Consider the following 72089-nt stretch of genomic DNA (forward strand, 5'->3'; position numbering starts at 1 on the left):
TGTGAACTCAAATGGGTGACTGTGGAGAAAATCATTTTCCAAGGACAGACAGTTGAACTGCAAATTGAGTAAGGGAGTAGAAAACGTGTAGGACAGACAGTTTGCAAACACAGAATTGCAAATTGAATAAGAGAGTAGAAAATGTGTAGTAAAAAATTGATGAATCGTAAAGAAAAACAAAATTTTACAATTTTCACATCTCAATTATTTATCTTTACAATTATTTAATCTCACAACGCTCACGACTTAAGTCTCTCAAAAAGTCTTCCACTGCGGAGAAAAGTGGTTTCCGATGTTGTCGTTAAAACATGTATAATTATGAAGTTTGGTGTGGACGAAGAAAGGTGGACTGCCGAGAAAAGTGGTTTTTGATGTTGTTGTTAAAACATGTATAATTTTTTTGTGAGAGATTTTTTGACGAAAATTATATGGAAAATCAACTGTCTTGACAATGAACCACACGTCTTCCACGTAAAAAAGTGGAAAACGTGAAAAAGAAGGCATCAAAAAAAAGTAGAAAACGTGAAAGAGAAGGCATCAAAGAAGTCTTTCAAAAATCTTCCACTGCTAAGAAAAGTGGCGTCGTGAAGAAGAAGGCATCAAAGAAGTCTTTCAAAAGTCTTCCACAGCTGAGAAAAGTGGCGTCGTGAAGTATCGTGTATAGTGTGAACGTAGAGGAGGAAAACGTAGTACCGTGTATAGTGTGAAAGGAAAGGCATCAATCATGAGGCCGTTCACGAAGGCATAATAAAAAACAAAAAATAATATATATATATATATATATATAAATATAAATAAATATATTATTTAATCTCACAATAAACAAACGTGAAGGCATAGTAAACCAAAAAAAATATTATTTAATCTCACAACGCTCACGAGTCAAAGGAGTCTTTCAAAAGTCCTCCACCGCTGAGAAAAGCGGTTCCCGATGTTGTCGTTAAAACATATATAACTATAAAGTTTGGTGTGAATGGTTTCCAATAGAAGCACCAAAAACTATCATGCTATCATATAATCTCCCATCAATAAAATATAAGTTGCTTTAATTTACTAATGATTTGATAAAACATCTTTAAATTTATTATTTAAGAAAGATGAGGCTAACGCAGTTTTTAAACTTTATTACGTTAATTTCGGTATTTTAGAGTAAGTTGCTTTAATTTACTAATGATTTGATAAAACATCTTTAAATTTATTATTTAAGAAAGATGAGGCTAACACAGATTTCGAAGTTTTTAAACTAGAGTTGTTTTTAGAGATATGATTTAAAAGTTACATTGTTAAAAGTTTTGTTTTTGAAATTGTATTATTTTGTTTTGTTTTTGAAAGTGTATTATTTTGTTTTTATTCAAAAAAAAATGGTTTATTCATAATTGTGAATTTAATTTTGTTATTTTTTATTATGTTTTCAATGTACATTTCAATGTATAAATGGCATCATGAAAAAGTTTCTAATTGAAGAATCTTTTCATTGTAGCGTTTTTGCATCCAAATACATAAATGCCACCATGAAAAAGTTTCTAATTGAAGAATTTTTTCATTGTAGCGTTTTTGCATCCAAATATGATGCATCATAAAAATAGTAATGGTAGAATTTTATCTAGAAGTGAGATTTAATTTCAGTCAGTAACATCAAATGAGCTAGCAACCACTTCTTGTTGAAGAACCTTTCTGATTCTTTCTAACTTATGCATGTTTACATTTTTTGCAGAGAATATCCTTTGGATAATACATTAGCTTTCAAGCACCAAGATAGCAGTTACTATGCACCCAACAAGTGATTGTATAAGTAACATGAGTAATTAATCGTTCTCGGATGTAGTATTAGGTTATTTTTTTATGCAAACAAGCATGATTATCTTATTGAGTATTGAAGAATTTTATGTTTTTCACTTAAACATATGGAACAATTTGATATTTCTTTCTTGAGAGTGTTGATATTAATAAAATAACTTCCATATGCATTGAGGATTCAAGCATCAAGATAACAGTTACAGTTTGCTTTAAACCCAATAAACAATTTTTTTTTTTCCCTAGGAAAAAGTCGTAATTTTATTCATGTTGATAAAATTACATTTTGTAGATGCCTGAGGCATATGCATATGGTTGTTCCTGTAAAGACATGCAGCATAACAGAAATAAGAAACACATAAATAGTATAAGACTAGAAAGGAATGCAGCAAAATTTAAGATCTATCTCCCTATATTTTCCTTCCTTTTTTCTTCTCCACTTTTCGCCAACCTCCAGCGTTGGTAGTGGGGTTAATTATGGCCAGCTGGTTTTCCTCGATGTGCCCAGGTTGTTCTTTGTCTGTGTCCGATCCTTCGGTACTGTATGCTCACTTGGTGCCGCTTATTTCCCGTTGTTGGTCCTGCTGCCGCACCACCATGCTGTTTGGTTCAAGTTTGGTCCCTACGGTGTTCTCCTCCTTTCTTTGGTTCTGTTCCCTGTATATATCAGTGGGTTCCGTGTTTAAAGCCTCCTCTTCCAGTGGTTTAGTGTGATGCCAGCCTTTTGGCTTTTTCTTATTCCCCTTGGGCTCCTTACAAGTTAGCGGACATGCGTACTGTAGGTGTCCTGTCTGCATGCAGTTGCGACATCTGAAGGCCGTGTTTTCGTAGTCCAGTTGCTGCGTCCACATTGAATTATTGAAATTCAATGTAATGTGATCTGGGAGTCCTTGACTTAGGTCCACTTCTACACATATTCTTGCGTATGTGAAAATTCACCGGTTTGCTCTGTCCTCATCTATTTTGAGGTGTTTTCCTAAGGAGTTTCCAATGGCTGTTAATGCTTTCCGATGCCAGAAATGGAGTGGAAGGTTGTGCAGCCTTACCCAAACTGGTAATGTCGATACTACCATGGTATTGGCGTCGAAATCCGGAAACCAGGGGGTGATAAAGAGCCCAGCATTGCCCCAGAACCAGGGCCCCTAGTTGATGGTATTGTCTCGTTCCAGCTCTGTGTTAAATCTGACTATGAAGAATCCCTTTGGGCATGGATATATTTCGCAGTTGGGTGTCCATGATGTGTAGATCCATTGGTGGAGTGCATCGGCTTTGGGCCAATAGCCGTTAAATCTGCATATGACATCGTTTTGAGTTAGATCTGAGTGTAGATCTATTACCTCGGGCAGTGAAATAGTTAGCATAGGTGTTTCTGTCGCCTGTTCCACAATGTAGGGTCCTGGAAGCTCTGGAGTGGGTGTTGCTCTTTGTTGCATTGGTTCTTTCCCTTTGGCTACATCACGGAAAGAGCCTGGATTTTTTGAGCTGGTTCCCTAGCATCCGCCCCGAAGTCTGAGGTTGAGGATGATGGTTGAATCCTTGACCACTCCGTAATGCTGGAGTGTATATTGGTCCTGCATGCAGATCCCTGAGTATAAGAGGCTTTGAAGTGCTGCTGGAGTTCCCAATTTGTTCTGGATCTGGCTCTTTAATTCCTGTACATCCATTCCCTCCTTGATTTGTGCACAACAGTGCTTGCCTTCTACAGATCTGATAAATATTTGTATCGGATCTGATGATTCCATCTTATTCAAGCCCTGTTTCCTTTGGCTTTCTCCCAGATCTAACATTCGTCCACCGCTGATCATCCATTCTTTTGATTCAATATCCTTTGATTCTGGGCATATTTTTCCCTTCCCAGTGCTCTCTGACATCAGATCTGGGTCGCTTCTGATTCTCCCAACTAGATCTGTGCCAGTTTTCGTTGTGACTTCTGCTCGCAAAGCCGTCTCCAACCAGACCCCTGTTCGCGCGGCCAACTCTGTCCACTCCGCTCCACTGCCCTCATGCACATTTATTTGCTGCAAATCAAGACGAGTTTGTGCTATCATTTGTAGATCCGGCCACAGCGTTCCATACCCACTCTTGAATGCATTCAGTGGATGCGGATCCGGGTGGGGTTGCAGTTTCAATAGTGGATCTGCACAATGGCACCCTATTGCACCCTGGCCATGACTTGTTACAGTAAAGGCGGAAGTTTTACCGTGAAAAAAACCCTGAACCAGTAAATGAGAAAAATACCATGACGTATGAGCCGTTCGTTCTTCATCCGGGGCTTGGTTTGTTGCATGGGATCTGAGTTCTTTGTCTCTGTCATAACTGGTCCAGCGCAGCGAAAGCACTTCAATGGGACCGGTATTCAGCCTCCAGGGTTTCTTTGTTAACCCTTCCTCTTCGCATCGCACTTTGTCGGCGGCTCCCCTGAAAACCCTAGCCATACCTGTGCTGTCGAGCGGGATCCTTCGTATTCAGAAAATTCTAATTCCAACCCTTCAATTCCGTTATTATTTGCATATATGAAATTATTAAATTCTTCGAAAAACAGTTATGTTCTAAACCCAATAAACAGTTGTATAAAGTAACACGAGTAATTAATTGTTCTTGGATGTAGTATTATTTTATTTTCTTATGCAAACAAGCATGATTATCTTATTGAATATGGAAGAAATTGAATAATTTCCCTTCAACTTGATCATATCAAATGAAAACTAAAATCGATTATTAGTAGAAGCATGAACTCCGTGTAATCTCATGTAATCTCCCTTCCGTGAAATATATGTTGCTTTAATTTAGCAATAATTTGATAAAACATTTTTAAATTTATTATTTAAGAAAGATGAGGCTAACAGAGATTTCACAATTTTTAAACTTTTGTAAACTTTATTATGTTAATTTCAGTATTGTAGAGTAGAGTTGTTTTTAGAGTTAGATGATCTAAAAGTTACTTTATTAAAAGTTTTGTTTTTGAAAGTGTATTATTTTGTTTTTATTAAAACAAAATCGTTCATCTATAATTTAGAGTGAGCTGATTTAAAAGTTATTTTATTAAAAATTTTGTTTTTGAGATTGTATTAATTTGTTTTTATTAAAAAAAATCCATTTATCTATAGTTTAATATTGTGAATTTAATTTTGTTATTTATTATTATTATTTAAATTTATTTATTTGTAAAGTGATTGATTGAGGTTTTATTACATGTTGTTTAGTAACTTTTATTTTTATTAAATTTTTTTCTTTTAATTTTATTTCATTTTTTTTTTACTATTTTCATGAATATAGTTTTTCCTCACAAATTTAAAGAGGAAAAAAATAATTAAAAAAAATCAATAAATTTCTTTTTATTACTTTTTAATATTACTTTATCTTTTCCCTTCACTTTTCTATAAAAAAAATTTCTAGAAGCATTGATAATTATACAATAATTTTTTTTTTTTTCTCGTAAAGATTAAGTCTATTAAAGGAAAGTAATGTACATCAGGAAAATACAACCAGGAGAAGCAGGACCACAGGCAGCCGGAAAGGATATGCTATCCACCTCGGCTCCTAGAAGAGAGAGAAGAAGGAAGAGATGAGAAGGGATTAACTAGAAGAACCAGGGAGCGAAAGAAAAGAATAGGATTCTACCCAACATGGGTAGAGTCGACTATTCGGCACTTTTTCCCTTTCTTTTTACCAACTTTGACCCATTCAGGAGGGCAATGTTGAGCTGGCATGGATTGCAAACTGAGTTGGGTTGACTGAGAGTTTTCCTTATCTGAATCCGAGGTAGAAGATTCATGAATTCTTTTCTGAGAGAATGGCTGGACGGACAAATTTTCAGGCTCAGCCGAGGGCGGATCCTCTACCATCTTTGCATCCCCTTCCTCCTCATTCTCCTCCTCTTCATCAGAGCTGAAATCAAAATCATCCATGGGTGGAGGATCATGAGGCTTCTAGCTTTTGGATTTCTGCTTAGGATGGCTTTCGTTTTTTGGGCTGGCATCGAGGGACAAGAGCTCTGAAGGTGCCCTGTGTGATGGCAGTTGCGGCAGCGGAACGCTGTGTTCTCGTAGTCCAAGTTCTGGGTCCAGTGGAAGTCTCCAATCTTGAGAATAATCTTGTCCGGGAGACCTTTGCTTATGTCTATTTCTGCACAGATTCTGGCAAAGGTGTATAGGCCCTTTTCTCCTCTAGACGTGTCTGTGTCTAGAAGGCGGCCTAGAGAGTTACCTATCCCTTGGAACACAACGAAGTGCCAAAGATGTGCTGGGAGGTTAGGTAGTCTGACCCAGATTGGGAGCTTGGTGATGATTGCTGTGGATGGATCGAAGTCTGGGAACCAGGGGGTGAGGAATAGACCTGCTGAACCCCAGAACCATGGCCCTTCTTTTAAGGCCTTTTGGTAGTCCTCATCAAAAGCAAACACTGTAATGAAAAAGCCTTTTGAGCATAACAAAACTCGACAGTTGTTGGTCCAGTTGGAGTGAATCCACTGGTAAAGGTCTGTTGTGCGCGGCCATAGCCCATTGAACCTGCATATAATACCGTGCTCAGCAAACTTTTGGGTTTGCTCATCCAGCGTTGGATGCCCTATTTCGATTGAGGGGGTTTCCTCCAGTTTTTCCACCAGAAAGGGTTTGGGAGCCTGGTCCGGTGGAACTGTTTTTTCCTGTTTCTGTGCATGGACAACCTCTTTGTATGAGTATGCCTTGGCAGAAGAAGATTGTCCTGCAGCTCCCCCTCTCAAACAAAGGGCAATACTAATGGAAGCATTTCTTTTAATACTGTAAAAAGAAAGAGAGTATTGATCCTCAAGTTGTTTACCTTCGAGGAGGAGCCGTTGAGCTGCCGAAGGGATCCCTAGCTTGAGATCCAGTGCGTGCTTGAGGTCCTGCACTAGACCTGTGGAATTCACCCAATGGAGCAGGGTTTTACCGGAAATGAGCTTGATTTGGATCTGAAACGAGACAAAAAAATCAGAGCTCCTCTTGTCTAATGGCTCAATCTGTGTTGGTTCTGTTATTTCCTGAGCCGTAGAGCAAGCAAGAAAAATCTCAGAGTTCATCTTGCTTAGGGATGAAGCATTCCTGAGACTCACGTTTATTGGGTCTACAAGACCATGCTCAGGCTAAATCTCCACTGAGCCTTGTGATTCATGCCTGAATCCTAAAACCTTTCCAGCACATTCATTCTAAGCTGAGATAGAGAACAGGCCCCTATTTGGGTCCAAATCTCAGAGGGGCTTTTTGTCAAACACTTGCCCCGCAACCTTTTTGGATCTGAAATGAAGAGGTTGACGATGCTCGTTCTGGATGCCCACGCTCTTGATTTCCCCCATTCTCCAAATCCACTCCCTTCGGACACTGTTGGCCGCTGCAACCGAGCCTCCAGCATCCAAATCTAAGCAATTTCGCGTAGCCAGGCCTGCCCTTCGGCACTGGAGGGCCCTTCCTGTAGCTCCGCCGGCTCCTTCTGTCTTCAAACCCCACAAAACAGAGTCCAAAACTGGCTTCCGGCTGTTCTCAAAAAGGGCTTTCACCATAAACCCCTTCATGCCTACGTGTGCCCTCGCCCAAGAGCTTCGGCTAAAATCGTAGAAAAAATCGGAGAACCCCAGGCGACTTCTTTAACTCTGCATCGAAGGCCATTCGAGCCTACAGCAGAACTCCAATGGCGGGGGAAAGGACCATCAGGCCTTGGAACGACGGAAACCTGAACCGAATCCATGAATCTTTTTTCAAAATAATTATAACAGTTATACAATAAAACTTTCGTTTCAATGAATATAATTAAATTACTAAAAATTAATTCTAAAAATGAGAAATTAATAAAGTTAAAAGATAATTTGAGTGTAATATTTTCTGATTGTCTTATATATATATATATATATATAATATATATATATATATATATACATCTCATTCTTAATTCTACTTAAAGCTTAAAGACCTTTTGTCATTATTGTCTACACTCAAATATCAAAGATTTGGAAAATGACAATTTGTGAAGTTGAAATTGGCAATGTGATTCCTATGATTATTGTGTTATTATTATTCAAAATAGTTGTTATAGTTGTTATAACTGATACAGGTGAAAATTTTCATTTTTATTTAGAACTAAATATTTAATATATTCATATTTTTATTTATATCTCTATGTTGTATGTTTTAAAAAAATTTAATATATTCATATTTTCATCTCTAATGATGAGGATTTAGTAATGTCCTCGTGTGGTTATAGTTGCAAAATTGTGAAGTAGTAAATTGCTGCAGAAATTGTCTCATAGGCACATTATGCATTACAAATCAATCTGATATCGTTGTGCATTAGAGATCAATCTGATATCATTTTATACTACACAAGTCAACCTCAACAAGCTCTCCTCTTAATATTATCCAAGCTACCAAGCTACCACTATGTATTGGGCATTAATATAAGTATTATTATTAATTCACATAATAATTATTCGTATAGTTATTTGTTTTCAAAGTAGTTTATTTCATAGAAAAGTGTAGCTCTCATTTGAAATTGCATATTTTTCTAGCCATCTTCTTCATTATACATTGGTGAAATTATGCATATTTTTTCAACTAGAAAATGTGTTTTAGTAGTTGGAAATTGTATGGTATAGCAGGGTTTTAATTGTAGAAATTCCAACTATCTATTTCTTCAAATATTTTTTATCTTTTGCATGTGCTTTTAGCTGGAAATCATATTGTTTATGTTGGAAATTGTATGGGGCAACATGTTGTAAATTGTGATGAGATTTTGTGAATTTCATTTGTTTTTTATCATTACTATAGTTGCACTATTTTCTTTTTCCATTGGGGTTAGTGTCTTATTTGGTGCATCAAATCACCCGCTAAGTATTGATTATCATAGTGTTACTGTTGCAAAAAATGGACATTTCCAACTTATTTTTAACTAACTTTTCACTTCGGCAAATACAATTCGTTGAAAATTTAAAACGTTAGAAAAATAGTGGTGCCATTTATAGTTTATCCATCTATCCGTCAACAAATTTTTATTGTTTTTACCTTAATTTGACAATATTTAAAGTGGTAGGCACTAAAAATGTCACTTTGCATAATGCAGATTGTGGTTATGTGTCTAGCCAAGTTGGTCGCGCATTCCAATTTCACTCATTCACACCAGTTGAACTGGCGTCCATCTCATTTAAATGCACAAATGCCACCATGAAAAAGTTCCTAATTGAAGAATCTTGTTTTTATTGTTTTTACTTTAATTTGGCAATATTTAAAGTGGTAGGCACTAAAAATGTCGCTTTGCATAATACAGATTGTGGTTATGTGTCTAGCCAACTTGGTCGCGCATTCCAATTTCGCTCATTCACACCAATTGAACTAGCATCCATCTCATTTCAATGCACAAATGCCACCATGAAAAAGTTCCTAATTGAAGAATCTTTTCATTGTAGCGTTTTTGCATCCAAATATGATGCACCATAAAAAATAGTAATGGTAGCATTTATCTAAAGTGAGATTCAATTTCAGTGAGTAACGTCAAATGAGCTAGCAAAAACTTCTCGTTGAAGAACCTTTTTGATACTTTCTAACTTATGCATGTTTACATTTTCTGCAGAGAATATTCTTTGGGTAATACATTAGCTTTCAAGCACCAAGATAGCAGTTACTTTGCACCCAACAAGTGATTGTGTAAGTAACATGAGTAATTAATTGTCCTCATATGTAATATTAGGTTATTTTCTCATGCAAACAAGCATGATTATCTTATTGAGTATTGAAGCATTTTATGTTTTTCACTTGAATGTATCGAACAATTTGATATTTTTTCTTGAGAGTGTTGATATTAAGTATTGAAGAATTTCATGTTTTTCACTTGAATGTATGAACAATTTGATATTTTTCCTTGAGAGTGTTGATATTAATAAAATAGCTCCCATATGCATTGACGATTCAAGCATCAAGATACTAATTACTTTGCACCCAATAAATGATTGTATAAGTAACATGAGTAATAAATTGTTCTTGTATGGTATTATGTTAATATCTTATGAAAACAAGCATGATTATCTTATTGAGTATTAAATCATTTTATAGTTTTCACTTGAACATATGGAACAATTTTATATTCTTTCTTGAAGGTGTTGATATTAGTAAAAGAGCTCTCATATGCATTGAGGATTCAACATTGAATTATATTATTTAAGTGCAGAATTTTGGTGATGGGATTACAACTACCCAAGAAATTAAATCTAAATCAAGAGACACAATTCTACTCTACTTCTTTGTGAAAAGTAATTCATAATTTAGAACAACATGCGCAACATGCATGATCAAATACACATGTACACAAATGTTTCTAGGGGAAACCAATTGCTAAAAACCCCTTAAGCCCATTTTTCATTAATCTAGTGAATTGAGAAACAATTACGATTATGATCTCTTGCTCTTAGGACAAACTACAAGAGTAAATGTATTCTCACTCTGTCTGCAATCACGTTGCCCACACTTTCATTGCCTGCACTCATGCTGCCCGCACTCTATCTGCCTACAATCGCACTACTTGCACTCGCTCCTATTTCCTTATGCAATTATTTAGGATTGATCACCTCACCAATACTCTAAACTGTAAACTCAATCTAGTATATAATTAATTGTACACTGACTTGGAATCTACACCACAGCTGATCAATTCTAATTCCTTGCACGCATGATCTATTTTTTCGTTGGTTGACTGATCATTAATATACTGTGATGACCTTTGAGTTAGACTATTGATCCCACTGCACAACTGATCTCCAATTGGCTCTATAAATGTTGTTAGAACTAGTTTAACTGAGTACAACTGAAAATAAATTGACTAGATTGTTATAATTTAGCAATCAACACATCCAAGCTAAATTCCAAGCCCACCAACTCAAATTTAGTGTTTTAATTGAGTAGTTAAGAGCCATGTCACCTCAGTGAACTTCCTCCAAGGTGTTTGCTAATGTGGAAATTCAATTTTTTCTCAAATTGACTAAGGCTACTAACTCAATTGATTTCTTTCTAAACTTCTCAACAATCCCTCTTAGCAAGAAAGGAATTTTCCACCCCTATCCAAAACTGTGGAATTTACTATAGCACTACCTCTCACTTTTGTTGTTGCTACTGCAACAACTGAAAATAAGAAGCATCCAAAAATAAAAATTGAATCAACAATGTCTCGCAACTGTCTACTAGGAAGATTGTGTTGTTGTTGACTCTACTATTGAACCTCCTTCTCTGTCGTCAAAATTTATCTACATCCTCAGTATCTGAACGACATTGATCCTCTTGCTACTGAATAATGTGGGCCCTTGTAGCAAGGTAATGATCCATGAGTAGAACATTAATGGACCTTGCCCAAATTTGTACAACTCTATGACTAAGGATCTACATCGCCCAACTCACTCTTGGAGATATAGTTGCATGCATGGTGAGATATGAACTACTCATATTGTTTCTATTGTTGCTCTATTTTTTATTCTGCATTGTTGTTACAACTACTAAAATAATGAGTCTGATCTCCCCATATCCTGAAGTCCTAGCTTCCATATGGATTCTCACTCTAAAACTAGACTCCCTCTGAGTCTCGATTTCCCCCTGTGGGAAATATCTCTAATCCTCAATATGCCAATATCAATGGTTACATGTCCTTTTCGTGTCACTAAAGATTGGCTCATTGATCTTCTCACTAGCAACCTTTTAGCTCCATTAATAAGTCTGCACATAGGGTCTTCTAGATCTACCCTAAACTAGGGCTCCATAACTTTGCCTCCTAATAGCTCATTAGTTCTTCAATGATCATTGTACCTGAGGATTTCAATGAATAGTTCTAATGTGATTTCAGGGCTCTAATACCATGCAAATTTTTAGTGATAGAAGTGCAACTACTCAAGAAATTAAATCTAAATCAAGATACATGACTCTACTCTACTACTTTGTGGAAAGTCATTCACAATTTAGAACAACATGAATCATCAAATAAACAAGTACGCAAATGTTTCTAGGGAAATAAATTGCTAAAAACCCTTAAGCCCATTTTGCATTAATCAAGTGAATTGAGAACAATTACAATTGTGATATCTCACTAAGAGGGGGAAAACTCCAAGAGTAAACTTATTCTCACTCTACGTGCACTCGCGCTGCATGCCCTCACTCTTACTAGACTCACACTGCCCGCACTCGCTCCTATTTCCTTATGCAATTCCTGAGGATTGATCACTGACCAATAATCTAAAATGTACACTCAATCTAGTATATAATTAATTGTACATTGCCTTGGAATATACACCATAGCTGAGCAATTCAAATTCCTTACATGCATGAGCCACTTTTTGGTTGATTGATCAGTTAACTCGACGATCTCTGAGTTAGGCTATCGTCCCACTGCACAATTGATCACTATTAGAACTAGTTGAACTAAGTGCAACCGAAAATAATTGGACTAGATTGCTATAATTTAGAAATCTGCACATATAAACTGAACTCCAAGCACACTAACTCAAATTTAGTGTTCTAACTGAGTGATAAGAGCATGTCACCTCAATTGACTTCTCCAAGTTGTCTTATGATGTGGAATTAAAATTTTCTTATTTTGACTAAGGCTAAAGTCAAATTAAGCCTTTCTTGATACACTTCTCAACACTCCCTCTTAATAAGAAAGGGATTTTCCACCACCTCTTTCCATCACCTATGGAATGTACTATAGCATCACCTCTCACTGTTGTTGTTACTAGTGCAACACCTACAACTAAGAAGCATCCGTAAAAATGTTGAATCAACTGTGTCGCTGTAACTCTCTATTGGGAAAATTATGTTGTTGCCGACTCTGCTACTGAGCCTACTGTTGTGTTTTCAACACTTCTATGCACTCTTCGGTATATGAATGAAACTAATCCTCCTGCTACTGAATATTGTGAACTATATAGCAATGTAATGATCCATGAGGAGAACACCTCAACGGGCCCTACCCAAATTTTTGGAACTCTAAGACTAAGGATCTACATCACCATACCTCCACTTTGGAGGTATAGCCGCATGCATGGTGAAATATGATCTACTCATATTGTTGCTACTACTGATTTGTTGATGCTTTTGAACTGTTGTTGCAACTACTGTAATAATGTGTTTGATATCCCCATATCCTGAAGTACTAACTTCCATAGGGATGCTCCATCTCAAAACTAGACTCCCTCTGAGTCTTGATCTCCATGGGGAAATATCTCTGCTCCTCAATCTACCTATATCAATGATCATAGGTACTTTTTGTGTCACTAAACATTGACTCATTGATCTGCCCACTAGCTTCCTTCTAGCTCCATTAAGAAGTTTGCACATAGGGTCTTCTGGATTTGCCCTAAACTAGGGCTCCATAACTCTGCTTCCTAACAGCTCATCAATTATTCAATGATCAATATACATGAGGAATTCAAGGATTAGTTCTAATGTGATTTCAGGGCTCTAATACCATGTAGAAATTTTGGTGATAGAAATGCAACTACTCAAAAAATTAAATCTAAATGAAGAGGCACAATTCTACTATACTGCTCTTGGGAAAGTAATTCACAATTTAGAACAACATGCACAAACAAACATCAACAAATACATACGTACACAAATGTTTCTAAGGGAAAGAAATTGTTAAAAACCCCTTAAGCTCATTTTTTATTAATCAAGTGAATTGAGAAACAATTACAATTCAGATCTCTCGCTCTTAGGATAAACGACAAGAGTGAACTTGTTCTCACTCTACGTGCACTCATTCTTCATGTGTTCGCACTACCTGAAATCACGTTGTCTACACTTTCTCTACCTGCACTCCCACTGCTTGCACTTTCTCCTATAACTGAGTGTAATTCCTGAGGATTGATCACCTGACCAATACTCTAAACCATACACTCAGTCTAGTATATTAATTAATGTATGCTACTTGGAATCTACACCATAATCGAGAAATTTGAATTCCTTGCGTGCATGAGCTATTTTTTGTTGATTGACCAGTTAACTGGATGATCCTTGAGTTAGACTATTACCCCACTTCACAATTGATCTCCAAACTCGCTCTAATAACTGCTAGAACTAGTTTAACCGAGTACAACTAAAAATAATTGACTAGATTGCTATAATTTAGCAATCAACACATGCAAACTGGACTCCAATCTCACTAACTCAAATATAGTGTTCTAACTGGAGTGAAACAAGCAATTGTCACCTTAGTTAACTGCCTCCAGTTGTCTGCTAATGTGGAAATTTGAATTTTCTCAATTTGACTATGGCTAAAGTCAAATTGTGTCTTTTTTGTTACACTTCTCAACATTAAGAACATCATATTATTTTCTAACTAATATGTGTTTGGCCTCTAGGCAAGTAAAACATTTGGTTTGTGACTCTAATATATTATTTTTGGAAGAATATTATAAAAAACCTCTTTTGTACAAGAGAAACTACAAACAATAGTAACAATGAATTGAAGACTCCAGAAACAAGTTAACATGGAGTTAACTTTAAAGATAATGGAATATAAAATATTGATGAAATATTTATGTCTTTATTATTTTTTACTTTAATTTTGTATATTTAAACTAAGCATAGGTACCAACTACAATGTAGCATCACTTGAGCACATCTTTATTAAAATATTTAATTTACTAACATCAAGCAAGCATAAAAGAACAAAGATAATAAATAATTAATGCATCAAGGACTATTACATTCTTTTTCCTAATGTAATTTATCTTGTTGTTACAAGATCAGGTTTATGCAATTTTGGTTCTTTATTTTTTTTTACTTTAATTTAGCTCTATTTAAACTAAGCGGTAGGTACTAGCTACTATATAGCACTTGTTTACATTCCAATAAGTTTACTTTCCAAAGATTCTTATTGAATCTAAATAATATAGAGTTTATTTCAAATTTGAGTCTATTAAATATTGACAAAAATTAGATATAATTTTAGAGATGAAATTTATCTCCGTATTTCATAAATTGTAGATTAAAAAAATATGTTAATTTTTTAATGTTTTTATCATACATTTTTCTTGTAAGCATAGTAGGGGTCTTTCGTTCATTCATTTTCAAAGTAGGTTACAACCAGAAAATAAATTCCGTGCCTCAACTTGCGCATTGGGAAACCATGTATGTTGGCCATCGGAACACATTATAAGCTTCCAAAATCTAAGATTCTTAAGTCTGTCAAAATTAGCCTTATAGGCCTAAATATCTAGAAAAACCAGTTCACCGTTAACATGCTAACATAAGTACTGATACTCGACATATACATACTCAAAATGTAACAAAAGGAAATAATAAAACTATTCATCAGAGGACTGTATAGGAGTTGGGTGCTATGCACTGGAACTTGGTAATTTAGATTGAAGAAGGCAGAAAATGTGCTTCACATATATGACCCAGACAGACATTTGTTGTTGAATTTGGAATTGAACAAGTTGGAATTCTTTCTACATTTCCTGGAAAATAGGATTAGCGTTGATAGACAATGTTCCATTCATAATAGCTCTTGCTACTATGCTCTTCATCATCCAATAGAGGTAAATTGTCTACCTGTACTAGATGAGACGACCATGGGTATGGCCAGGATCAGGTACCAGCAGGTGACAATCTTCCACCTCAATTTCCTTCTCAACTCGTTGGTTAAGGCCCGACTCCCAACCTGTTATCATATGTCTTACCTACTTAGGAGTACATGTTTTATATGTATGGGCCACATCAATGATGTGTTGGGCATCTAGTTTTCTTCCACTTCTCTGTCAGCGGCCTCAACGAGGATGCTCATCGACCTCCTCGAGACTCTCTATTCTGACTACATCTGCAACCCCAGTTTCCAGGTTGTTCAGTGCCCATGGATGGTCTTTCCATCTCTTTCAACCTTTTTTTAGATATATTATAATCAACTATCGAAACCATCGAATGAGTGAATACCCTCGGCTTGTCGACTAGGCAGTCCTCCAATTATAAACCCCAGGAAGACTTACAAATAACATGAGCAAGAAACAGAAACATTAAACCCAAACAAAGTGAAAATAGAATAGGATGTGCCAACCATCCTCGAGTAGTTCTTTCTTCTCATTACCCATAGTCTTTGCTTAGTCATTTCACAAAGTAAATTAAATCCAAAGAAGGTATGTCTCTTCCATATAACATAACCACCCACCATTGCCTCAACCCCCTTCCCATGTATACAAACACCTATACATTTTAAAACCAACACTGATGACAAGTAGAGTAATCACAAACCAATTCAACCAAACATGGAAACAACCATTCCACTCGGGCAGTATATTTTGCCACACAGAGAAGCCCAAATTAAACAATAGATTCCCATCCATAGAAATAAGATACCATAGGAAATGGATATCGACTTGGAAACAAAAATTTCAAAATAGAATTGAGCCACACAAATACAGTCTTTAGACGAATAAACATTGCCAAGACCCACATTCTCCCATTCGCATGGAGGGGCGAATATCTGACAGGCATTTAGAGAACCAATATGTCATGTGTTATCACTCTAAAATTTCCCTAGGTTGTCATGTTCTGTTTAAAGAAATGATAGAGGTAACCACAAACCTACTTTGGAGATTAGGATCTAGCCTTCCTAATGGTCAGAGAGGGCTCTTTCTTAATGATTTAACTTTGTTGTTTTAATTGATTTTAGGCTAGGTATGTAAGCTTGATTTGGTTTTGATTTGAGTTGTTGGTGGAATTACTAATTTAGATGAATAGATGACTGCTATGGAGTCAATATATCAAGAAAACAAGACAAAAACAAATTATAAAAGCAGTGTTATAGCGCAAGGTAGCTAAGCAATATCATATCTCAAGGATGGAATGGTGAAATGATTTTCAATCAGGATCAAGGAGAAATTAAGGATTCCTTAAACCGGATGATGAAGGAAGTGAAAGAGGTCAATTAGGATGGGAGAGCAATTAAGGATTCTCAGATCCGGATATCAAAAGAAAACATAGAAATGTATAATAGTAAGAGTAGAGTGTACTTAAACAATTTTTGCAATAACATTCCTATTATACCATTCAAATTTAGAAAACATTCAAGTTTATGGAATACTTTAGAAAAGAACATGAACGATTGAAATATACTTCACTAAAGTGGCTCAACACATAAATCCTATAAAGAAATGCTTATATTATTTTCCTTGCTTGTTAACTGAAAAAGTACAGTAAACCCTTAGGTTGTAGATGAGTTCACCCATAGAAATGTCCACCTAGAATACTTCGAAAGTAGAAGTATTTATACAAAATTTACAAACTGTTTACAGTAAATGTTGCCTCTAACAAACATGACATTTTTAGACTGTAGATGAACTAAAAATCTCTAGTTGTGCAGATTAATAGTTCTGGTGGAATGTGATATGAAAATTCTATTGTTGTGGAGGTGGAAGCAGGTAAGATGTGGACCGAAATTTGTGGTTGTGCTGGCAGATGAACTAGCAGATGAACTAGCAGATGAAAACGTATCTCTTTTTTCCCTCTGACTTGATAATGTGAGACTTCCCTTATTGATGGTTGATCCTATGACTGCCTTGTTGTTTTATCATCCATTAGTGTCACACAATATTTTGGAAAATATATAATAATATATATATTTGAATAATATTTCCAAAATATTTTAAATGAAATTTATAATTAAATTTCTACAAAATCATGTGTTATTTCCAATCCGTGGTTTTGTTTTCTCTTTCCATGAATTCACAAAACCATGTGTAGTTTTGTTCTTATCACTCCTTCCTCTGTAAATTCATTTTATCTGTATGTAAAATCCTTTTACCCTTGTAGAATACCTGGATGGTTTTGCAAAACCATGTGTTGATTTGTATGGTTGGAAGAGTATTTTCAATTTACTCTTTTACTTTCACCATGCCTGTAAATTGATTTCACCATACCTATAAATTGATTTCACCTTAATCTTTTATTGTGAAATGCATTTACATGAATGCTATATTTGCTCTCATGTCCATTAATTTCATGTGAATTTTTCCCTTTTATTTTCTCTGATAAATTCATGGCATCCGTGAATTTTATTTCATGTGTCATTGTAAAACCATTTTACCTTTGAAGCTCATTCCACAACCTTAGCCTCATATTGCTTATACCTTTATAATTTTACCTCTATTATGGTTTCACCAAATATTACAGCATTCTCATATCTCTATATTTCACCAGAAGTTAATCCACCCTATGTTTTTGTAACATTTATAAGATTCAAAACCAAAATAGTTAATGGTTTATCGCACCACTTTTGAGTGGTAGGTGGTATTTTTTGAGAGGATGCGATATGGGGCTGCCATGTAGTAAAAAGATGAGTTGGGAAAATCACTAATCTCGTGTTCTTTTTGAGTATGAAGTGTTGGATGATTTGAGCACGCCATATGGAATTTTAACCATGCATTCTTTTTTACGAGGCAAATACAAATGAAGGCAGTGTTGAGTATGGAGCATGATTCTTTAGAGGTCTTTGTTTCAGCCGAATGTATTATTGAAAATGCAACAAGATGATGGAGCTTAGTGAAAAGAAGTAGCCTTCACTAAGTGGGCCTGCAAGCTATTTTTGGTGCAAAGTCTATTTTTAGACTATGTCTATTTTTAGACATATGGATCATGGTCTATGAGTTGCAGGATGCTATTTATAGATGATTGGTCATGTTGGTAAAAATAGATGGACTTATATTTTTAGACATATGGGGGGAGTCTATTTTTAGACTGCTAGTCTAAAAATAGAACAGTCGAATATTATTAGCTCTTAATAATATTTGAACTATAAACATTATCTTATCCTCTTGCAGCACTAGCGAGCTACGGATGTGGCACATGCAATTTCCAGAAGAAAATACACTTTTCCTATGGGTTAGTTGAGCTATTGCATGATGGACTTCAGTTAGAACTCAAGTGATTGAGTTTGGTGGAGTTGATTGAGGAGTTGATGGAGTTGTGTTCAGTTTGACTTAGTTGAACTAGCTGTATTTAGTCTAACTGCCAAATACACTAGTGATGACTGATGTGAATTAATTATTAAATAATTCACTAATTATTAACTCATAAATCAACTAAATAATACATCAGTTAACTCAGTGCATGGACAGTTCAGTGGAGACAAGTGTTAGAGGTGGGTGAAAGGGTGAGACTACTATCAGGTGTGACTATAGCTGTGCATGAGATTTGCACAATCATTGATTGAGATTGCCAATGAGGATTGCACGGTACAAGCCAAGGGAATTCGAACTTAGATCTGATATATTCTCAACTTGGATTGCGCAGTAGGGGCAGTCAAATAGTGGAGGAGATTTGAACTCGTGACTTGTTCAGATCTGAGCTAGTTTGTGTGTAGCATGTGGACATAGTACTGAGTACTTGTGAGGAGTATTGTACTATGTATTGTTACATGTTCTCTATCATTATAATATATAGATAGTTGGGGGTTTCTAGCTGTATGCTTTCCCCATTACATATTGTGTTGATCTGTCTGATTGATGTTTCAATGTGCACATGCAATTGTTTTTTTAATTCCGCAAATTCATGATCAATGGTAGAGGAGGTTATGTATTATGCATGCATTCCGCAAATAGTGTATAATCAGGATAATCTTTGTGAATAAGTGTTATATTATTCAAATTTATACATGTATACCCCGGCAAGTTTGTACACCCCTCCACGCGGGGGGGGGGGGGAATTTTTCCCCCCTCGGGGGTCCAGGGGCTAGCTATCCCCTGGCGGGGGTTCAGGGGTAGCGACCCCAAAGCTAAAAATAGATGTAAAATTGTCTTCTAAAAGTATAGTAATTTCTAGTCAATCTGAGCCGTTCATTAGGCAGATGATCTGACGGTAGAACTTATGTTTAGTTTAGGGTTTTTTACCCTAGAAGGCAACCCCTCTCTTTATATGAGGGCACTGTATTGAGTCTGCGTAATATATGTGTATTCTCTGAGCGAGAAGCAGAGAGGTGACACTGTGAGAGAAAACAGAGGATATTACAGAGGATCTGTTGTAGGCTGTGTCTCTTCATTTTGTTGGATAATAGAAAGGAAGGATTGGCCATTCAGGGTGGACATAGCCCAAACTGGTGAACCACGTACATCTGTGTCTCTCTTGTTTTATGCGTTTTCTGTGTTTATATTTCTGCAATAATTTATGTGTTCCATTGCTCTGTAATATATAATTTTCTAACAGGTGTGGAGCGATAAAAAGGTGCCTTTCGAACTCCTAATTACCTCACATTAATTATCAACCCAAGGACGACTTTTTATTTCAAGAGTGTACTCTGTCTGAGGCGGCTATTTACTTAAGAGTAATGTTTCGCAGTATAGTGCTTAAAACCAAAAAGTAAATGAACGCTTGAAACAAAATCTAATTGGAACAACAAGAAACTGAAATGTTCTAAACTAAATCATTCATTCAAACAATCATCAATCGAGGATATAGTAGCAATAACTCAGTCCTCTAGAAATTGATGCAAAAGGAATTAGAGCATGGACTAGGGATCAAGGAGCGTGGTAGAATTTGCTGAGGCTCACGATAGCCTTGGACCTTCTCTCACACCAAAACAATAAATACAAGTAAATGGAATGGCAAAAAGCAGCATGAAACGAAATGGACAGTAGTAAATGAAACAACAATTAAAAGAACTAAATCTCGCGAGTTAGAAATGAACTCTCATTCCGCAATCAAATAACAATCGGAAAAAGCAATTCCAATGATCTTTACTTTACAAGAAGATATTTACAAATGAATTATGGAACATCAGTTATCATATATACAAAACACACTAATAGAACAACAATCCTCAACCGTATGTACACGTTCTCTACTACTACAGCAATCTGAGAGTAATGGATGATATGACTATGTTTCTGAACGAAGTAATATTGCTTTCAAGTCTTACAAATACTATTTCACATGGATCTAATAACAATAACTTTCATACCAACACTCCGCTACAGAAATAGCTGAAAGATGCAATTTGAATAGATCCACTTATGCAATGCAGAGACATGAGATAAAGAACTCATTCAGATATCAATTATAACGAAGCATAGCATATCACATAAAAGATGTATCAAATTACTACGTAATAAAGATAAACACTCCACACGCAGATCACCGTATAATGATACAAAGGCAAGTGTCCTTCGGAGCCGGGCCCTTGGCTGCCAATGGAACACTGCCTTAAGTTACTCCAGATGCAGAGACCAAATGAACACCAAGTCTTCTATATTAATCGCATCAACAAAAGTATAACAAAATCAGGTCTCAATGAGACTCAATGATCAAAGTTTATTCTGAAACTGTAAAATTACAAAAACAATCCCCTCTCCTCTGATCTTTGGTTTCATTTAAATAGAGAAAGATCAGAGCATAGATAATTACAATCATGATTTCTTTTACAAATTTAGGTTGATTCTAACCAGATGATCAACAAGAAAATATATTTCCCTTTATCTCTTCAACAAAAGCAAGACGAATTTGGGTTTGCAGCTGAGATTTGGAAGACGGCCGCAACTGCAAATCTGAGAAAATCGTGCTCAAAGAACCCTGCGTTTCGCCTTGTACAAGCCGAAGTTGGGCAAGCCATTCTTTCCTAAAGTTAATTGGGCCCGTTCTGGACAAAACCCATGTTCCGGATTTTCCAAATTCGTCTTCATTTGCTCAGAATCTCAACCGCAAAACTGTCACTCCTTAAACCAGCAAATTTCTGAGTTGGCAGATTTAAAAATCAAATCTTCAATCTGGAAGTTACCTTGGAGGCTAAAAATGGTGAATAATGTTATAACCAACTTATTAGAACTATCATTGGTAAAATAATGCATAATAATCAATTTATTAGAAATAAAGGAGAATAAATAATGTAAGAGCATAAATCATCATAAAATGGATTTATATAATAAATTATAATAAATGACATGATGAAGAATGGTAGAAATGAGTGGAATAAACGTTCACAAGTGACAATAACAATGGCATATTAACGACCCAACATACCCCCACACTCAATATGTTGCATGTCCTCATGCAACGAAAACTGAATATATTGCATGTCCTCATGCAACCCAAAGACAAAAACCATGTGTTAACCAAGCAATAAAAATTTGAGAATAAATGAATGCTTCCTTAATTAATGAATATTCAATTTTAGAAATCTCGATGAAGGCATAACAATTTTTATATTGACATTCAACTATATGTATGAGGTTGCAGCAAAATATGACATAGATAACAACAAACTTCATTAACCATTTTCCCAAAAACTACAAACCAGATTTTGTTTGAAATGTTGCAAGTAGATTTGTAATATATGAAGGCTTCTATGATCCAAAAATCAGATCATTTTGATGCATGGATCATGAAATATAAACAAAATGGCTGTAGGTGAGAGTGCATGATTTCCGAAATTTTATGAACCAATATTTCTTGAAATTGTGTGGGTTTGTATTAATGATACGTATGTGTTTTCCAAAAATTACAAGAATTATGTTCATAGTTTTAAAAATATGTGGAAATCAAAAAAATGAAATTGTATGCCTTAAATAAGGAAGAAAGTAGAAAATATCCATCATGCATAGCAATTCCTCCCCCTCTCTGAAAAATTAGCATGTCCTCATGCGATGCTAGAAAACAAATAGAGGTGGTTGCTACCAGCTATTGAATTCTATGCTTGGTGTAAAACAACATGAAATAAGGGAGGTGTTGAGAGTGAATAAGAATAGCAATGGATGATAAAGAATATGAATGACGCGGTTATAAGAAAGAAATGAATAAAAGAAACACTCCCCCACACTCGAAAATGATATGTTGCTAAAAAAAGGGAAGTGGTAAAGATGTGGAATGAAAGATGACAAATAATGCTCAAAATAGATTTTCATTAAATTCTCCTAAATTCATAATAAATTAGAAAACTATGCGATTTTACCTCAAGTTTTACCTCCAAAAAATGTGGAATGACATATATGGACTGGTAGTTGTTGAAGCTGATGTAGACAGAGTTGGTGCTGAAAGTGATGCAAAAGGTGGAATCCAGGGAAGCACATCATGTCTAAAGAATTGTTCACGTTCGCGAGCCTCTACTGTGAAGTGCAATAGTGTAGTCATGCTACGAATAGAATTCTGGCCATACTTGTTGTTCACCTGTAAACAAAGCACTATTTTGCATACAATGTGCTTGAATCCATAGTGTTAGCTTTGAATAGCAACAGATAAGATGCATGCAAAATTTCAATTATAAAAACTTATCAAATCAACAAGTTATGGCAGAGTGCAGTAATCATATCGCATGCAATCCCATAATGCATACATTCCCCCCTCCAATTGGAAAATGGGTTCCATAACCATAAGGCATATGAGAGGGGTGGTGCGGACGGCAAGGCAATGGAATAAACAATATATCAGTGAAGCAAAGTACACTTATCAATGATAGGACGATGAAAAGTATGGTTATATTGAGAGCAAAGTGTGTAAAGATAGTTATGAATAAGAGATAGGATGCTTTGGATTGATGATATGTTATGAAAATAGAAAAAGGACAGCAATATGCCAAAAAGATGTTTGACTGACGGTATTCTAGCTGAAAATGATGTGATTGATCATAAAACAATTTCTCATGCATAAAGGTTCAAAACAGGGAAAAGATTAAGGAAATAACTTCTCTGATAAAAAGAAAAATAAGAAAAGGGTATTATAATAATAATTGACGATAAGATATAACTTCAATACCATAAGCAGTGCCGCTGCTGCCAGCAGGCGTCCATAGCCCCAGCAGGGTTTCTTTTTAACCCATATGAGCCAGAATCCTCAATTTATAACTAGAGAGTTTCAGTGTTGTTCTACAGAAGAGATCAATGTGCTGGCATGGTAACCAGATAACCACACTGCCATTCACTAGGATGTAGCAAGAGTGACCAGGTCGGCTCGTGATGAGACCTCCTGTTCCAAGGATAATTTGGCTATCCAATGGATCATAACCCTGGTGTGGTGGCCATAATGGGAATGTCACTTTGTTACAGCCTTATGAACATGGTAGGCTGGCTCGTAATGAGACCCCCTATCCTCGATCTGTGAACAAAATTTTGTTATTATTACACATTTTTATGATAAAAAGAGGGAGGCTCAGTACTCCTTAAGAGCAGGGATGGCGGAAGAAGTTGAAGATGTCAATACAAAAAAATATACCCATAATCTCATTTATTACAGACAAAGAAGATTATAACCAGGGATGATGGAACCAACATGGTATTAAGATGATCAATCAATATCATGTTCAACAGAAAACAATGCAGTAAAGTAGTATATAAATAATTGTGTCTCTTTTGAAAAAAATCTATCATCAAGGAGCTGTCCTGTTAAAGATCATAACGTGCATGATATTAACTTGCTTCAATAGAATCCATAATTCTTGTTCTCATAAAAATAGTGTACTTCATGCCATGAAAGAGAATTAGGAAAATGTGGTTGAGATGAACTATGAATAATCCCACAAGAGAAAGGAAGGGTTGCTCTCAAAAATTCTCTCAAAGTGTTGCTTTTTTTCGGAAGGAACAGCAAAAAAACTCAAAAGGAAAGTGGTGTTCTGTGTGGGGAACAAAGAAGAAAATGCATACCAAAAAAAAAAAAAATACACACAAAAACGCGAAACTGATGTTCCTTTTGAAAAAGGAACAGCAAAAACACGCACTGCTGTTCCTTTTGAAAAAAGGAACAACAAAAACTTCAAACTGCTGTTCTTTTTGAAAAAGGAACAGCAAAAACACGCACTGCTGTTCCTTTTGAAAAAAGGAACAACAAAAACTCAAACTGCTGTTCCTTTTGAAAAAGGAACAACAAAAACACGCACTGCTATTCCTTTTGAAAAAGGAACAACAAAAACACACCAAATGCTGTTCCTTTTGAAAAAGGAACAACAAAAACACACCCAACGTGAAAGTGCAAAAGTGTTGTTCCATTTCGAAAAGGAACAGCAGTTATTCCATTTCGAAAAGGAACAGCAAAATGAACTGTGAAAAAGGAACAACAAAATGAATGGCTGAACCAAAAAGTGCTATTCCTTTAGAAAATAAATAGCAAAATGAAAATGATGTCCCTTTGAAAAAGGAACAGCAGGAACGACAAAAATGCACACAAATGCTGTTCCTTTAGAAAAGGAACAGCAAAATACACAACCATAAAATGCAAACACGCAAAGAATGAATTAGTTGTTCACTGCATTGATGCTTTTGAATGAAGCAACACCTGAAACACAAAATATAAAAGAAATTAGAAAAGAAACAACATTTTATTTAAAAAACAATATGTAAATTAAGTTACAACAGCTATGATATTATGTAAAAAAATGATCTTTTTGAAAAATGTTTTGGCAGCAGTGACAAGACATGAATCTTGAAATTGAAATCAATTCTTCATTTGTTCTATTATGAATCCATTGGGTAATGATTTGGATAAAATTCCTTTGTTTTATAAAAACTTCTTTGAAAAATCACTCGTCCATAAATTGACCTTCTTTATTTTCCCAGGACCTGCAAAAAACGAGTATCTACCTGCAATAAAGCATTAAATCATGAAGAAAGAGAGGTGTACGGGCTCCCTTAATCCAAGAATTATGCAAAAAACAACAAGTAGTTATTATGTATAACAAATCCATAGAGAAAATAACAAAGTAAAATTTATTTGTTACCCGCGGGAGAGCAGTGGTCGACCATACTAACCAGCAGTGTTTTAATCACAACTTCTTTGTTTTTCGTCCAAATTGAGTGATTCCAAAGCCAAATGAGAGCTAGTTCAAAGGTGTATCTCCAATAGAAACAGGTTTTAAAAACTCAATGATATGATATGTCAAATTTGTTTAGAACAACCTGCATAATAGAGTCATTTTCGATTACCCGGCTTAGACCAACAGTTGATATTTCAAGCATAACTTTTTCGTTTGATGTCGGATTCGAATGATTCAAATTGGAAATGAAAATAGATTCATTTATCGATCTCCAATAGAAACAGGTTTTGAAGACAAGAAGAATTGATAGGTCAAATACTTTAAGGAACAGCAGGAAGGACAAAGTTTTAAGAGTGCTGATTTACGATAGACAGTCAGTATTTTGATCATAAATTCCCCATACTATATTTAAAATGAGTGATTCAAATTGCATTGTAAACTAGATTCATAGGGGAATCTACCATAGAAACAGGTTTTAAAAATTCATTCATTTAGGCCTCCAAAAACTGACTGTCCCAACTCTGTTCCTGAACTGCCCGCTAGACATCCGGTCAATGTTTTGGCTCTAACTTTTTCGTTTCAAATCCAAATTGAGTGATTCAAATTGGGTTAGAAAGTAGACATCAAGGGATACTTAGGGTAGAAACAGGTTTTAGAAATATTCACTTTTGGTCCCTCAAAACATGACTGTCCCGACTGTTTTTCCAGAACGTTCATCAAGCCCGCAAGCCAAAAAAATGAAATTCAAACATTTTTTTAAATTGGTGATAAAAATGAAAATGAGTGTTTGTAGAACTTATTATTTCCATTGTAAATCATCTACATACACAAATTATAAAAAAATTATCACCGATGTTGATTTCGATAGCATGTTGCAACAAAAACCACTAGTTTTACAAAAGAACAAAATGCACTTATTTATGTCCTTATTTTATTTTATTTTATTTTTTTCACTAACCTACTTTGATTGAAGGCTGAATATGACTACGTGTATGAGTACTTCCAGTGAAGCCATTTTCGAAATACGGCTTCACGTATGCACATATCCAAATTTGAAAAATGCATGTTAATGGATATTAGGGTATGAGAAGCCAACTTCCCTTCAAAAAATGGTATAAAAAATTGTTGAAGCATGGAGTGATGTTGCAAACAAATGATGGAGTGAAACCAATCTTCAATATATCCTTTATTTTCTTGATTTCGCATAGCCATCATATCATGAAGTTCTTGAGCTTTTAAAATAGTTTGTTGATGCATAGTAAAAGAAACCTCATTTTCTTCCATAGCTTCTACAATTTTTGCATTTGAAACATTTTGAATCTCATTGTAGGTTTTCTTTAATGGCGCATGTGAGATAGAATGGGTGGGAAGGGTGGGTAAATTTCCCAGTTCAACATTGTAAGCATGTTGTACTGGTTTATTATGGTGAGGGTGTGGAATTAGTTGAGCAGGAAAATGTGTATAGAATGGACCATTTTGATGATGTGGTTGGTTGGGTTGAGTGGATAAATTTGATATGCAAGTAGGATGTTGCAAAAGAGCCGGTGGAGAATATGGAGAATGTGCTTGTGCTACAAGATGAGGGAGAGTAGTCATGCAATCATAAGGTGAACCGTGCCAAACTTGTAAACAAGATTGGTGGTTATATTGAAATTGACATGGCTGCCCTAACACATTAGCATTCCATAATGGATTATGAAAGTATGACAATGGAGAAAAAATGTTTTGAACCATACCTATAGGCCTTGTTGCAGCTTTCCCATCTCTTTGATATGCCACTTCCATCCTAGATAAGGAAGAGTGAGTATCTATGAGATGCTCCTTTCGGTCATGAGGGCAAAACACTTCATCAAATTCTTGATTTTTCTGAACCTGCAAAACATCCAATTTTTCATTTAGAGAGCTAATAAAGTCAACTTTAAAATGTTCAAATAACACATTGATTTCAGCTCTTAAGTCTCATGTTCTTGTAGCAGATTTGGAAAACAAAGAAAAAACATCTCTAGGATTCTTACCAGCCTTAGAGATTCCTCTTGAATACCTTATGCACAACTCACAAACATCATCATATAACAACTGAAAAACATCGCCTTTTCCTATCAGATTTAAAAGTTCTAAAAATTTATCTTTAATTCCTCTAAGAATGAGTGTTTTTAAGATCTCTTTTTCCAAATGCTTATATTTTGATTTTTGAAGGTTGTAATGAAATCGATCTACATAGTCCTCCAAACTTTCATCTTCCCCTTGTATCATATCGAAAATATCTTCATTGGATTTGCAATAGTCTTGGTACTTCTTCAAGAATATGTTCTTCATGTCCTCCCATGATTGGATGCAATTCCCACCTAGGCTCATGAACCATCAGAGAGCTGCTCCTTTTAGAGTAAGAGGAAACACTTTCAATCTTTGATCATTAGTACAATAATCATATCCTCTACAAAGTATTTCAAACTCAAACATAAATGTATGTGGATCTTCATTTGCTAAACCACGAAAATTTGGTAAAGATGGGGGAATTATGTGCATTTGTGTCACTCCTAAATCTTTGATAGAAAATTCAAAAGTAGAAACGTGAGCCATTTCTTACCATAATAGAAGATGTTCTTCATGTGTTTCTTCGAGGCTCCTTCTTCAATTTGTCCTGTCAATTAGTTAGTGAAATGGGTGGTGCTTACATCACCACTTAAGTGAAATCATGTGATTCATTTTTTTTTTTTAAATTTCTATTTTTCCTAATAATTCACACAAAAATTCAAACATCTATTTCTACTCTAGGTTCTTTAACAGTCCTGCTGGAAAGCGGACGGGGGAGCAGGGCTTTTACATGCTCCGTACGCAGGTTCTTACCTTCCGTTTTTAAGATCCAACTCTTCCCTAGCAGGCACTCATCAGATTCACACTACTCTTTAGAAATGGCTACACTCTCCCCGGCAACGGCGCCAAAATGTGGAGCAATAAAAAGGTGCCTTTCGAACTCCTAATTACCTCACATTAATTATCAACCCAGGGATGACTTTTTATTTCAAGAGTGTACTCTGTCTGAGGCGGCTATTTACTTAAGAGTAATGTTTCGCAGTATAGTGCTTAAAACCCAAAAGTAAATGAACGCTTGAAACAAAATCTAATTGGAACAACAAGAAACTGAAATGTTCTAAACTAAATCATTAATTCAAACAACCATCAATCGAGGATATAGTAGCAATAACTCAGTCCTCTAGAAATTGATGCAAAAGGAATTAGAGCATGGACCAGGGATCAGGGAGCGTGGTAGCATTTGCTGAGGCTCACGACAGCCTTGGACCTTCTCTCACACCAAAACAATAAATACAAGTAAATGGAATGGCAAAAAGCAGCATGAAACGAAATGGACAACAGTAAATGAAACAGCAATTAAAAGAACTAAATCTCGCGAGTTAGAACTGAACTCTCATTCCGCAATCAAATAACAATCGACAAAAGCAATTCCAATGATCTTTACTTTACGAGAAGATATTTACAAATGAATTATGGAACAAAAGTTATCATATATACAAAACACACTAATAGAACAACAATCCTCAACCGTATGTACACGTTCTCTACTACTATAGCAATCTGAGAGTAATGGATGATATGACTATGTTTCTGAACGAAGTAATATTGCTTTCAAGTCTTACAAATACTATTTCACATGGATCTAATAACAATAACATTCATACCAACACTCCGCTACATAAATAGCTGAAAGATGCAATTCGAATAGATCCACTTATGCAATGCAGAGACATGAGATAAAGAACTCATTCAGATATCAGTTATAACGAAGCATAGCATATCACATAAAAGATGTATCAGATTACTATGTAATAAAGATAAACACTCCACACGCAGATCACCGTATAATGATACAAAGGCAAGTGTCCTTCGGAGCCGGGCCCTTGGCTGCCAATGGAACACTGCCTTAAGTTACTCCAGATGCAGAGATGAAATGAACACCAAGTCTTCTATATTAATCGCATCAACAAAAGTATAACAAAATCAGGTCTCAATGAGACTCAATGATCAAAGTTTATTCTGAAACTGTAAAATTACAAAAACAAGCCCCTCTCCTCTGATCTTTGGTTTCATTTAAATAGAGAAGGATCAGAGCATAGATAATTAAAAACTTGATTAATTTTACAAATTTAGGATGATTCTAACCAGATGATCAACAAGAAAATATATTTCCCTTTATCTCTTCAACAAAAGCAAGACGAATTTGGGTTTGCAGCTGAGATTTGGAGGACGGCCACAACTGCAAATCTAAGAAAATCGTGCTCAAAGAACCCTGCGTTTCTCCCTGTACAAGAAGAATTTGGGCAAACCATTCTTTTCCAAAGTTAATTGGGCCCGTTCTGGACAAAACCCATGTTCCGGATTTTCCAAATTCGTCTTCATTTGCTCAGAATCTCAACCGCAAAACTGTCACTCCTTAAACCAACGAATTTCTGAGTTGGCAGATTTAAAAATCAAATCTTCAATCTGGAAGTTACCTTGGAGGCTAAAAATGGTGAATAATGTTATAACCAACTTATTAGAACTATCATTGGTAAAATAATGCATAATAATCAATTTATTAGAAATAAAGGAGAATAAATAATGTAAGAGCATAAATCATCATAAAATGGATTTATATAATAAATTATAATAAATGACATGATGAAGAATGGTAGAAATGGGTGGAATAAACGTTCACAAGTGACAATAACAATGGCATATTAACGACCCAACAACAGGCGGTTTAATTCTCAGTGCGGGGTGGGCTATTGGTTGACTTTGCAGGGGGAAGAGGTAGTATAGGCTTGCGGGAGAAATTAATATAAAGTCAAAAACTTTATATTAAAAGAGTTTGGTGAAGTAAGGGGTAAAAGGAGGGATTTTATATATATTTTTTTCTTTTTTACTTTATGGGATTTATCTCTGTTTTAACCATTACTACCTCTGTGTAAATTATATCATCTTTCTTTGTGACAATTGTCTTTGCCTTCTGAATAAAGCCTTTGAATACATTTCCTTGTGAATCTTGGAGAAAGTAGGTTTTGGAACTAGTATCAAAACTGTTTGTCCAAGCTCTCGTTTTGCAAACCACCTGCAAAATAAAACAATCATTAATAAAGCATAGGTTTGCGGGGAAGTCAATAAATGGCTTTATTGAGCTAAGATGTCTGTGGATGGAGTCTGGAATGGGGGTGGCTCAATTCTCTTTAGAAAAGGCTTTTCATTTATTCATTTTAATAGAGGTAAGGGCATGATTGAATTTCATATTGTAAAATCTCTGTGATTTTTCACATTATGCAGGTGCGGTTAGATGGTTTACTGCAAAACAATGGATGACAGGGATTCCGGGGATACACGGTGAAGTAGTTGGAGGAGGCTTTTGAGTAGGAGGAGACAGTTGGAGGTCGGTACTCTGAGGGGGCTGTCGTGGAATGGCAGGTGGTTTCGAACAGGAAGAGAAGTTGAAGGAAGAGTGGTATGGTGGATTATCGCATGGATCAAAAGTGGTAAATGGTTTTTTGTCGAGGGACGCGATATGATGTGAGGATTCCATGTGGCAAAAAGGTGCTTAGGAAAAATCACAAATCTTGCGTGCTTTTGGAATTTTAACTGTCAGACAATGGGAGCACGCGATATGGATATGGGCCGTCGAATTTGGGAGCAGTTGATCGAAGGGCTATCACTTGACAAAGTTGCAATGACTGAGTCGGGGTGTGATTGGTGAGGTCTGTGGATTAATAATGTGGCGGGTTACATATAATCAAAGGTTAGTGAGGGTCGGGGATTTATACAGTGGGGGGCTAATATACATAGAGCAGGACTATAGGTTAGGAAATAACTCAGGATATGGGGGTTTAGTGGGTTTTTAAGGAAAAAAAGGGAAATTAATAAGGGGAAAATTATTCATAAAAGGGTTATGTCTAGCGAAAAGTGTGAAATCAAGGGGAAAAAGGGTTAAAATGAAGGGAAAGGGTTATTACTAGGGGAAATGAAGATTGAAGGGTACTTTGGATTCAAGAAGGGGAAATTAGTGAATAAAAAGTAATGAAGGGGTAATGAAGGGAAATTATTAAACTAGACATGTAGTGGTTTAGTGAAATGAGGGGAAATTAGTGAATAAGCTTCAGTATTCAGGCCTAAAATCATATAGAACTTTTTAGGGTATACACCCAAAGTAATACACAATTTTTTTGAATGTCCTCCTTCCTTTGATAGTTCCTCCTGCACATGAAACATAAGATTTAAGCATGATAAAGGTGCATTTGAGCTAGCAGCCTTGTGCATTCCAAAACCTCTTCTACCTACCCTTCATTTACCCTAGCATTTTCTCTTCATTTATTGGGTGCTTTTGAGTGTGCTGACCCTTGATTTCCTTTTCTTTGATAAGAAAACTATCTAATTCTAACCTTATAACTTCGAAGGGCTCAGATTAAACTGATGATCTCCTTATTAATCTCTACCTAACTACTAATCTGCCAAGATTAAACTATTTGATCATCATGGATTGTGGCATTTTGACAAGCTGCACACAATCTTATTTGGAAAAAGTAAACTAAGAGTAGTGGCATTTGAATGTTCACACTTCATGATCTATTTTTATCTCATCTTGGTGGGGTTCATATTTTATTTTCTTTTCTGATCTTTGTTTCCTTTTTTTCCTTTGATTATTCTTGTAGGACATGCTCTCTTTACATTTTTTAATATGGGAAAACATTTACAGAAAAGAAAAGGTATGTACAATATTACAGGACCTAACATAGTCAATTCAAAATTAAGATCAATATTATTATAGGAACCTAACATCACGAGCAAGGATGGGTGGAGAGAAACGATTCATACTCTATTACCCTCACATCGAGCCGACCTAAGTCATCTCCCGCAACTGTTGCCTCCCTAGCAAGCTTTCTACCGAATGAGAACCACAATTCTTTCTCACATCTCTTGGAACCTCTCTATACCACAACACAAATGCATGTAATGCGATACCCACTACCACCACTTGGGATGTTATAACACATCAACATTTAACACCTGTCACACTACCTCCCACGCCTCCCATCCCTCCACTCGATCACACCTGCTGTAGTCACCCCTCCTCCATGCCTTCCATCTAATCACCATTATGTGAGTCCTGAGTAGGACAATGACCTGGCCCTCACCCTGATCGGGGGTTGTTTTTATCATATATTAATAATAATGATGTAAATAATTATTATTTATTTACATCAATTTTGAATTTTAAGTAAAAAAATAATGATTGATTTGCTTTAAGATTTTGTGCTTATGATTAACAATTTTGGAGAAGCTTTTGTAGCTATCTATTTAGTTTACAAAAATCAATAATTAATGAAAATGAATATTAGAAGAAATATTGAAAGATTGAGACTTAGTGTGAATGTAAGAAAAGCATTCTAAGATAAAGCATTTTTCATTAGCATAGATGACTTTCATGAATATCATTACCTTGTTTAGGATGCCAAGGATCTGAGCACAAGTGGTTAAATCATATTTTTACATTAGGAAATTTGAAATTGACAACAAAAGCTTTTTATTGGCAATGTTGGGTATTCATATAAAGTGTTAAAATGAGTCACTTTCATTTAAGTGTGATAGGTAGTGTTGTGTCACCATTATGTAAGGTGTAACAATTTCTGTCACTGCAATTCATAATCATTGACAAAGTTCTTCAAGTACCCTTCAAGGCATTTGTTTACCACTTTATCCATTTGTCATTGGATGGAATGAGATACTTATGGTTAATCGGGTTCCTAATTAGTAAAACCATTCCTTTCAAAAGTTTCTACTGATTTTGAGTCCATAATATAACTAGATTTATCTTTTTCATGATACTCAAATGAAGTGAGTATATTTGGTCAATCAATTTATGACTATAAATATGATATGTGTTGTCCCTTTGTGGACCACCACTCTTTCTTGGAAAGATGTGTCAAGGAACTTATCGAGCAAAACCTTTAACTCAACTCAAGAGAATAAACACCTTCTAACCTTATCCATCAGAGAAGGAAATGTCTATAATCAATGAATTCTTGGTTGTAGTAGATTCTTGATTCAAGCTTAAATTTTCCAAAAAGTTAAACCAAATTAAGCTAAAAAAAGAAAATACATTGTAACAAATAGCTTTACTATTGATCATGTTGGAAATATGTTATCATTCACGACAAAGGAAAAAATTGTTGGAAAAGGAAAACATGGAAACTGTAAATGCATTTGATGATGGTGTTATCATTAATTACATCAGATGGAAACATATGTTGAAGGTGTCAAAGGATGCCTCAGAATATTAGGTTTCAGGCACAAGAAGGGTGAAGATCAACATGGATGAAGAAGGTGCACAAAATTTGGGTTTATTTATTATGTAGTAGATCATGTCAGATGTAGATGGATCCAACCTAGATGTAAGAGCTTCGAAAGAGAATTACATTGGCATGCAGAAGTCTGGAAATGGCCTCCTAGTTTGAAATATAGAGTCAATCAAAGTCAGGCAATTTCAAGGTCAAACTATGCAGATGTAAAATTAGTTGGAGGTGCTTTGGAGCACATGGTTAGTTTGAAACAAAAGAAAATGTAGCGGATTCCTTAGCAGCACCACAAAATAAAAAGGATTGACCAAATGTGGTAATTCAAGTGTAGCAGCGAGATCGTTTTTTATTGGACGATGGTAGATCCCACCCAATAGATTTAGCTTGGAGATAACACCCCAGAGAAAGAAAAGGGCACACAAAGTTAAAGTGGAATTATGCAGCAGGTGGGAAAACATCGGAGCAACAACACAATGGAGATAATTTCTATTCGTGCAGGTGGAGCCCATGTGATAGGTAAGCCCGCAACATTTACCCCAATGGATGCATCCCAGAAATTAGAAAAGAGAACCTTAAGAAGTTAAGCAAGATGATGTAGAAGTGTGGAGGTAGCCTAAAAAAAAATAGCGGCGAGCCTAACCATTGGCAGAAGACTTAATTGGGAGGCCCCCACATTTACATCAGAGCCCACTGAAGCTAGCCTGAAAAGAATACAAGGCAATGACTAGAGAAGCGCTGACTGAGAGAGGGTTTGTACAGGAATAAGCCAGGAGTCATTAAATTTTTATAAAGGAAATATGGTGCAAAACAAGGTTGTAGTACCCTTCTCTCTCCTCTCTGAAAATGGGACACATGCTAGTGTATTATTGACCTAGATGACAAAGGATTATGATGTTATAACTAGCGAATGGGAGCATGACATGTGGTAGTCATATTAGGTGTTTTTGGGTACCTGAATGGACCATTTCTAGGTGACACATGTCACGAATCATAGGCTGACACATAGCACAAGTGATGTCATCATGACATCATCCCACTGATAAGACCCTGAAAGGTCTTGGAGTGGCACAAAGGAAGATATTGGGCATCAGGGATGACCTGGGCATGTCAGAGTTAACCTATCCCAGAGATATTTTCTATTGGCTCTTGCTATTGCAGGAGGACCCCATCGGGATAACTCATCCCGTAAGGAAGACCCTGGTGGATTATAAAGGGGCATAGGCTTATTGTGCTTGGTAAAGAGCACCACGAAGGTGGTTCCATGTTCGGAAAAAGAATACCAAGGGCGTAGAGGTTTTGCAAAGGAAAATAAGCCCTCACATGCTTAAAAAGACTTTAACGCCTTAAGGTTTGGGTAGTGTCACAACAGTGAGTCCTATGGTGGAAAAGAGGCTAAGCACAACCACGAGAGGAGATATAATTAAAAATGGTCGCAGATTTATTTTGGCAAGAGTAAGCATTTGGGTCCAAGACTTATATGGCACCAATGTTTAGTAGTGACGTTGTATTAAAAGGCTTCGGTCCTATGTTTAAAGTATTATGGAATGAATACTCGACAACTATATGTGTGGCAATTCTTTGGAATAAACCTTTGTGCCATAACCAAAGGCCTTGGATGAATGATTCAGCATCTTGGTTTGGCAGTGTGGCAATATCTTGCATGGTCAGTTGAGTTGACAACTATTTTGATAGCATGTTATGATTAATAGATCCTTTGGGCTAACAGATGAATGAGTCAGAAACATGTGACAGTTTAGTGGCACTATTTTGTAGTTAAGCCAAACATAAGAACAAAATGCTAAATGCATGAATGAGTTGGAAGTAGTTAATAGGAAGAGTTAGCATTTTTGGTAAAACTCGAGGTTTTCCATAAATAGAAAATCCCAACTAAATTATGTAAAATGCCCGAATGAGAAAAATTAGAAGAAAATCTCACAAATTGAGTCCAGAACTATAGATCAAGTATTGAGAAGTTAATAGAACATACAGAAGACTGGAATGAACATGAAAAAGGAAAAAATAAGGATTCATGCAAGTATACAAGAAAATAATTGAAGCAAAAAATATAAGTCCATAATTATTTAAAAGCATAATTAGAAATTCCAAATCAGAAAGTGGATAAATCCCACATGTGACAGAGAAACCGTACCTAGCATGGAGACTATATTTCATACAGATAATTGTGCAAGCAATGGAATTTATGTTATAGCATTATAAATAGGATGAGGATAGGAGGTACCAAATATCGGTGATGAAGAGCTGGAAGTCCTATCGATTAATTGTGGATTGTGCCCGACCAGATCCTCCTAAGAACGAGGTTCGCCATCCATCTTCTGCATGTCCATCATCCCTTGAGTCGTACCTTGTTGCCCTTATGCCATATTTATGCTAGTCCCCATATTCTCCATGCTCTTCTCCATGAGCTTGTGCATAAGTTATAGAAGGGTACATGTGATCATGAGGTTGAATAACACCTCATAGAAAATGGTTTGGTTAGATTTAGGGACAGGATGTATGTGCCAAAAAATAATGAGCTCAAGAATCTTATCTTGAGGGAATTCCACACTAAGTCATATTTAAGTCACTCGGGATATCATAAGACATTGAGGGTGGTAAAGAAATTCTACTATTGACCGAATTTGAAGAAGGAAGTGGTAGAGTTTGTGGCTAATGCCTGGATTGTCAACGGGTAAAAGCAGTCTAGTGTATGCATACAGGTGGATTACTACAGTTGATTCCGATTCCAGAGTGGAAATGGGATGTCATTTCCATGGATTTCATTACAAGTTTGCGGAGGAGATCCAAACAACATGTTTCTATTGTGCATGTGGTTGAAAAAAGGTAGCACACTTAATTCTAATAAAGTCTACCTACTCTGCTAATGATGTAGCACATGTATTCATCAGAGATGTGGTGATATTGCATGGTGTTCAAAAGAAGATTGTGTCAAACAGGGTTGCTAAGTTTACCTCTGGATTCTAGAAAGAGTTATTTTTAGGTTTGGGTACAAAGCTGGCCTTCAGCAGAGCTTCTCATCTGCAAACAAATGGACAAATAGAGAGGGTCAAAAGGATAATGAAGGACATGTTAAGGATGTATGCGATTCATCAGCAGAGAAAGTGGGAAGAATACCTTCCACTGGTTGATTTCACTTACAACAATGGGTATTAGGAGTCTCTGAGGATGAGTATGTTTTCAACATTTTATGGGTGGAGTTGTAACACTCCCATCAATTGGAGTGATCCAGTGCATAGGGTATTGATAGGACCAAACATATTGGAAAAGATGGAACAGGAAATGCAGGTTATCAATAAATATTTAGAGGTAGCATAGGATAGACAAAAGAGTTATGCAGATTAGAACACGATGTTTAAGGAGTTTCAGGTTGGGGAATAGGTGTACGGGAGCATTAAGCCCAAGAAGAGATCCTTAAGGATTGGATCATGTGGCAAGTTGGCACCTCAATTTTGTGGGCCTTTTGAGATCCTTGAGAGGATTGGACCAGTAACCTATTGACTTACACTGCCTCTAACATGAAATCCCATGATTTTTTCCATGTGTCATTGCTTAAGAAGTATGTTAAATATGTTGATCATGTGATTGACTCATCTGTATTGCAGGTGGAGCCAGAAGGTAAATTTCAGCTGGAACCTTAGTGTATTTTGCAAAGAAAGATTCTCATGCTCCAGAATTGGGCAATCGAGTAGGTTAAAGTGCAGTGGAATCACTTTGGGCTCGATGAAGCTACATGGGAGATGGTTGATTAGATGTGGTCTATGTATCCTTCTCTATTCGCTAGTTGAGTGGATGTCTTTTGGTATATTTTTTTGGTGTGGTGTTTCACTATATGTATATATGTATATGGATGTAACTACTGTCATGAGATGTGTTATAAGTCTCCAATAAGTGGTATGGGTTTCATGTGGTTATGGTTGTTATGTTGTTATGATTTCGTGTTGGCTTGCTTTTCAATAGGTTTATCATTGTAAATACTACGTCGAGCTAAGTTATAAATCTACATGGGTAGTATGTTTTTCTTCTCAATGGTTTCACTGGTTATAGGTGTCATTGAACACTGAGGATAGTGTTCCCCCAAGGGGCAGGGTTCTTTAAAAACCCTGGTCAAAAATCCATGTAATAAAGTTAATAAAGGAAAAATAATAACCAAGGTCATGGGACAAGTATTCCAAGATGAATGTTGGGAAAAACATCCTAGTGTGGGCGTTCATTTTGGTTTATTATGGCTAAGGAAATTGGAAAAGTCTTTGGAAAGGAAAGAGGCATTAGTTGACATTTTATTTATGAAAATAATGGAAAATAAGAGAAAAGGAAGGTGAAAGGTCATAAATTGCATGTGAGGGGGAAAATGAAGGAAAAATAATGGAAATTGAAGAAAATAAAGGCCGCATTAATAAAAAGGATTTTGAGGATCAATTCACAACCTTTTTGTCAATTTAGTTTTAGAGCTCTATCCCTATTCTCTCTATTCTCTCTACTCTCTCATTCTCTCATAAACTTAGAGTATTCTTGGAGAACTCTAGCATTAGAGGAAGGAAGGAAAATTAAGAATAAGAAAGCATAGGGAAGCAAAGATCAAGCAAGGAAGAGCAAGATCAAGAAGCTACAGTGGGATTACTTGTAGGTATCGAGTTGCATGTATGATTTTCTTGCTAGTTCTGGCATGCATGGTACATGCATGTGTGTTATTGGTTCTCTTGTTGTCATGGGAATGGGTTTTTCTAGGTGTGACGGTGGTTTTTAGTGTTGCCTTTCCATTTCTATATAATCATGGTATGATGGGGTTTTTCTTACTTGGTTGAGCTAGATTTCCAAATGGTTTCGAAATTGAGTGGGGTGGTCTTAGGAAATCACAAGGCCTAGGAATCCCTTGAACAATAATGGTGGGATATAAGATAAAGCCTAATTGTGAATGCTTTCTTTTGGCCTAGGAATCCCTTGACTAGTAAATGCAGGATACATGGTAAAGCCTAGAGGGTAGAGATGGAAAAATCCTCATGGTTTAGGTGGAGAGATCCGGAGGCATCCATGCTTGTTTAGGCCTAGTGATCCCTTGACTGGTATATGGTGGGATTGCGGTAAATCCTGTAATGTATGTTTATTGTTTAGACCTAGGAATCCCTTGGTAGGATACACGATAAATCCTGAGGAAGCTTTGGTGGGTTTTGTTGTGAGTCCCACATTCATGCTTAGAATATGGCACGAGGGTGATTGGCTGAAAAAAATATTTGGTTCATCCCAATCTATGGTCGGGTGTTATGTGGTAGTCCATGACTCTGGCAGTCGCTGACTTGGTTGGATTTTCATATGATAATAAGAGATATTTTCCTCTTGTGTTTTATGTGTAAAAGTACTTATTATTATGTGGATTAAATGGTTATTCTATTCTTATTATTTTGTTGGTTATACACATGGTTTATGACATTTCTTAGTCATGTCTCTCATAATGTTTTGATTAGTAAATGAATGAATGATGAATGTATGACCTAATAGATGATATTGCAACTATTATGATGGGGCATCAATCCTTCTTGATGATTCTAAGATAATTATGAGACCCCTATGTTCATATATGTTGTTATGACCTGTAGATTACATATTCATGATGTGTTTGAAGGAAGGCCTAACAAGGTTTTTAGGGGTCAAGTCAAGTCCTTATTCACGTTTTTACAATCGTAGCCTTGTTTCATTGTTATTTATCATTTTCTGGAAGTTTCGTGGAATTCTAGGCAGAGGCCTAATCCCTAGCCCTAAAAAAGTGACTCAGAATCGTGGGTCACTGTCACAAAAATTTATGAAAAATACTGTCATCGCATGGGTGGCTTGTCATGGGAGTAGATTGATGCTTTCGGTTGCTTAGAGGGCTTGTTATGGGAGTGACTAGGGGTCGAGTTCAGTAAAAGACTAAGTTGGCTCAGGGGTTGAGCACCTATAGTGGTTGGTTGGCTCTTGCGGATCATATACCACCTAAAGAAGGCCTGTAAAGTGGTTTTCCATTAGTTCCACTTCCTTAAGGTGATCTAGGAGGTCAAATCATATCATACTAACTCTTTGTGACATGTTTACCTTGGTAGGCAGGTAACTTGGGTAAATGTGGGAGGAGGGTGTTACATCTTCCTTCCTCAATATATAACCCCCAATATATTATGTCATTTTTCCTCAATATATATCCCCCAATATTAACTCACGTGATATGATATTTCTCCCCCGATGAATCCCCGTCTTTTGTAGGGCACTTATTCCTTTTGGAAGCTTCACTGACTCCCAAGTTTTATTTTTCAACAAAGAATCCATTTCCTCCTCCATTGCTTTCTTCCACTTAAACAAGAAAGAGCCAAGAGGAGTTACAACCAGTTGTTCTGACCCAGCATCAACCTCCCAGCTAAAAATCCCCTCTTCACCTCAAACAAAGCTTAGATCACCCAACAATCTGATGTTTGTCTCAAGAAACCAACAACAATTCCTTACAATATGAAAAATTCCAGCATCCTGGATCTCTGGGATGAGGGATCCATATATAGATATCTGTAATGGAGATGAGTCAGCTTGTGATTTGATTAGTGTCTTCCCTCTGATAGTTCTTACTTCCACTTGGAGATCGATTATCTCTTACTCATCCTTGGTCGAATTCAGTGAGGCAAGTGTCACAGGAGAAGATTCTAGAAGCTTCCATTGCCTCTCCACCTCGCGGAATGACACTGCCATTTGTCATTTCTCGCCCATCGCACCCCATAGAAGGGCTTTCTGAAATGCAACGCACCCTCACAGTGTATTTAGGTGAGATGCAACGCACTTAGCCAGTGGAGCAGCTGAAATGATCCTGTTTTGACCAATTTTGAGCAGTTTTTCATGGAGAACTTCTGGGAGAAGTTGTAATCTGTTGACCTTGTTCCTTTAGGGGTTAGAACAACACTTTTAGGGACTTAGGAGCCCTTGGTTTATGGACATTTCATGCTTGGGGTTGTAGGGCCCAAAAATGTCTATAACAGTGAGGAGAAGGGACAAGCGAAGAATCGAGTTAAAGATCGAGGTTGGTATTCTTTGATCCTCTCCTATCTACTTCTCATAAAGGAAAACGAAAGTACCTTTAATCTGTTTGTTTCTAAGATAGCTACCCATCTTAGTGGGACTAGCAACCCTGCATAGACACTAGATTTCCCAATAACACTCCTTCTCGAGAATTCCATTTCTGGCCTCCACTGCCACTATCACAACCATATGTCGATTGTTAAATCATGTGTCCTTCACTCTTCCTCTTGTTTTTGAGTTTACAGCTAGTGGTTCTTTTTTGTTTTCATGGTCATGGGGATTTTGTTATAACAATTCCCTATCCAACTCCTCAGCCTATTGACCTTGTCCCACTCTGCCCCTACTAGCACAACCCACTCTTGTATTTAATTTTGACCTCTTTACCTTGTGGGTTCACCCAAGGAGGTATGGTGTTTTTCCTCTTGTATTCTAGCCCAAATAAAACAAAATCAACCTTTTAAAGGAAGATATTTCAACCTCCATGTTGAAATTGAATATCCCAACTTCCTCTAGAAATCTCCCTTATAAGTAAGAAGGAAAACAACAAGTTAAACTAAAAATGTAAAGGAATTGGGTAATAATTATTTTTAATTGAATTTTATATCTCTTGCTTATTCAATTTAATACATGTATTGTGTGGATGCCCAAGAAGGGGTGCACTTAAGGAAAAAATTTGTGAGCACATAAGTCTTTAGTAAAATCATACAAATATTTGCATGCATTGAGTTTCCATGTTGAACAAAAATTAATTGAATGAAAAATACACTCATGATATAAAATATGTTCGATAATGCATTGAGAGATTACATGAAAATGTGGGAGGTATGAAGTAACTATAGGGACTACATTTTGTTCATGAGTCGATGAGTATTGGCACAATAGTTTCTAAGCTTAAGACAACTGATTAAATCATATAATGTTAAGATCATCGATAAGGAACATGTGGTGGAAGGATTGTTTTTTCCTAGTCAATGTGAGGATTGTATGGAATTGTTGATATATGAAAGGAAGTTTTTCATTAATACCTAATGGGCTATGAAAATGGTAAGAAGCCTCCAGTTTGTCAATATTACTAGAACCTTTGTGATGCATATATGAATTACTATGATATGATTTGGTCATGACACTCGCATTATGAATCACGATGATACAATTGTTAGGTGAATTGAGTGCATGCTTGCTTGTATGGAAAAATCAATTGCATAATTGAATGCCATGAAAGGAAATAACCTAATAATATTAAGGAATTATTGAGTAGTGAAATGAGGGGCATTAATAACTCATCCTACAAAACAAAGTGGAAACTAACTACTCATGAATTTAGAGATATGTATCTTAATGGAGAAAGTGGTTATATAACTCTCGGTTTTGACTCTTTGGGTTGTTGGAATAAATGTTTGATTGCATTAACAAATGCTTAGAATGATTGTGATGAAAATATATAATGTAATTATAGTTCCATTTCAATCTATCTAAAATCAATTGAAAGTTATAGAATTATTATGTGCATAATAATTCTAAGATTACTTCAAGGGATGTTGTAAATTTTGCAATGAAATTCCTTTATGTATGAACACTTACCACTATTTGGCTAATTAAAAGTTCATATTGTAGATATCATGCTGGAATGGGGTGCGAGAAAGAAGCCACTATTAGAAATAAAAATATCACCACCTACATTTAAGGAGGCCCAAAATCATAACTAAAATTCTTGTGTTTGTGAGATCTGGTTTCTTAATGAAGCAAATTTGGGAAATTAAAATTTATAATTTGAAATTTTTGAGCATGTCTCATGGGTATTGAATTTTGTGATATATGTAAAATAATGAAGCAAAGAGAATAGAAACAAGGCCATTGTGGTGAAATCGCAACCTTGTGACACACTTTGATTACCTCATGGGAGCAAGTCATAAAGTGCACATTGATTATAAAACTCCATGAGAAATGTAGTGTAATTTATGTTAGAGCACACTAGAAGGGAACTTCACTATAACAATTTAATAATAGCTTCAATCATCTCATATAGGAAATCCATAGGATATCTAAATCACCCATAGGATATGTATATCACCCAAGGATGGGGGTTTCCTCGGCCTAGATGGGTGAGTAACTAGTGGGAGAATAAATCGGTCACATGCTTACTAGGATGTGAATATAAGAGGGCCTATCCAATGCAAAGAGTGAGATAAACTTGTTACTTGTGGAGGGAAAGGAGGCAAATAAAAACCATACCAAGTATTGGTTTAAAACCTTATCTATTAGAGATTCATCTTATTTTGGAGAAAATCAAATCTTCTTATAGAAGGATTACCGGCTAAATAAGAAAATTAATTGTAACACGTGAGAGATCTTGATCTTTTGTTGTAGGTACTAAATGGAACATTGTTTGAAGTATGCAGGTTGATATGCAAGATAAGACAAGCATTTTGTGTCTAAGACTATAAGTAATAGAACAATGGTTTTCACATATAAAACTTGTGATTTTAGACTATAATACTAAATGTGGTAATGTATTTTTTGCGGGAAATTTTGGTCTTATACAAGGAAATTATATAAGGCCCAAAGGTAGCCAAATTGAACATAACATACACAATGATAAAAGGAGAACAATTGAAGAGAACTAAATATTTGATTTAGTTAAGGAAAGGATGAAGACCATTGTTGCAATGAAAGACAACACCAAGGATGGTGTTCCTTTGAGACATCAGGGATTATTACATCCCCTTTCCATTTCCCCAAAATTTGTGATATATTGAAATGATTATAATGTTGGGTTACCAAAAAATTTATTATGTACTTAACTTTATTATGTGATGTATTATTCTATTTTATTAATAACAAATCTAGAGCTAAAGGAAGGGAGAATCCAACAAATCATGATGGCTTGGGGTGGGGGGGAACTTGACTAGGGAGAAAAATATCTAATGGGGGTGGGAGAAATCCTAGCCTTGCTTGAATAAAGAATATTTTCCCTTGATGTGATGGTTAGTATTCCCAAGAAGCTTCTAGTTAAAGATTAGGAAGATGGAGGGTCAAGGTGTGATTATAAAAATAGTGATAAATAATCAAGGGGTTCATGGTTATTATTTTTTCCTTAGCTTTTCTCTCATATTATCTCACTCATAAATTTTATTTGGAAAGAGAAATGGTGGCAGAACCCAAAGAGGTTTAGACCCTGTGACTAGTTAAGAGGTGTGAATGACAGAGACTCAGGTTTTTCTATGTATGGAGAGTGGCCATCACTTTTTGCATTAAATTTGTTCTATAAACTATGTGTTAAATCCCTATGTTTAGTTTTTCCCTCAAGACATCAAGATTTGGCATTGGGGTGGCCAACTATGAGAAAAATTATAGCACAACTAACCCTAAGGTGAGGTGCAACATGGCTCACCCTACTTTTGTCCCAATATTCCTTACATGAATGATTTAGTGATATGAAAGAAACTTTTTCATTTTTATATTATTTTATTCATGATTATAGTGTTGGTTGTGATAGTAAATTTCGGAGCAGTGGGTTTAAATGAATCTGGATGCATGGGAAATACATGATAATTTTGGGTCATTGCATGTCTTCCCTGTTAATTGCATGATTTAATTGTTAACTACATGTTATGTTTTATTTAATTTCCTTTATAGGTTATAAGTGATTTCATGGAGTTTATTGGTGGAAACCCAAAATGTGATTTATAGGGTAAACAAGTCATCTTGGAATTTTCACTATAACTTTTCTTCTGGGAAATTCCAATGGATGAAACTTGGATCATAGTGAGGGGATATCTTGTTGATTGACTAGTTCAATTTTCAGACCTTGGTTTGCCATATTTTCAATGCATGATATGAGGAAGTGAGTTTCCTAAATGCTTCATAAAATAGATCATCTTGGCATTTTTTTCATAAATTTTAATTTGGGACATTCTAGAGACTAAAACTTGGATCATAGTTGAGGAGAAATACCACTAATCATCTGGTTCAATTTTCAAGTATTGATTCACCATATTTTCATAGTTAATTCTCGATGGATGTAGCCCAAATTGGGTGAACCATGTATATCTGTGTCTCTCTTGTTTTATGCACTTTTTTATTTTGTGTTTCCACAATATTTTGTGTATTTCATTGCTCCATTAATTAATTTCTAAAAATGGGTTTCAAAGCCAAAGGTTTATTTGGATGACAAAATCGTAGGAGAGAAGGGTTGATGGTTCAAGTGGGAGCAATGATGAAAGATGGTAGGTTTAGGGTCGAGAAATTTAATGGCCAAAACTACCATCTATGGAAGATTATCTTTATCAGAAATATTTGTACCTACCATTGAGCGGAAAATCAAAGAAGCTGACGAGTATGGAAGAAGTAGAATGGGATATTCCCGACAAAAGGGCACTAGGAACAATACAGTTGTGGTTGGCAACATCAGTGACATTCAACATTTCAAAGGAAATGAAAAGAAAAGGTTTAATGATGGAATTGGCCAAACTATATGAAAAAACCTCAGCCTCAAATAAGGTATTTCTTATGAAGCGTATATTTAATATGAAGATGTTAGAAGGTGGATCTTTTGTTGATTATTTAAATGAATTTAACACTGTTATGGGTCAGTTAAGTTATCTAGTATTAAATTTTGATGATGAAGTTAGGGATATTTTATTTTTGTGCTCATTTCCAAAAAGTTGGAATGGCCTGGTTATGAGTATTAGCAGCTTTGTCTCTATATCTAGTACTTTAAAGTTTGATGATGTTGTTGGTGCCATCCTTAGTGAGGAAATGCGACATAAAATCTCTCGTGAGACATCAGGTAATGCTTTGACTACAAAGACTAGGGGAATAAAAATGGAAAGAGGAAGGAGTTAAGGAAATAGCAGTAAGTCAAGAAAAGGCAAATCCAAATCCAAATTAGAGATAGTGTGATGTAAATGTGGGAAGAAAGGATGCCTAAAGAAAGACTATAAATCTCATAAGGGAAAAGAAGGAGATGGACAACAAGAGAAAAATCATGAAGTGAATGTGATAGGTGATGTGTTGCAACATTCTTTGATTGTTTCATTAGAGAATATTTGATTCCTGCCTATAGATTTAGGGGCCTCACTCCATGCCACACTTGATAGGAAACATTTTCATGACTATGTTCAAGGAGATTTTGGACAAGTTCGTCTAGGTGATGATAAACCCAGTAAAATTCGTTGGAATGGGTAAAGTTTTTATAAAGAAATAAAATGGAAACCAATGGCTATTGAAGAAGCTAAGGCATTTTCCATATCTGAAGAAAAATCTAATTTCAACAGGGTAGTTGGGAGCTGAAGGTTTTGTAACTACTTCATAGACAAAACCTGGAAGGTCACTAAAGGAGCCCTGGTAATAGCAAAAGGAGAAAAGGTTGGTACATTGTATTTATGCAATAGTATTTCTAATTATATTAATTCTTTAACCTCCACGGGAGCATATATGAGACGCTGGCATCATAGGCTCCAGCACATGAGTGAGAAGGGGATGCAAATTCTTCACTCAAGAAATTTGTTACCAAGGAAGCATGTTGATTTGGATTTATGTGAAAAATGTGTTTATGGAAAATAGAAGAGAGTCATATTTATTAAAGTTGGGAAGAAAAAGAAGAGAAATAAATTATAACTTTTGAATATAGATGTATTAGGACCTGCTCAAGTATCATCTCTCGGTGGCTCTCGCTATTTTGTTACTTTTATTGATGATGCAACTAGGAGAACCTAGATTTATTGTATTCGAAATAAATACGATGTATTTTATACTTTCAAGAAATGGAAATATTTGGTTGAGAATGAGTTAGGAAATAAGTTTAAGTTTCTTAGATTAGACAATGGAGGTGAATACTACAGCAAATAGTTTGATAATTATTGTTCAGAGCATGGAATTTTCATAGAGAAGATAGTTCCAGGAACACCACAGGAAAATGGTGTGTCATAAAGGATGAATAGGACAATCATGGAGTGTGCAAGGTGCATGAGATTTCATGCAAGACTTCCCTTACAATTTTGGGTAGATGTTGTAAATATTGTTGTTTATCTAATAAACAAAGGGCCTTCAAGTTCCTTGGATGGTGGTATTCTAGAGGAGGCATGGATAGGTAAAAAGGTAAACTACTCATTTTTAAATATTTTGGGTTGTGAAGCCTTTGCCCACATGAATAAAGAAAATATAACAAAGCTTGAGGCGAAATCAAAGAAATCATACCTTTTATTGGATATGGTGTAGATGATTTTGGTTATGACTCTTATGATTATGAAAATCACAAAATCATTAGGAGCAGAGATGTCATATTCAATGAAAAGGTCTTGTATAAGGATTAAATTCAAGGAAAGAAATAGGAAAATGAAAACAAGGAATATGCAATGCTAGATGAGATCACACAAAAATTAAAGGTGCTTGAAAATCATAATGATCAACAACCATAACAACCACAACAATAATAGACACCCCAAACACCTGAAAGTGGTGTTAGAAGATATACCACAATAAGTAGACCCACTGAACAATATTATCCTTCATTATATTATGTATTGTTGACTGATTCTAGTGAACCAGAAAGATATGAAGAAGAAATGCAGGTAGAAACCAGGAAGAAGTGGGAGAAAGCCATGGAAGAAGAGATGGATTACTTGATGCATAACCAGACTTGGGACTTAGTCAACTTTCATGCAGGTAAAACAACATTGCAAAATAAATGGGTTTACAAGTTGAAGGATGAAGATGGAGGTAAATAGAGGTATAAGGATAGACTTGTAGTGAAGGGGTTTGCATAAAATAAATGTATATAATTTGATGAGATTTTTTCTCCTATTGTTAAAATGACTTCAATCAGAACTATTTTAAGTCTATTGGCAGCATAAGATTTATATCTTGAGCAGTTGGATGAAAAGACAACCTTTATCTATGGGGATTTGGAGGAAGAAATATACGTGCATCAGCCACAAGGGTATGAGGTCAAATGGAAGGAGAAGTTAGTATGAAAATTGAAGAAGATCTTGTATGGCTTAAAACAGGCTCCAAGCTAGTGGTATCTAAAATTTGAAAGATTTATATTTGAACAAGGTTATACTATATGATATTTGTATTATATGTAGATGGCATGCTTAGTGCAGAGTCTACCATGTAGGAAATAAATTTTCTCAAACGAAAATTGGCAAATCCATTTGCAATGAAGGATATGGGTGCTGCAAAACAAATCCTTCGTATGAGAATAACTAGAGATAGGAAAAATTGCAAATTAACATTGTATCGCAGTGAGTACATAGAAAAGGTACTGGGAATATTTGTTGAAAATGGCAACAAGAAATGCTAAAAATAGAAGTGCTAAAAATAGCACTGCTATAAATAGTATTTTGGGTACCAGTGCTGGATTGGGCAATAGTGAATGAAAAATGGAAGTGCTAAAAATAGAAGTTCTATTTTTAGCAGTTCAGGATGGATTCTTATTTTAGTCAGTCCCTGGACTAAACATAGGAAGTAAAATTCGAATCTGATATCAACAAAAGTTCGAAAATTAATTAATTAATTCATCTTGAGTTAATTAGTTAAAGAAAATCAAACTTGAAGTCTATGTGAGGACATGCAACAGTTTCTCCATTAATTGAGGAATTTAACCTTCAGTTAAAAAGATAAGAGTGAGTTGTAATATTGAGTTGTAATCAGTTGACTTAGTTTAACTTAGTCAAGTCCAGTTAGATTAATTAAATAGTTTGTTAAATTAATGAGAGTTTAGTTAGTTAATGCTTGCATGCATGTAACTACTGTATTTCATATAACTGAGTATTCACTCATGGATAACTCATGCATGTCAGTTCAGCCAGAGATCGAGTTGAGATCAGATGGAGGGACAGTGTACTATCAGTTGCTAGGATATTCCTTGGTGAATATTCCTTGCATGTAGAAGGAATATTATTCCTTATGGATTGCGTAGTTGGACCTGAGGTTACAGTGAGTGTGATGAGGCCAATTCACACGGGTGATATCATTGGACCCCAATCAAAACTGCGTAAGGAAATAGGAGGCTTGGAGGGCTTGAGGAAGATATATTCTATGTCTATTGAGTCTGTGAGTAGTATTGTTTGAGTGAAGAGAGATCAAGATAGCTTCAGAGCTAATTCTTTTTGTAACTTGAACAAGATTTCCACTTGTATGATAATACAAAGCTTGGGTTTTAGGCTGGTGCTTTCCCTAGTGATATATCTTTCGTGTTATGGTTGATTACTTCTCATTCTCAGTTATATCTGTTCATGCTTGATATTGCTCATGTTCGATTAAGCTTCCGCTAAATTGTTTGTAGAAGTAGATCAATTTTTTTTGTTTTGGTACATTGCATTACTAGGTGATCTATAGTGGGAATTTATACAATATTTAATATGCAGAATACAAAACCAGCTAGTACACCAGTGGCTAGCCATTTCAAACTAAGTAAGGAGATGTTTTCCAAGACTCGGGAAGAGATGGATTATATGTGTAAAGTTCCATATGCGTCATAATTTGGAAGATTAATGTATGAAATGGTCTGCATAAGGCCTGATATTACACATGCAATGGGAGTTGTAAGCAAGTATATGAACAATCCAGGAAAAGAGCATTAGCTGGTAGTAAAGTGGATTCTCAGGTATTGGAGAGGTACCAAAAATCAAGCATTATGATTTGGTGGTTTAAGCATTGCTCTATAAGGATATGTTGACGAAAATATGGCAGGTGATAGAGATAACAGAAGGAGCACCATAAGGTATGTGTTATTGTAGGTGTAATAACTATCAGTTGGGTTTCAAAATTGTAAAACATTGTTGCACTTTCAACAACGGAAGCAGAGTACGTTGCTGCTACAGAGGCTAGTAAATAAATTATTTGGTTACAAAGGTTTATGGATGAATTGGTAAAGAAGATGGAGATGGGAAGGTTATACAGTGACAACCAAAGTGTCTTCATCTTGCAAAGAACTCAGGATTTCATTCCAAGACTAAACATATACAATTCAAGTACCATTTCATACAGTCAGTGTTGGAAGATGGACAGTTGAAGTTGGAAATGATACACACTAGCCAGAATCCTTCAGATATGTTAACAAAAGTTGTAACTAGGGAGAAACTTAGATTCTACTCAGTTTCAATTGGTCTTCAAGTATGATGGTGAAGATGAGAAACAACCAGGTTGAAAGTGGAAGAATTGTCCAACAATTGAAGCATCGATGGAGTTGATATAATCAGTCTCTAAGTAGGAGATTGTTGGATGTGGAGCCTAATTATCTTCCTAATTTAGAGGTCATGTTTCAGCGATGTTTGGATCCCAATCCCTGACGATGGGGTGTGGGGGCGATTCCCCCCCCCCCCACTATTTCTTCCTCGAGGGTCCATGGGGGGCTCCTACATATTTTGATCCCCCCCCTGGTGGGGGTTCAGGGGCAGTGCCCCCGAAGCTAAAAATAGATGAAAATTTTCCTTGTATAATATTGTAATTTCATATTCAATCTGGGTCGTTCATTAGGCAGATGATCTGAGGGTAGAAGTTATGTTTAATTTAGGGCATTTTGTCCTAGAAGGAAACCCAACGGTTTATATGAAGGAATTGTATTGCAAATGTGTATTATTATGTTGAACGAGACAGAGGGAGGATACTATGTGACAGAGAAGAGGAAATTACAGTGGATCTTTTGTAGATTGTATCTCTTCATTTTGCTGGATAATATAAAAGGAAGGACTGTTTGTTTCTCCTTTGACATAGCCCAAATTGGGTGAACTACCTATATCTATGTCTCTCTTGTTTTACGTGTTTCTGTATTTTGTGTATTTCATTTCTTCGTTAATTAATTTCTGACATAATTCAGATCTTTTTTCTCTATATTTTCAAAGATATTCCTTGAGGAAGTTGGGTCTCTTGAATTCTCCTAAAATCAAACCTCAAAAATAGCCAATGTGTTATTATTGCCATAATTTTCTTTCTTGGATGTTCCAGACTATGAAACTCGGAGGATTTAAAGAAAATATGTCAAGGTATATGTGGTAGAAATTTTTGAATTTGGTCCTCTATAATTTACAAGATATACTATATCGAATATTTTGGTTTTAGAAAAATAAATAGTGCACATAAACTAATTAATGAAATGCCCCTTCAAAATGTGGTTTTTATCGATGGTGATTAGATAATGTGTGGGAATTGTATGATAAAATTCTTAGATAAAATGTGATACCCCATATCCCTCATGTGGGATTAAGGGTTGGGTGTGTTACAAAGTGGTACCAGAGATAATTGTTAAGCTTGTGAAGAAGAAAACATTTAAGGTACCACGTCTGTTGCACTAAATTTTATTATGTTTATGAACCCAATTTCATATTTAATCAATAGATATATTAACTTTGTTAGGATTTAAGTGTTGATTGCTAGGTTTGTAGGAAAATAAATAAATTACATAGATATAAATACTAATAAAATTTTACGCCAACAAGTATAAGCTAAATGGAAAATTCCATTGTATGAATAATAGCATGAATAACTATGGTAACATAATTTTCATAAACTAAAATGTAGAAGAAATATGGGTATTTGATTCATGTGTATTACTCCTTATTCCATTTGTATTTCTAAGGAAATTAGATATGCTTTGTCTCAATATCCTAGACACAACTACATATCCCCCCCCAAATGATTTCTAAGGTTCTCCAATATCATTACCACATCTTTCATAGTTGTTCATTCATTGGTTTAATGTTTTGAGAAAATCAAACTAACTCATGGCACATAAAGTAATTGTATACATTATTTTCTACAAATCCATCTCCATCCACCTCGCTAAAAATACTTAAGAGAAATACTTCCTTCACTGTGTTTGGAAACACTAGCTCACTCACTTGTGCAAGTTTACATCTCCAAAAAAACATGTTATCTCAAAAAAATTAGTTGCTTCCTAGTAAGCATTTCCACTAAGAAAAAAATCATAACTACATATATCTACTTTGGTAAACACTATCTCAATTAATCCATACTCCATATTGAAGTCAACCCTCATTATATTTTACTTTACCACTGTGTACAAAAATCGTTAATGAGGAAAAACAAGTAAAATTAATGTTCTAAAATGTCATACTTGGGAAAATTTATCCCATGGATTCTTTCAAACCAAATGTTGAAGTAAGTTAGTAGGGGTTGCATTCATTAATTTTTCGATACGAAAGTCCACTATATGGACCATCATGTCTTCATCCAAAAACACATTATCAGATTTCAAATAAAAAACTACCACTTGAACAAAAGAATCATGATGAAATTACTCCATCGCATGGGCCACATCTATGGCAATATCCAATTGTGTTTTCAAAGCCAATTTACATACATCTTCACCATTATTGTCATCCCTACAGATGCTTCTCCAAGATTTTTTTAGACATATATTGGAACATTAATCCTTTAAAATGGAGGTTGGAACATGAAGTTATGATTCTCACCAGATTTCAATTTTGAACCTTTTGTAGAACACTACATTCTAATCTAGAACTCTTGAAAACCTTGTCTTTTGCAACTAGAAAACTTATGTAGCCACAACTCTGTCATCGCTAAAATTCCTTTATAAATTAACCAAATCTCCTCATTACTAACAAGTTAGCTTTGGTAAATCTATTAACTGCTATGTGAAGATCATCATATGAGATCCTTTTCTAATCTAACCTTTAGACAATATGTTGCAAGGAATTAACATTTTGCATACACTTATTTCCTTTCCAAATGAATCCCTAAAGTAGACAACATAGTACAACAACAATAACTACATTCATTAGCAATAATACTCTTTCACAAATGCAAAATGATCTCTTGTTGTTTGAGAGATAGGTAATTGGAATGCTTATGGTTTGAAAAAGATAGGGTTTCCAATGAAGGACATGAAAATTGTTTTTTTTTTAATAAAAAAAACCCCTCCTTTTGGAAATTTCCCCAATGAGATTTTTGAAAGATAATTTCAAATACTAAAACATTTTCAAATGCTAGAGTAATTGCAATTGTCCTTAATAGGGAGTTGGAAGAAATATCTAAGTTCATAAGACTCTGTAAATTTCCAATTGAATTTGGAGTAGATCCTAATAATGTATTTTGAGATAAATTCAATGAACATACCACTTAGAAAATTGTGAAATGAAATCTATGTGATTTATGGTTTTGAAATAATAACATATTTATACCATACTCAAGAAACCTCTATCCATTTGAAGCTAGAGAGGCCAACTTAGCATAAAACCTTAACTTTCATCACTCGCTATTTTATTAATAGGAGCATAGAATAAAATGTCTTCCATATCCCATTGTTTTGTCAATAACATTAACTATCAAGTTGAAGTATTCGCTGGAATATAAGAAGCCCTATTACAAGGAGCCAAATATCTACATGGTCAACAAGAGTACTTTGAAGAAAAGAAGGGTTGAAAGGGTAGGGAAATTTCTCAGACATGTCTCTAACAATGTATGGGGATATAAAATTTATATATGATATAATTATAATATAACTAAAAAAAGTTCTAAATTGTTAAAAATTATAATAAGTCATAGTCTTGTAACATAAATTTTCATGTCTTTCAACATGATTTTTAGATCAAAATTGTATACTTAAATATTCGTTCATTGTATATAGTTCACCATCAAGTTCCATTAATGGGTCACTAATCTCATTAACATGAAAATTAAAAAATCATATTTAAGATTAGAATTTAACTTTTGAATTTTTATTGATAATATAAACAAATTATATATAACTGAAATTTAAATCGATCAAATTATATATTTAAAAGAATAGAATTGTTATTGATGTTTCATCAATTTGATTTACATGAAAATTTAAAAATTCACATCTAAATGGGAATTCAACATTTAAATTATTGTTAATGACATAAACAAATTAGTTATGGTTAAATTTAATATATTAATCCATTAATTTGCGCTCTATTAGTTTCACATCACCTTTTGCGAGAGAGGTTCTTATTTTGTAGATAAGAATATTGACAAATCATGGATAATAGTGATAAATCACATTAAGATATAACTTTTTCATTTGGTTAATAAAGTGTTATTAAAGCATTTAATTTTCACATTAATAATAATCATAAATAGATGGTAATTATGAAAAACAATTGGTCAAATAATTAAAAATAATATCAAAAGTGTAATTAAAATCCAATATAATTCATAAAATCAATTCACTGATCTAAAGAAGTGTGTTTATAAGTTATAGATGATTGTTATTTTTTAATTATATCTTTTCATTTATAGACAAATAAATAATGGAATTAATTTGAGACAATTAAAAACATTGTCATTATGAATGGCCAATAAAATAAACCAATGTATAGTTGCAATGTCACAAAAGCATGTACTTTTTATTTTGGATAATACTGACATATAAATATAAATACTAATAGAAGTTCACTTAAAAAAAAAAAACAAGCTCCATTGTATGCACAATGGAAATATTGAAATCTTCTGGTATTGCAATTTTCACAAACTAAAATGAGGAAGAACTATGGGCATTTGATGCATGTGTATCACTCCTTGTTGCATTTGTATTTCTAAGAAAATGAGATATGCTTTGCCTTAATCTCCTAGAAGCAATTGCATTTCCCCCCAATCATTTCTAAGGTTCTCCAATACCACTACCACATCTCTCATAGTTGGTCGTTCATTGGGTGAATCTTTCGAACAATCCAAACCAACCTGTATAAGAGAAGATATGCAATTGAATACATTGTTTTCTTCAAATTCATCTGCTTCCACCTCCCTAAGAAGGTTGTTGTCAATTACCTCCTTAACGCTGCTTGGAAAGGCTAGATTTACCCACTTGTGCAAGTTCAGGTCTCGAGAAAACATATCATTAGTTGGTCGTTTCCTCGTAAGCATTTCCAATAATAAAATGCCATAGCTGTAAATGTCTCCTTTGGTAGACACTGGCTGACCGAATCCATACTCTGCATTTAAGATAACATTCATCAAATTTTACTCTATTGTTCCATACAAAAATGTTGGTGAGACGTTTAGAAATGAAAAGCAAACATTTAGCATTCTAAATGTCATACCTGGTGCAATATAGCCCACAGATCCTTTCAAAGAAAGTGTTGAAGTAAGTGACTCAGTAGAGGTTTCATCAATTAATCTTGCAATACCAAAATCTGTTACATGGCCTGACATGTCTTCATCAATAAGCACATTATTTGGTTTTAAATCACAATGCACTACCTGCACAAATGAATCATGATGAAGATATTCAATGGCATGGGCCACATCTATTGCAATGTCCAATCTTGTTTTTAGTCCCATTTCACATGCATCTTCACCATTGTTGTCATTTGTATGAGGATACAAATGCTTCTCCAGGCTTCCATTAGACATAAATTTGAACACTAATCCTTTGAAATCAATGTTGCAACATGAGGTTATGATTTTCACCAGATTTCGATGTCGAACCTTTTGCAAGACGCTACATTCCGCTTTAAAACTCTTTTCAGCCTTGTCCTTCAGCAAATGGAAAACTTTTACAGCAACAAGTGTGCCATCAATCAAAATTCCTTTATAAACTGAACCAAAATTCCCTGTTCCCAACAGGTTGGCCTCGGCAAATCCATTAGTTGCTATATGAAGCTCTTGATATGAGATCCTTTTGTGCTCCAACCTTTGCAAAATGGCTTGTGAGGAATCAATGTTTTGCACAGGCATATCTCTGTTCCAAAAGAATCCCTTTCTTTTCCAAAGGAATCCCAAAAGTAAACAACATAATATAAAAGCAGCAACTCCACTCAATGGCAGTATCAATCTTTTCACAAGTGCAAAATGATGTCTTGGTGTTTGACATGCAGGCAATTGAAATACTTGCGGTCCACAAAGGCCGGGATTTCCAATTAAGGACATGACAACTGTTCTATTTGCAAAAAGCCCTCCTTCTGGAATTTCCCCGGTGAAATTGTTGAAAGACAAATTCAAGCTTTGAAGCATTTTCAAATTCTTGAGTGTGACCACTGGTATTATACCTGATAAGTTGTTCAAAGAGAGGTCTAGGCTTGCAAGGCTTTGTAAATTTCCAAGTGACTCTGGAATAGACCCTTGAAAGGAATTGTGAGATAAGTTCAATAATTGTAGCTCATGGCAACTTCCAAGTGCAGGGGGGATTGCCCCAATCAATTGATTGACAGAGATGTCTATAGCTTGAGCCATTGCAATTTTACCAATCTCCATGGGCAAGGAACCTTCTAATAAATTCCATGACAAATTCAAATAGAATTGTAGATTAGATAATTTCCCAATTTCATGTGGTATAATTCCAGAGAGCCTATTGTGAGATAGGTCAAGCAATTCCAAAAGTATACAATCTCCTAAGCTGGAAGGTATGGTCCCTGATAAGTTATTGTGATGAAGATGTAGTCTTCTTAGTTGTTTAGGGAGTGAAAGGGAATTTGGAATCTTTCCAGAGAATCTATTTCCCAAGGAAGAGGGAATGGTACCTGTCAGCAATGAAAGGTTTCCCAAGGAAGAGGGAATGGGAGAAGTGAGTGAGTATTTATAAAGGGCAAAAAGGAGAGAGACCGCGTGTTTCGGCGTCGTGAAGAAGAGAGCGGAAGGAATCAATGAGAAATGTGGTTTCCGATGTTCCTCCTCTGCCAAACGAAGTCTTTCAAAAGTCTTCCACCGCTGAGAAAAGTGGTTTCCGATGTTGTCGTTAAAATAATATGTATAAGTCCTGATTTTTAATAATTTTTTCTAATCAAAATCCAATGTGAACTCAAATGGGTAACTGTGGAAGCGGCAGCCTCATAATAAATATGAAGGAGAAAATCATTTTCCAAGGACAGACAGTTCGCAAACACAGAACTGCAAATTGAGTAAGGGAGTAGAAAACGTGTAGGACAGACAGTTTGCAAACACAGAATTGCAAATTGAATAAGAGAGTAGAAAATGTGTAGTAAAAAATTGATGAATCGTAAAGAAAAACAAAATTTTACAATTTTCACATCTCAATTATTTATCTTTACAATTATTTAATCTCACAACGCTCACGACTTAAGTCTCTCAAAAAGTCTTCCACTGCGGAGAAAAGTGGTTTCCGATGTTGTCGTTAAAACATGTATAATTATGAAGTTTGGTGTGGACGAAGAAAGGTGGACTGCAGAGAAAAGTGGTTTTTGATGTTGTTGTTAAAACATGTATAATTTTTGTGAGAGATTTTTTGACGAAAATTATATGGAAAATCAACTGTCTTGACAATGAACCACACGTCTTCCACTATTAATGTGGACGTAAAAAAGTGGAAAACGTGAAAAAGAAGGCATCAAAAAAAGTGGAAAACGTGAAGGAGAAGGCATCAAAGAAGTCTTTCAAAAATCTTCCACTGCTGAGAAAAGTGGCGTCGTCAAGTATCGTGTATAGTGTGAACGTAGAGGAGGAAAACGTAGTATCGTGTATAGTGTGAACGTAGAGGAGGAAAGTGTAGTAGTATAGTGTGAAAGGAAAGGCATCAATCATGAGGCCGTTCACGAAGGCATAATAAAAAACAAAAAATAATATATATATTATTTAATCTCACAATAAACAAACCTGAAGGCATAGTAAACAAAAAAAATATTATTTAATCTCAAAAGTCTTTCAAAAGTCTTCCACCGCTGAGAAAAGCGGTTCCCGATGTTGTCGTTAAAACATATATAACTATAAAGTTTGGTGTGAATGGTTTCCAATAGAAGCACCAAAAACTATCATGCTATCATATAATCTCCCATCAATAAAATATAAGTTGCTTTAATTTACTAATGATTTGATAAAACATCTTTAAATAATAAATTTAAAGATGAGGCTAACACAGATTTCGCAGTTTTTAAACTTTATTACGTTAATTTCGGTATTTTAGAGTAAGTTGCTTTAATTTACTAATGATTTGATAAAACATCTTTAAATTTATTATTTAAGAAAGATGAGGCTAACACAGATTTCGAAGTTTTTAAACTAGAGTTATATGATTTAAAAGTTACGTTGTTAAAAGTTTTGTTTTTGAAATTGTATTATTTTGTTTTGTTTTTGAAAGTGTATTATTTTGTTTTTATTCAAAAAAAAATGGTTTATTCATAATTGTGAATTTAATTTTGTTATTTTTTATTATGTTTTCAATGTACATTTCAATGTATAAATGCCATCATGAAAAAGTTTCTAATTGAAGAATCTTTTCATTGTAGCGTTTTTGCATCCAAATACATAAATGCCACCATGAAAAAGTTTCTAATTGAAGAATTTTTTCATTGTAGCGTTTTTGCATCCAAATATGATGCATCATAAAAATAGTAATGGTAGAATTTTATCTAGAAGTGAGATTTAATTTCAGTCAGTAACATCAAATGAGCTAGCAACCACTTCTTGTTGAAGAACCTTTCTAATTCTTTCTAACTTATGCATGTTTACATTTTTTGCAGAGAATATCCTTTGGATAATACATTAGCTTTCAAGCACCAAGATAGTAGTTACTATGCACCCAACAAGTGATTGTATAAGTAACATGAGTAATTAATCGTTTTCGATGTAGTAATAGGTTATTTTTTATGCAAACAAGCATGATTATCTTATTGAGTATTGAAGAATTTTATGTTTTTCACTTAAACATATGGAACAATTTGATATTTCTTTCTTGAGAGTGTTGATATTAATAAAATAACTTCCATATGCATTGAGGATTCAAGCATCAAGATAACAGTTACTTTAAACCCAATAAACAGTTGTATAAGTAACACGAGTAATTAATTGTTCTTGGATGTAGTATTATTTTATTTTCTTATGCAAACAAGCATGATTATCTTATTGAATATGGAAGAAATTGAATAATTTCCCTTCAACTTGATCATATCAAATGAAAACTAAAATCGATTACCAGTAGAAGCATGAACTCCGTGTAATCTCATGTAATCTCCCTTCCGTGAAATATAAGTTGCTTTAATTTAGCAATGATTTGATAAAACATTTTTAAATTTATTATTTAAGAAAGATGAGGCTAACAGAGATTTCACAATTTTTAAACTTTTGTAAACTTTATTATGTTAATTTCAGTATTGTAGAGTAGAGTTGTTTTTAGAGTTAGATGATCTAAAAGTTACTTTATTAAAAGTTTTGTTTTTGAAAGTGTATTATTTTGTTTTTATTAAAACAAAATCGTTCATCTATAATTTAGAGTGAGCTGATTTAAAAGTTATTTTATTAAAAATTTTGTTTTTGAGATTGTATTAATTTGTTTTTATTAAAAAAAATTCATTTATCTATAGTTTAATATTGTGAATTTAATTTTGTTATTTTTTATTATTATTTAAATTTATTTATTTGTAAAGTGATTGATTGAGGTTTTATTACATGTTGTTTAGTAACTTTTATTTTTTATTAATTTTTTTTCTTTTAATTTTATTTCATTTTTTTTTTACTATTTTCATGAATTATAGTTTTTCCTCACAAATTTTAAAGAGGAAAAAATAATTAAAAAAAATCAATAAATTTCTTTTTATTACTTTTTAATATTACTTTATCTTTTCCCTTCACTTTTCTATAAAAAAATTTCTAGAAGCATTGATAATTATAAAATAATTTTTTATTTTTATTTTTCTCGGTAAAGATTAAGTCTATTAAAGGAAAGTAATGTACATCAGGAAAATACAACCAGGAGAAGCAGGACCACAGGCAGCCGGAAAGGATATGCTATCCACCTCGGCTCCTAGAAGAAGAGAGCAGAAGGAAGAGATAAGCAGGAATTAAGAAAGCAAAGAATAGGATTCTACCCAACATGGGCAGAGTCGACTATTCAGCACTTTTTCCCTTTCTTTTTACCAACTTTGACCCATTCAGGAGGGCAATGTTGAGCTGGCATGGATTGCAAACTGAGCTGGGTTGACTGAGAGTTTTCCTTATCTGAATCCGAGGTAGAAGACTCATGAATTCTTTTCTGAGAGAATGGCTGGACGGACAAATTTTCAGGCTCAGCCGAGGGCGGATCCTCTACCATCTTTGCATCCCCTTCCTCCTCATTCTCCTCCTCTTCATCAAAGCTGAAATCAAAATCATCCATGGGTGGAGGATCATGAGGCTTCTAGCTTTTGGATTTCTGCTTAGGATTGGCTTTCTTTTTTTGGGCTAGCATCGAGGGACAAGAGCTCTGAAGGTGCCCTGTGTGATGGCAGTTGTGGCAGCGGAACGCTGTGTTCTCGTAGTCCAAGTTCTGGGTCCAGTGGAAGTCTCCAATCTTGAGATTGATCTTGTCCGGGAGACCTTTGCTTATGTCTATTCCTGCACAGATTTTGGCAAAGGTGTATAGGCCCTTTTCTCCTCTAGACGTGTCTGTGTCTAGAAGGCGGCCTAGAGAGTTACCTATCCCTTGGAACATAGCGAAGTGCCAAAGATGTGCTGGGAGGTTAGGTAGTCTGACCCAGATTGGGAGCTTGGTGATGATTGCTGTGGATGGATCGAAGTCTGGGAACCAGGGGGTGAGGAATAGACCTATTGAACCCCAGAACCATGGCCCTTCTTTTAAGGCCTTTTGGTAGTCCTCATCAAAAGCAAACACTGTAATGAAAAATCCTTTTGAGCATAACAGAACTTGACAGTTGTTGGTCCAGTTGGAGTGAATCCACTGGTAAAGGTCTGCTGTGCGCGGCCATAGCCCATTGAACCTACATATAATACCGTGCTCAGCAAACTTTTGGGTTTGCTCATCCAGCGTTGGATGCCCTATTTCGATTGAGGGGGTTTCGTCTAGTTTGTCCACCAGAAAAGGTTTGGGAGCCTGGTCTGGTGGAACTGTTTTTTCCTGTTTCTGTGCATGGACAACCTCTTTGTATGAGTATGCCTTGGTAGAAGAAGATTGTCCTGCAGCTCCCCCTCTCAAACAAAGGTCAATACTAATGGAAGCATTTCTTTTAATACTGTAAAAAGAAAGAGAGTATTGATCCTCAAGTTGTTTACCTTCAAGGAGGAGCCGTTGAGCTGCCGAAGGGATCCCCAGCTTGAGATCCAGTGCGTGCTTGAGGTCCTGCACTAGACCTGTGGAATTCACCCAATGGAGCAGGGTTTTACCGGAAATGAGCTTGATTTGGATCTGAAACGAGACAAAAAAATCAGAGCTCCTCTTATCTAATGGCTCAATCTGTGTTGGTTCTGTTATTTCCTGAGCCGTAGAGCAAGCAAGAAAACTCTCAGAGTTCATCTTGCTTAGGGATGAAGCATTCCTGAGACTCACGTTTATTGGGTTTGCAAGACCATGCTCAGGCCAAATCTCCACTGAGCCTTGTGATTCATGCAGGAATCCTAAAACCTTTCCAGCACATTCATTCTGAGCTGAGATAGAGAACAGGCCCCTATTTGGGTCCAAATCTCAGAGGGGCTTTTTGTCAAACACTTGCCCCGCAACCTTCTTGGATCTGAAATGAAGAGGTTGACGATGCTGGTTCTGGATGCCCACACTCTTGATTTCCCCCATTCTCCAAATCCACTCCCTTCGGACACTGTTGGCCGCTGCAACCGGGCCTCCAGCATCCGAATCTAAGCAATTTCGCGTAGCCAGGCCTGCCCTTCGGCACTGGAGGGCCCTTCCTGTAGCTCCGCCGGCTCCTTCTGTCTTCAAACCCCACAAAACAGAGTCCAAAACTGGCTTCCGACTGTTCTCAAAAAGGGCTTTCACCATAAACCCCTTCGTGCCTACGTGTGCCCTCGGCCCAAGAGCTTCGGCTAAAATCGTAGAAAAAATCGGAGAACCCCAGGCGACTTCTTTAACTCTGCATCGAAGGCCATTCGAGCCTACAGCAGAACTCCAATGGCGGGGGAAAGGACCATCAGGCCTTGGAACGACGGAAACCTAAACCGAATCCATGAATCTTTTTTCAAAATAATTATAACAGTTATACAATAAAACTTTCATTTCAATGAATATAATTAAATTACTAAAAATTAATTCTAAAAATGAGAAATTAATAAAGTTAAAAGATAATTTGAGTGTAATATTTTCTGATTGTCTTATCTATCTATATATATATATATATATATATATATATATATATATATATATATATATATATATATCTATATATATATATATATATATATATATATATATATATATATATATATATATATATATATATCTACATTTCATTATTAATTCTACTTAAAGCTTAAAGAACTTTTGTCATTATTGTCTACACTCAAATATCAAAGATTTGGAAAATGACAATTTGTGAAGTTGAAATTGGCAATGTGATTCCTATTATTATTGTGTTATTATTAATCAAAATAGTTGTTATAGTTATTATAATTGATACAGATGAAATTTTTTATTTTTATTTATAACTAAATATTTAATATATTCATATTTTTATTTATATCTCTATGTTGTATGTTTTAAAAAAATTTAATATATTCATATTTTCATCTCTAATGATGAGGATTTAGTAATGTCCTCGTGTGGTTATAGTTGCAAAATTGTGAAGTAGTAAATTGCTGCAGAAATTGTCTCATAGGCACATTATGCATTACAAATCAATCTGATATCGTTGTGCATTAGAGATCAATCTGATATCATTTTATACTACACAAGTCAACCTCAACAAGCTCTCCTCTTAATATTATGCAAGCTACCACTATGTATTGGGCATTAATATAAGTATTATTATTAATTCACATAATAATTATTCGTATAGTTATTTGTTTTCAAAGTAGTTTATTTCATAGAAAAGTGTAGCTCTCATTTGAAAGATGGAAAATTTCATGGGACAACCATGGGTTGATTGCATATTTTTCTAGCCATCTTCTTCATTATACATTGGTGAAATTATGCATATTTTTTCAACTAGAAAATGTGTTTTAGTAGTTGGAAATTGTATGGTATAGCAGGGTTTTAATTGTAGAAATTCCAACTATCTATTTCTTCAAATATTTTTTATCTTTTGCATGTGCTTTTAGCTGGAAATCATATTGTTTATGTTGGAAATTGTATGGGGCAGCATGTTGTAAATTGTGATGAGATTTTGTGAATTTCATTTGTTTTTTATCATTACTATAGTTGCACTATTTTCTTTTTCCATTGGGGTTAGTGTCTTATTTGGTGCATCAAATCACCCGCTAAGTATTGATTATCATTTCATTTGTTTTTTATCATTACTATAGTTGCACTATTTTCTTTTTCCATTGGGGTTAGTGTCTTATTTGGTGCATCAAATCACCCGCTAAGTATTGATTATCATAGTGTTACTGTTGCAAAAAATGGACATTTCCAACTTATTTTTTACTAACTTTTCACTTTGGCAAATACAATTCGTTGAAAATTTAAAACGTTAGAAAAATAGTGGTGCCATTTATAGTTTATCCATCTATCCGTCAACAAATTTTTATTGTTTTTACCTTAATTTGGCAATATTTAAAGTGGTAGGCACTAAAAATGTCACTTTGCATAATGCAGATTGTGGTTATGTGTCTAGCCAAGTTGGTCGCGCATTCCAATTTCGCTCATTCACACCAATTGAACTGGCGTCCATCTCATTTAAATGCACAAATGCCACCATGAAAAAGTTCCTAATTGAAGAATCTTGTTTTTATTGTTTTTACTTTAATTTGGCAATATTTAAAGTGGTAGGCACTAAAAATGTCGCTTTGCATAATACAGATTGTGGTTATGTGTCTAGCCAACTTGGTCGCGCATTCCAATTTCGCTCATTCACACCAATTGAACTAGCATCCATCTCATTTCAATGCACAAATGCCACCATGAAAAAGTTCCTAATTGAAGAATCTTTTCATTGTAGCGTTTTTGCATCCAAATATGATGCACCATAAAAATAGTAATGGTAGCATTTTATCTAGAAGTGAGATTCAATTTCAGTGAGTAACGTCAAATGAGCTAGCAAAAACTTCTCGTTGAAGAACCTTTTTGATACTTTCTAACTTATGCATGTTTACATTTTCTGCAGAGAATATTCTTTGGGTAATACATTAGCTTTCAAGCACCAAGATAGCAGTTACTTTGCACCCAACAAGTGATTGTGTAAGTAACATGAGTAATTAATTGTCCTCATATGTAATATTAGGTTATTTTCTCATGCAAACAAGCATGATTATCTTATTGAGTATTGAAGCATTTTATGTTTTTCACTTGAATGTATCGAACAATTTGATATTTTTTCTTGAGAGTGTTGATATTAAGTATTGAAGAATTTCATGTTTTTCACTTGAATGTATGAACAATTTGATATTTTTCCTTGAGAGTGTTGATATTAATAAAATAGCTCCCATATGCATTGACGATTCAAGCATCAAGATACTAATTACTTTGCACCCAATAAATGATTGTATAAGTAACATGAGTAATAAATTGTTCTTGTATGGTATTATGTTAATATCTTATGAAAACAAGCATGATTATCTTATTGAGTATTAAAGCATTTTATAGTTTTCGCTTGAACATATGGAACAATTTTATATTTCTTTCTTGAAGGTGTTGATATTAGTAAAAGAGCTCTCATATGCATTGAGGATTCAACATTGAATTATATTATTTAAGTGCAGAATTTTGGTGATGGGATTACAACTACCCAAGAAATTAAATCTAAATCAAGAGACACAATTCTACTCTACTTCTTTGTGAAAAGTAATTCATAATTTAGAACAACATGCGCAAACATGCATCATCAAATACACAGGTACACAAATGTTTCTAGGGGAAACCAATTGCTAAAAACCCCTTAAGCCCATTTTTCATTAATCTAGTGAATTGAGAAACAATTACGATTATGATCTCTTGCTTTGAGGACAAACTGCAAGAGTAAATGTATTCTCACTCTGCCTGCAATCACGTTGCCCACACTTGCATTGCCTGCACTCATGCTGCCCGCACTCTCTCTGCCTACAATCGCACTACCTGCACTCGCTCCTATTTCCTTATGCAATTATTTAGGATTGATCACCTCACCAATACTCTAAACTGTACACTCAATCTAGTATATAATTAATTGTACACTGACTTGGAATCTACACCACAGCTGATCAATTCTAATTACTTGCATGCATGATCTATTTTTTGGTTGGTTGACTGATCAGTTAACTGGATGACCTTTGAGTTAGACTATTGTCCCACTGCACAACTGATCTCCAATTGGCTCTAATAACTGTTAGAACTAGTTTAACTGAGTACAACTGAAAATAAATTGACTAGATTGTTATAATTTAGCAATCAACACATCCAAGCTAAATTCCAAGCCCACCAACTCAAATTTAGTGTTCTAATTGAGTAACAAGAGCCATGTCACCTCAGTGAACTTCCTCCAAGTTGTTTGCTAATGTGGAAATTCAATTTTTCTCAAATTGACTAAGGCTAAACTCAAATCGAACCTTTCTTTCTACACTTCTCAACACTCCCTCTTAGCAAGAAAGGAATTTTCCACCACCCCTATCCAAAACCTGTGGAATTTACTATAGCACTACCTCTCACTTTTGTTGCTGCTACTGCAACAACTGAAACTAAGAAGCATCCAAAAATAAAATTGAATCAACAGTGTCTCTGCAACTGTCTACTAGGAAGATTGTGTTGTTGTTGACTCTACTATTGAGCCTCCTTCTCTGTCGTCAAAATTTATCTACATTCCTCAGTATCTGAACGACATTGATCCTCCTGCTACTGAATAATGTGGGCCCTTGTAGCAAGGTAATGATCCATGAGTAGAACACCTTAATGGACCTTGCCCAAATTTGTACAACTCTAGGACTAAGGATCTACATCGCCCCAACTCACTCTTGGAGATATAGTTGCATGGATGGTGAAATATGATCTACTGATATTGTTTCTATTGTTGCTCTATTTTTTATTCTGCATTGTTGTTACAACTACTAAAATAATGAGTCTGATCTCCCCATATCCTGAAGTCCTAGCTTCCATATGGATTCTCACTCTAAAACTAGACTCCCTCTGAGTCTCGATTTCCCTGTGGGAAATATCTCTAATCCTCAATATGCCAATATCAATGGTTACATGTCCTTTTCGTGTCACTAAAGATTGGCTCAGTGATCTTCTCACTAGCAACCTTTTAGCTCCATTAATAAGTCTGCACATAGGGTCTTCTAGATCTACCCTAAACTAGGGCTCCATAACTTTGCCTCCTAATAGCTCATTAGTTCTTCAATGATCACTGTACATGAGAACTTCAAGGAATAGTTCTAATGTGATTTCAGGGCTCTAATACCATGCAAAAATTTTAGTGATAGAAGTGCAACTACTCAAGAAATTAAATCTAAATCAAGATACATGACTCTACTCTACTACTTTGTGGAAAGTCATTCACAATTTAGAACAACATGAATCATCAAATAAACAAGTACACAAATGTTTCTAGGGGAAATAAATTGCTAAAAAACCCTTAAGCCCATTTTGCATTAATCAAGTGAATTGAGAACAATTACAATTGTGATATCTCACTAAGAGGGAAAACTCCAAGAGTAAACTTATTCTCACTCTACGTGCACTCGCGCTGCATGCCCTCACTCTTCCTAGACTCACACTGCCCGCACTCGCTCCTATTTCCTTATGCAATTCCTGAGGATTGATCACCTGACCAATAATCTAAAATGTACACTCAATCTAGTATATAATTAATTGTACATTGCCTTGGAATATACACCATAGCTGAGCAATTCAAATTCCTTACATGCATGAGCTACTTTTTGGTTGATTGATCAGTTAACTCGACGATCTCTGAGTTAGGCTATCGTCCCACTGCACAATTGATCACTGTTAGAACTAGTTGAACTAAGTACAACCGAAAATAACTGGACTAGATTGCTATAATTTAGAAATCAACACATATAAACTGAACTCCAAGCACACTAACTCAAATTTAGTGTTCTAACTGAGTGACAAGAGCCATGTCACCTCAATTGACTTCCTCCAAGTTGTCTTATGATGTGGGAATTAAAATTTTCTTAATTTGACTAAGGCTAAAGTCAAATTAAGCCTTTCTTGATACACTTCTCAACACTCCCTCTTAATAAGAAAGGGATTTTCCACCACCTCTTTCCATCACCTATGGAATGTACTATAGCATCACCTCTCACTGTTGTTGTTACTAGTGCAACACCTACAACTAAGAAGCATCCATAAAAACGTTGAATCAACTGTGTCGCTGTAACTCTCTATTGGGAAAATTATGTTGTTGCCGACTCTGCTACTGAGCCTACTGCTGTGTTTTCAACACTTCTATGCACTCTTCGGTATATGAATGAAACTAATCCTCCTGCTACTGAATATTGTGAACCTATATAGCAATGTAATGATCCATGAGGAGAACACCTCAACGGACCCTACCCAAATTTTTGGAACTCTAAGACTAAGGATCTACATCACCATACCTCACTCTTGGAGGTATAGCCGCATGCATGGTGAAATATGATCTACTCATATTGTTGCTACTACTGATTTGTTGATGCTTTTGCACTGTTGCTGCAACTACTGTAATAATGTGTTTGATATCCCCATATCCTGAAGTACTAACTTCCATAGGGATGCTCCCTCTCAAACTAGACTCCCTCTGAGTCTTGATCTCCATGTGGGAAATATCTCTGCTCCTCAATCTACCTATATCAATGATCATAGGTACTTTTTGTGTCACTAAACACTGACTCATTGATCTGCCCACTAGCTTCCTTCTAGCTCCATTAAGAAGTTTGCACATAGGGTCTTCTGGATTTGCCCTAAACTAGGGCTCCATAACTCTGCTTCCTAACAGCTCATCAATTATTCAATGATCAATATACATGAGGAATTCAAGGACTAGTTCTAATGTGATTTCAGGGCTCTAATACCATGTAGAAATTTTGGTGATAGAAATGCAACTGCTCAAGAAATTAAATCTAAATTAAGAGGCACAATTCTACTATACTGCTCTTGGGAAAGTAATTCACAATTTAGAACAACATGCACAAACGAACATCAACAAATACATAGGTACACAAATGTTTCTAAGGGAAAGAAATTGTTAAAAACCCCTTAAGCTCATTTTCGATTAATCAAGTGAATTGAGAAACAATTACAATTCAGATCTCTCGCTCTTAGGATAAACGACAAGAGTGAACTTGTTCTCACTCTACGTGCACTCATTCTTCATGTGTTCGCACTACCTGAAATCACGTTGTCTACACTTTCTCTACCTGCACTCCCACTGCTTGCACTTGCTCCTATAACTCAGTGTAATTCCCGAGGATTGATCACCTGACCAATACTCTAAACCATACACTCAATCTAGTATATAATTAATTGTACGCTACCTTGGAATCTACACCATAATCGAGAAATTCGAATTCCTTGCGTGCATGAGCTATTTTTTTGTTGATTGACCAGTTAACTGGATGATCCTTGAGTTAGACTATTACCCCACTTCACAATTGATCTCCAACTCGCTCTAATAACTGTTAGAACTAGTTTAACCGAGTACAACTAAAAATAATTGGACTAGATTGCTATAATTTAGCAATCAACACATGCAAACTGGACTCCAATCTCACTAACTCAAATTTAGTGTTCTAACTGGAGTGAAACAAGCAATGTCACCTTAGTTAACTGCCTCCAAGTTGTCTGCTAATGTGGAAATTTGAATTTTCTCAATTTGACTATGGCTAAAGTCAAATTGTGTCTTTTTTGTTACACTTCTCAACATTAAGAACATCATATTATTTTCTAACTAATATGTGTTTGGCCTCTAGGCAAGTAAAACATTTGGTTTGTGACTCTAATATATTATTTTTGGAAGAATATTATAAAAAACCTCTTTTTGTACAAGAGAAACTACAAACAATAGTAACAATGAATTGAAGACTCCAGAAACAAGTTAACATGGAGTTAACTTTAAAGATAATGGAATATAAAATATTGATGAAATATTTATGTCTTTATTATTTTTTACTTTAATTTTGTATATTTAAACTAAGCATAGGTACCAACTACAATGTAGCATCACTTGAGCACATCTTTATTAAAATATTTAATTTACTAACATCAAGCAAGCATAAAAGAACAAAGATAATAAATAATTAATGCATCAAAGACTATTACATTCTTTTTCCTAATGTAATTATCTTGTTGTTACAAGATCAGGTATATGCAATTTTAGTTCTTTATTTTTTTTTACTTTAATTTAGCTCTATTTAAACTAAGCGGTAGGTACTAGCTACTATATAGCACTTGTTTACATTCCAATAAGTTTACTTTCCAAAGATTCTTATTAAAATCTAAATAATATAGAGTTATTTCAAATTTGAGTCTATTAAATATTGACAAAAATTAGATATAATTTTAGAGATGAAATTTATCTCCGTATTTCATAAATTGTAAATTAAAAAAATATGTTAATTTTTTTTAATGTTTTTATCATACATTTTTCTTGTAAGCATAGTAGGGGTCTTTCGTTCATTCATTTTCAAAGTAGGTTACAACCAGAAAAGAAATTTCGTGGCCTCAACTTGCCCATTGGGAAACCATGTATGTTGGCCATCGGAACACATTATAAGCCATCCAAAATCTAAGATTCTTAAGTCTGTCAAAATTAGCCTTATAGGCCTAAATATCTAAAAACCAGTTCACCCTTAACATGCTAACATAAGTACTGATACTCGACATATACATACTCAAAATGTAACAAAAGGAAATAACTAAAACTATTCATCAGAGGACTGTATAGGAGTTGGGTGCTATGCACTGGAACTTGGTAATTTAGATTGAAGAAGGCAGAAAATGTGCTTCTCAATATGACCCAGACAGACATTCTGTTGTTGAATTTGGAATTGAACAAGTTGGAATTCTTTCTACATTTCCTGGAAAATAGGATCAGCGTTGATAGACCATGTTGCATTCATAATAGCTCTTGCTACTATGCTCTTCATCATCCAATAGAGGTAAATTGTCTACCTGTACTAGATGAGACGACCACGGGTATGGCCAGGATCAGGTACCAGCAGGTGACAATCTTCCACCTCAATTTCCTTCTCAACTCGTTGGTTAAGGCCTGACTCCCAACCTGTTATCATATGTCTTACCTACTTAGGAGTACCTGTTGTATATGTATGGGCCACATCAATGATGTGTTGGGCATCTAGTTTTCTTCCACTTCTCGTCAGCGGCCTCAACGAGGATGCTCATCGACCTCCCCGAGACTCTCTATTCTGACTGCATCTGCAACCCCCATTTCCAGGTTGGTCAGTGCCCATGGATGGTCTTTCCATCTCTTTCAACCTTTTTTTAGATATATTATAATCAACTATCGAAACCATCGAATGAGTGAATACCCTCGGCTTGTCGACTAGGCAGTCCCTCCAATTATAAACCCCAGGAAGACTTACAAATAACATGAGCAAGAAACAAGAAACATTAAACCCAAACAAAGTGAAAATAGAATAGGATGTGCCAACCATCCTCGAGTAGTTCTTTCTTCTCATTACCCATAGTCTTTGCTTAGTCATTTCACAGAGTAAATTAAATCCAAAGAAGGTATGTCTCTGCCATATAACATAACCACCCACCATTGCCTCAACCCCCTTCCCATGTATACAAACACCTATACATTTTAAAACCAACACTGATGACAAGTAGAGTAATCACAAACCAATTCAACCAAACATGGAAACAACCATTCCACTCGGGCGGTATATTCTTTCCACAAAGAGAAGCCCAAATTAAATCATAGATTCCCATACATAGAAATAAGATACCATAGGAAATGGATATCGACTTGGAAACAAAAATTTCAAAATAGAATTGAGCCACACAAATACACTCTTTAGACGAACAAACATTGCCAAGACCCACATTCTCCCATTCGCATGGAGGGGCGAATATCTGACAGGCATTTAGAGAACCAATATGTCACGTGTTATCACTCTAAAATTTCCCTAGGGTTGTCATGTTGTGTTTAAAGAAATGATAGAGGTAACCACAAACCTACTTTGGAGATTAGGATCTAGCCTTCCTAATGGTCAGAGAGGGCTCTTTCTTAATGATTTAACTTTGTTGTTTTAATTGATTTTAGGCTAGTTATGTAAGCTTGATTTGGTTTTGATTTGAGTTGTTGGTGGAATTACTGATTTAGATGAATAGATGACTGTCTATTTTCCATTGGGCTATGGAGTCAATATATCAAGAAAACAAGACAAAAACAAATTATAAAAGCAGTGTTATAGGGCAAGGTAGCTAAGCAATATCATATCTCAAGGATGGAATGGTGAAATGATTTTCAATCAGGATCAAGGAGAAATTAAGGATTCCTTAAACCGGATGATGAAGGAAGTGAAAGAGGTCAATTAGGATGGGAGAGCAATTAAGGATTCTCAGATCCGGATATCAAAAGAAAACATAGAAATGTATAACAGTAAGAGTAGAGTGTACTTAAACAATTTTTGCAATAACATTCCTATTATACCATTCAAATTTAGAAAACATTCAAGTTTATGGAATACTTTAGAAAAGAACATGAACGATTAAAGAAATGCTTATATTATTTTCCTTGCTTGTTAACTGAAAAAGTACAGTAAACCCTTAGGTTGTAGATGAGTTCACCCATAGAAATGTTCTGAAATCCACCTACAATACTTCGAAAGCAGAAGTATTTATACAAAATTTACAAACTGTTTACAGTAAATGTTGCCTCTAACAAACATGACATTTTTAGACTATAGATGAACTAAAAATATCTAGCTGTGCAGATTAATAGTTCTGGTGGAATGTGCTGTGAAAATTCTATTGTTGTGGAAGTGGAAGCAGGTAAGATGTGGACCCAAATTTGTGGTTGTGCTGGCAGATGAACTAGCAGATGAAAACGTATCTCTTTTTTCCTTAGTAATTCACTCAACTGCTTGCTGATCCTCTGACTTGATAATCTGAGACTTCCCTCATTGATGGTTGATCCTATGACTGCCTTGTTGTTTTATCATCCATTAATGTCACACAATATTTTGGAAAATATATAATAATATATATATTTGAATAATATTTCCAAAATATTTTAAATGAAATTTATAATTAAATTTCTACATAATCATGTGTTATTTCCAATCCGTGGTTTTGTTTTCTCTTTCCATGAATTCACAAAACCATGTGTAGTTTTGTTCTTATCACTCCTTCCTCTATAAATTCATTTTATCTGTATGTAAAATCCTTTTACCCTTGTAGAATACCTGGATGGTTTTGCAAAACCA

General features: G+C 35.2%; 2 protein-coding genes across 2 annotated transcripts; both read right to left on the reverse strand.

Annotated features, from left to right (window-relative positions):
• Nucleotides 1-3284: 3284 nt before the first annotated feature.
• LOC149209763 (uncharacterized) lies at nt 3285-6835 on the reverse strand. Its single transcript, XM_089398735.1, has 3 exons — nt 6130-6835; nt 5772-6000; nt 3285-4251 (listed from the first exon to the last, which is right to left on the reverse strand). Exons 1-3 carry the CDS (start codon nt 6833-6835, stop codon nt 3285-3287), a joined length of 1902 nt encoding a protein of 633 aa, XP_089254861.1.
• Nucleotides 6836-7326: 491 nt separating this feature from the next.
• On the reverse strand, nt 7327-56289 carry LOC149209764 (putative LRR receptor-like serine/threonine-protein kinase At3g47570). Its single transcript, XM_089398736.1, has 3 exons — nt 54938-56289; nt 54666-54829; nt 7327-7482 (listed from the first exon to the last, which is right to left on the reverse strand). Exons 1-3 carry the CDS (start codon nt 56088-56090, stop codon nt 7327-7329), a joined length of 1473 nt encoding a protein of 490 aa, XP_089254862.1. The 5' UTR covers nt 56091-56289.
• Between the last annotated feature and the right edge of the window lie 15800 nt (nt 56290-72089).

The sequence above is a fragment of the Pinus tabuliformis genome, chromosome 1_2, assembly GCF_031772625.1.
Source record: "Pinus tabuliformis cultivar Carrire ecotype Pingquan chromosome 1_2, CPIR1, whole genome shotgun sequence".
Lineage (NCBI taxonomy): Eukaryota > Viridiplantae > Streptophyta > Pinopsida > Pinales > Pinaceae > Pinus > Pinus tabuliformis.

Coding starts and splice junctions, on each gene's coding strand:
- LOC149209763 (XM_089398735.1), bottom strand. CDS start 6,835: ATGAACTCTGAGATTTTTCTTGCTTGCTCTACGGCTCAGGAAATAACA. Junction 6,001..6,129: donor ATGGTTCTGGGGTTCAGCAG/GTCTATTCCTCA, acceptor TCCAAGGGATAG/GTAACTCTCTAGGCCGCCTT. Junction 4,252..5,771: donor CAGAGCTCTTGTCCCTCGAT/GCCAGCCCAAAA, acceptor CTGAATACGAAG/GATCCCGCTCGACAGCACAG.
- LOC149209764 (XM_089398736.1), bottom strand. CDS start 56,090: ATGGAGATTGGTAAAATTGCAATGGCTCAAGCTATAGACATCTCTGTC. Junction 54,830..54,937: donor TGTGGGCTATATTGCACCAG/GTATGACATTTA, acceptor TCTTAAATGCAG/AGTATGGATTCGGTCAGCCA. Junction 7,483..54,665: donor TTCCAAGCAGCGTTAAGGAG/GTAATTGACAAC, acceptor GATTCGGTTCAG/GTTTCCGTCGTTCCAAGGCC.